Source organism: Gossypium hirsutum, chromosome A02 (assembly GCF_007990345.1).
Source record: "Gossypium hirsutum isolate 1008001.06 chromosome A02, Gossypium_hirsutum_v2.1, whole genome shotgun sequence".
Taxonomy (NCBI): Eukaryota; Viridiplantae; Streptophyta; class Magnoliopsida; order Malvales; family Malvaceae; genus Gossypium; species Gossypium hirsutum.
The window spans coordinates 7066135-7138223 of record NC_053425.1 but is presented as its reverse complement, the minus strand read 5'-3'; the positions used below and the strand labels follow the sequence as shown (position 1 = coordinate 7138223).

At 31.8% G+C, this 72089-nt stretch overlaps 2 protein-coding genes, 1 long non-coding RNA gene and 1 pseudogene across 4 annotated transcripts; 1 reads left to right on the top strand and 3 right to left on the bottom strand.

Annotated features, from left to right (window-relative positions):
- Positions 1-19925: 19925 nt before the first annotated feature.
- Positions 19926-21268, bottom strand: LOC121215380 (uncharacterized). The gene is made up of 2 exons (XR_005911230.1): positions 21218-21268; positions 19926-20203 (listed from the first exon to the last, which is right to left on the bottom strand). It is a non-coding gene; the product is annotated as an uncharacterized lncRNA (long non-coding RNA).
- Positions 21269-26082: 4814 nt separating this feature from the next.
- On the bottom strand, positions 26083-26744 carry LOC107938290 (flowering-promoting factor 1-like; annotated as a pseudogene).
- A 20341-nt stretch (positions 26745-47085) lies between these two features.
- Positions 47086-50780, top strand: LOC107938294 (mitochondrial thiamine diphosphate carrier 2). Of its 2 annotated transcripts, none has more exons than XM_016871388.2 (7): positions 47086-47626; positions 48413-48529; positions 48722-48833; positions 49079-49206; positions 49464-49616; positions 50037-50183; positions 50341-50780. In XM_016871388.2, the coding sequence occupies exons 1-7, from the start codon at positions 47510-47512 to the stop codon at positions 50563-50565; spliced, it is 999 nt and encodes a 332-aa protein (XP_016726877.1). In that variant the 5' UTR covers positions 47086-47509; the 3' UTR covers positions 50566-50780. The 2 variants fall into 2 exon arrangements, with proteins under 2 accessions (XP_016726877.1, XP_040945762.1); XM_041089828.1 differs by having other exon boundaries at positions 47418-47614; positions 48402-48529.
- Positions 50781-50881: 101 nt separating this feature from the next.
- LOC107938295 (uncharacterized) lies at positions 50882-53018 on the bottom strand. The gene is made up of 3 exons (XM_016871389.2): positions 52666-53018; positions 52427-52551; positions 50882-51431 (listed from the first exon to the last, which is right to left on the bottom strand). Exons 1-3 carry the CDS (start codon positions 52802-52804, stop codon positions 51147-51149), a joined length of 549 nt encoding a protein of 182 aa, XP_016726878.1. The 5' UTR covers positions 52805-53018; the 3' UTR covers positions 50882-51146.
- Between the last annotated feature and the right edge of the window lie 19071 nt (positions 53019-72089).

Here is a 72089-nt window from a genome sequence, read left to right as displayed (position 1 = left end):
TGCGAAGGAAGGAATTCCTGAACCTGACCTAGGGTGGTAAGACCGTTGCTGAATATGAGGCAGATTTTCTGCGATTGAGCCGGTATGCTAATGGTATTGTCTCTACCGAATACGAGCGCAGTGTTCGCTTTGAGGATGGCCTCAGGGATGAGCTAAGGGTGCTCATAGCTCCGCAGAGAGAGCGCGATTTTGCTGCACTGGTAGAAAAGGCTAAGATAGCCGAAGAGGTGAAGTAAGCTAAACGAAAGAACCGCGACAGGGATCAAAATCAGTTCAGGAGAGATGCTGGACCAACTGGTGCTGCAAACCGGAATGTTAAGAGAGCTAGGATGGAGGAACCAGTTCGAGCGGTTACGGTGAATACTGTTAGACCACAAGCTTGTGGAGATTATGGTAGAATGCATCTGGGGGAATGTTGGAAACACTCTAGGGCTTGTCTTCGTTGTGGATCAAAGGAACATAAGATCAGGGATTGTCCTAAGAGGCTAGCTCAAGCTCAAGTGGTTGAACAAAGGGCTGTGCAACCCGTGCAAACAATGCGAGGTGGACCGTCGCCGTCGAGAGGCCATGGCCGAGGCCGCGGTGGCAATAGCCATGGACGTGGGGCACCTAGCAAGGGTACTGTTAACACTGAGGCTCGTCAGCCAGCTTTGGTATATGCTGCTCGTCGCCGCGAGGAGGGTGACGCACCTGACGTCATAACTGGTACATTTTTTATTTCTAGCATGCCGTATACTGCCTTGGTGGATGTTGGATCTACTCATTCCTATGTTGCATGTGCCATATCTGGGTCGTTGGGTGTGCACTCTGAGGAGATTGTGAGTGGGGTATCTGTACTAAGTTCTTTGGGTCACTCGATTAGGGTAGACAAACTGTATAGGGATGTACCCTTGGAAACTCAAGGTAAGATTTTCCCTGGAGATCTGATGGAGTTACCGTTCAGAGAGTTTGATCTGATTTTGGGAATGGACTAGCTTGTTAAGCATAAAGCGACTCTGGATTGTACTGTTAAACAAATGGTGTTAAGGACCACAAAGGATGAGGAGGTTATGGTGATAGGTGAGCGAAGGGATTATTTGTCCAATGTGGTGTCGGTATTAAGAGCCGAAAAGTGGATTCAGAAAGGTTGTGAGGTCTATTTGGCATTTGTAAGTCAGTCAGAAGAGGAGGGACTGACAGTGGATAAGGTTAGGACCGTAAAAGAGTTCCAAGATGTTTTTCCGGAGGAGTTTCCAAGATTGCCTCCGAACCGAGAAGTTGAGTTTGGAATAGATTTGTTGCCTGGAACGGCATATGTGTCCATCGCACCGTATAGGATGGCACCGAAGGATTTAGTGGAGTTAAAGGCTCAAATTCAAGAGTTATTGGATATGGGCTTCATTAGGCCAAGTGTGCCTTCATGGGGAGTACCGGTGCTATTTGTGAAGAAAAAGGACAGGACAATGCGCATGTGCATCGATTACCGCCAGTTGAACAAACTGACGATAAAGAACAAATACCCTCTGCCAATGATTGATGATTTATTTGACCAACTTAGAGGAGCTTCGGTATTTTCCAAGATTGACCTTCGATCTGGATACCATCAGTTAAGGGTAAAGGAAGTGGATATTCATAAGACAGCATTCAGGACTCGATATGGTCATTACGAGTTCCTGGTTATGCCGTTTGGGTTGACGAACTCACCTGCCGCTTTCATGGATCTGATGAATCGAGTGTTCCAACCTTACTTGGACCGATTCGTGATAGTTTTCATCGATGATATTCTGGTATACTCGAAAATCGAGGAGAAACATGAGGAGCATCTACGTATTGTGCTGCAAGTGCTGAGAGAGAAGGAACTGTATGCAAAGTTTCGTAAGTGTGAATTTTGGTTGCGAGAAGTGGCTTTTCTAGGTCATGTGGTTTCTGCTGAAGGAATTAAAGTGGATCCTCGAAAAGTTGAGGCGTTTTGGGATGCAAGCCACCAAAATCAGTATCGAAAATTCGAAGTTTTCTGGGTTTGGTAGGCTATTACCGAAGGTTTGTAGAAGGATTTTCTTTGATTGCTGCACCATTGACAAAACTGTTAAGGAAAGGGGTAGCATTTGTCTGGACTGAGAGTCAGCAAAAAGCTTTTGACCATTTGAAAAAGGTATTGACTGAAGCACCAGTGTTGATTCAACTGGAGTCTGGGAAGGACTTCACTGTGTACAGCGATGCGTCACATGTGGGGTTAGGATGTGTATTGATGCAAGAGGGTAAGGTGGTCGCTTATGCTTCACGGCAGCTTAAGTCTCATGAAGCGAACTACCCTACACATGACTTAGAGCTAGCAGCAGTGATCTTCGCGTTGAAAATCTGGAGACATTACTTATATGGAGAAAAGTGTATCATATACACGGACCATAAGAGCCTAAAGTATCTGTTAACTCAGAATGAGTTAAACCTTAGGCAACGAAGATGGGTAGAGTTGTTTAAGGATTACGACTGTTCGATTGAGTACCACCCAGGTAAGGCTAACGTGGTGGCTGATGCGTTGAGTCGAAGGGTTGTTTCTGATTTGAAAGCCTTGTTTCCACGTTTGAGTCTGTTTGATGATGGAAGTCTGTTAGCAGAATTGCAAGTGAGGCCTATTTAGACTGAGCAGATTAAAGAAAAACAGTTGAAGGATAACTCGTTGGTTCTTCGGTTTCAGCAAGCTGAGAAGGGTGAGAATGAGGATTTTGGACTGAATACTAAAGGAGTTTTATGCTTCCGAGGAAGAATTTGTATTCCGAAGGATTCTGACTTAAGACAATCAATATTGAAGGAAGCTCATGGGGGACTTTATGCCATGCATCCTGGAGGGAATAAGTTGTATCACGACTTGCGAGAACTGTATTGGTGGCCTGGGCTTAAACGAGAAGTAACGGAGTTCGTGGGGAAATGTCTGACATGCCAGCAAGTGAAAGCTGAACATCAATTTCCTTCTGAATTACTGCAACCGGTAAAAATTCCATTGTGGAAGTGGGAGAGAGTCACTATGGACTTTGTGAGTGGGCTACCTTTGACACCCACCAAGAAAGATTCTGTGTGGGTAGTGGTGGATAGGTTAATAAAATCTGCCCATTTCATACCAGTTCGTACTGATTACTCCTTGCAAAAGTTGGCTAGGTTGTATGTGGCAGAGATAGTACGACTACATGGAGTGCCAGTGTCGATTATTTCCGACTGAGACCCTAGGTTTACATATCGGTTCTGGAAGAAGTTGCAGGAGGCATTGGGTACACGTTTGGATTTCAGTACTGCCTTTCACCCACAGACAGATGGACAGTCGGAGAGGGTTATTCAGATTTTGGAGGATATGTTAAGGGGTTGTATCGTCGATTTTCGTGGGAGTTGGGAGGACTACTTGCCATTGGCGGAGTTTGCATACAATAACAGCTACCAAGCAAGTATTCAGATGGCTCCATATGAGGCACTTTATGGGCGGAGATGTCATACGCCTACGTGTTGGATAGAGTTGGGTGAACGACAAGTGCTTGGACCAGATATGGTGGCAGATACTGAAAGTAATGTTAAGTTGATAAGAGATCGATTAAAGGAGGCATTTGATAGACAGAAGTAGTATGCGGACCTAAAGCACCAAAGAGATAGAGTTCGTGGTTGGGGATATGGTTTTCTTAAAGGTTTCACCTTGGAAGAAGATCTTGAGATTCGGCAAGAAAGGCAAATTGAGTCTGCGGTTTATAGGGCCTTATCGAGTTCTTAAACGGGTAGGGCCAGTAGCGTATCGGTTAGAATTACCACCAGAGTTAGACAGAATCCATGACATTTTTCATGTGTCTATGTTAAGACGATATCGATCGGATCCCTCACATGTTGTGCCAGTGGAGGAGATTGAAGTAAGGACTGATTTGACTTTTGAGGAAGAACCCATAAAAATTTTAGATCAAGAGGTTAAAGTTCTAAGAAGGAAGTCAGTTCCGTTGGTAAAAGTACTGTGGCGTAATTATGGAAGGGAAGAAGCTAGTTGGGAATCAGAAGAGACTATGCATCAACAATACCCTCAACTATTTGGATCAGGTAAATTTCGAGGCCAAAATTTCTTTAAGGGGGGTAGAGTTGTAACGCCCCAATTTTCGAGAATTCTGTGAATGTTGGCATAAGTTTAATTATGTTAGTGGGCCTCTAGAAAGCCAAGCTTAAGATAGAACCCGACAATTTTAGTTAATTTTTGTTCCATAAGAAAAAGGGGGTGAAATTATGAAATAGAACCTATGTGAAAATGTTTGAAAATGCTATAGGCTAAATTGAAGTGGCCAAATAAATAGGAGTGCAAAATAGGAGGATTTGTATGACAAACCTCCCATTTTACATGAAGTGGCCAGCCATCATGTTGTTGTAGACAATATGAGCACTTGACATCCATAATTTATGGTACAAATTGATACAAATTGATAATGGGTTAGGTAAATATCCCATGATAATGGATTAGGTAAATATTCCATGATAATGGGTTAGGTAAATGTTCCATGATAATGGTTTAGGTAAATGTTCCATGATGGGCATTTCATGTCTTTTGTATTAAAGAATTAAATGGATGAAATATGAAATTTTATTAAAAGAAAAAGGGGTGAAAAGAACAAAGTTTTGTCCATCTTTGTTCATCATAGCCTAAAGTTAGAGAAGAGAAATGAGAGGAGAAAGCTCTTGAATGTTCGGTCACTTGGGGAAGAAAATTGAAGGTAAGTTCATGGTAGTTTGCTTCTATCTTGATGTTCATGAGTTCTTCTTGATTCTACCTTAACTCTTGAAGCATATTTTGGTTTTTGGTTGTGTTGTGAGCATTTGGTCATGAATTAAAATGAAGGAAATGGTTGTTGTTTCATGTTCTTTTGATGAAAAAATGGAAGATAGGTAAAGTTGAGCCAAACAAATGAGCATGCATGTGCCTTAGATGCTAAGGGCAAAAATCGGCTAACATGTTGTGCTTTAAAATGATGAAATAGAGATTATACTTAAGTAAAATCATAGATATGTGATGATTGATTGGTGATATACATGTTTAAATAACAAGCATGCAAATTAGGTGTGAAAGAATGATTTGGTAATAAATCTGCTTGGGACAGCAGCAGTAACGTGACTTTGGAAAATCACCATAAATTGTGAGAGATGAGTTAGAAGCTGCATAAATTATGTAATTAAATCTTAATGAGTCTAGTTTCAAATGGAATAAACGAAAACATATTTTGAATTCTGTACAATGAGAAATTTGATTCGTAATGAAGAGTGGTCAGATTAGTCAAACAGTGAAACATGGGAAACTTTAAGAAAAATCTGGTATTGATTGGCCAAACCACAAATTCTGAAAATTTTATGGATAGAATATATATGAGTCTATTTTCAGGGAAAATTAACGGCACTTTATTTGGAGTTTCGTAGCTCCAGTTATAAATGATTTAATGACTGTTGCTCAGGAAGACAGCTTGCAGTGAAATTATGATTATGTGGTAAACATTGACAAAAATTTGTTAATGAGTTGCTTATTGATTTCTTATAAGCTTACTATGATTTGTAGGTGTGGTTGGCCAAATATTGTAAGGGTTTAATACGTAGTTTGTATTTGAATAGTTAGATTAACGTGTTAGTAATCCAATTGTAGGTGGTTCGTGTGTGGATATCGTCAGCATATCGTTGCAAATAGGTGTGTAACTAACACCCTCTTTCTTAGTCTAGATCGGCAAAAGTCGAAAAGCCGAAATGCCGAAAACCGGTATTTTGTAGATTTGCGAGTGTGCGAATGCTCGTGAGGTAAATCGATTAATGTTTTTGGTAAGCTGCAATGTTTGGACTGCAAAGTGCATGATTTCTGTGCCCTCGATATTTTTGGGCTTAATGGGCCAAAATTGGAATGATGGGCCAACGGGCCCAATTCGGTAAGAACCCTCGATAGTGATTCTATTAGTATGTGAAAGGTAGGAATATGCATGAAAAACCTTAAAATAGATACATTACTGAAATACCTTTAAAAGTGAAAATTTTACAGTTTTACCCCTAGGAGATAAATTACCGAAATACCCATAAGGTTAAATTGACCTAAATGCATGTTTGACTGTTGTTATTTACTGCATGCCATGTTGTTATTATTTGATGCATGGGACTGGGATATTGACGGAGGAAGTACTGAAAGTGGCTTGTCCACGTACTGGAGGCTTTGCCTCAATTTACTGTTAACTGAGCAGCAAGGCTGCAACTGCGGAGTGTTGGGCTGGGTGGGTTGAGCTATTCCCCACATGGAGTATATGGCTGGTACGGGTGGAGTGTAGTGGTTGGTGGGTTGAGTAGTCTCCCAAATGGGCTTGCATATGTTTACTAATGTTGCATGTATTTTGAAATGGGCCTATGGGCCATACAGTTATCTGAATAAGGGGCTAAGGCCAAGTTTATTGTAATCTGAAAAGGGCTCTAGCCCAGTACCACTGTTACCTGAATGGGCTTAGGCCCAATGGGCTTAGGCCCAATGGGCTTGAGCTGACTTGGGCTTTGAGTGGGTTTTCTTTACACACTGAGTTTCCCCAAACTCACCCCTTCTTTAACCTTGCAGGTGAGCCTTGATGTGGGTGACTTGGAGCCGGAGGGGATTCAGAGTGGCCATGGTGAATACTTTTGGGTTTGAAAAAGAGACTGGTTTTCTTAAGTTATTTTTAATTGCTATTTAATTTTTGGGTTGTAATAAGGCCATTTTAACTTTATTTTCTTCTTTGATTTTTCTGGGATTATATTATTAAAAACAACTTTAAATTGATGGATACTAATTCAAATGGGCTAGACTTAGGGTGTGATTTCAAAATGATACTTGTTTTTGTTTAAAAATAACATGACGTCACGAATATTCGGTTTACTAAAGATAATCACTCAATGAAATTTCACCTTGTTATAACCAAGTGTGGCAATGGATGTGGGCATGTCTAGGATTGGATCCAATCGGAGAGCTTGGTACTTAAGCAGCCTTCATGGCTCACCTCTTCTATTATGGATACCTATCTAGTGCCCAGCTTCCATTCACTTGGTTAGTTTGACAAAAGTTGGCTTTTTTTTAAAACACTAAAAAGGGAACACGGGTTTTTGACTTCAAAGTGGCACGTCCGATTCGGCCTTAACGACTGGGCCGGGTTTGAGGTGCTACAATATTAATATAAAATTACAAAATTACCCCTAATATTTTAACTTTTCACATATTAGTCATTAAGCTCGTAACTTGAAATTTAACCATTTAACCTAAATCCATGTTAACCGATTCTACTAGGGACCTTAGAACACCCATAATTACCAACATTTCACATTAAAACCCATGGATTTTTACATTTTCAAAAATTTAATCTCTAAACCCAAATTCATCAAAAACCACCTAACAAAACAAGTTTGTTTAACTAAGATTGATAATCTATCAACTAACATCAAAACACAGTCAAACTCAACTATAGCAAGTCCCTCAACCTTTAACAGTCTTGCAAATTAACTCTTGGGCTATCATTAAAAACGAGACTCAAAATCTTACCATGTATGGAAATTTTGCTTGACCGAAACTCTCCCCTTTATTAACAATGGTGAACGGTTTCAGGGCTATCAAATTGATGAAGATGATGTTTTAATTCATCTTTAATTGATAACTTTAACTTGTTTTATTTAATTACAAAATTAACCTTTAAAATTTATTAAAATTTCACCTAAAACCTTGCTATAACTATCCACTAACATTGAAATAGGTGATATTACCAACTACATGCTTTAATTTATACTTCTAAAGCCATTTAATCCATTTAATTACTAGAAACCATCTTTTGTATCTTTTTCAATTTAGTTCTTTTTACCTAATTAACTATTTAAACTTCAAAATTTCTTAATGAAACTTTAATAAAACTCTAATATAACCTCAAAGACCTTAAATAAATATTAAAATAATAACTCACTTATCGGAATTGTGGTCCTGAAACCATTGTTTCTGACAGCACTGAAAACATGCTGTTACAAAAGTTGTTTATGAGGAAAGTACCTTTCGATCCAAATCAACTGAAGAAAGAAGATCCAAACTCGTTTCAAGAGCAAGTCAACACGACAATTGAAGTAATTCACATCCATCCAAGATCAAGTTAGATGATCCTTGGATCAAATCCAAATTGAACAGAAGAATCAAAGGAACATTTCTTTGTATTCAAAAACTTTTCAAGAAACTGTAACTTCCTTTTCAAAATTTACTCCAAATTTTCAAGTCAATTTTTGACTCAAAATCTATGTATATAGATATTAGTGAAAGTCATTTTGGGTACAAAAATCTTAAAAATATTTTTACATTTACTTTTTAGCATTTTTAAATTTTTATAATTTATATTTGCTTTTATAAAATTAACACATTTAAGAATTGAACTCGTGTTTAATGGATATATAAATAAATCTTTTACCATTCCACCAATAATAATTACTGAATAAACTTTTAATATAAGATGTTTTCTCTCACTAATAATAATTAGTTTCAAATCATAAATTTCATTACTTATTCTATAATATTTTCATCTTTTATTATTTTTATATGAATGTTTTAAATAAAGCCATTAAAATTGCAATGTCCAAGGATTGAATGCAAGAATGTTTAATAGTAAGCACTTTATCATTTCACTTATAACTTAATTGTTAATTATTTTATTTATAAATATAATTCTTTCACTAACATCGTGAAATTATAAATTTTTATAAAATATTAAAGGTAAAGATGAGAAAACACAATTTAAATTTTTATGAAATTTGTAGAAGCCCAAATTGCACGGACCCGATTATATCAAAACCCAACTAAACCTCTAAACCCACTAAAACCCTTAACCCATGACCCATTTACATCTACCCAAACCCATTACAAAACCCAAATATTAAACTCAATTCAAAAGCCCATTAAGTCCCCAAAAAAAACCTAACCCAAAAAAAAAACCTAACCTCCCCAAAAAAAAACCAAGAAACCCTAGCCACCTAGCCACTTTCCCGCTTGCCCCATTTTTCCTCCCATTTTTGATATCCATTGTCTACCACCACCACCTACAAAATAGAAAAAGAAATAATGGAAAATCATATAAAAGATGGCTATAAAAAGCCATTCAAAAATCATGTAAGGGAGGGGGAATTTTGAACAATGCAAAGAATTTATCTTCAAAAAAATACCTAAAGGTGATTTTATCTTCTTTATTATTTTACTCTTATTTTTATTTTTTATTTTTTCCTTTTTTCGAATCTATTAATCTATATATATACATCATAATAAAAAAATATAATAAAAATATATATACAAAACAAATATAAAAAAAATTACATTTTTTGGCCACCGCACGCGGTGGCTGGCGCCTGCGACGGACGGCGGTCGACGGTCGGCCGTTAACCGGCCCCTGGCCGGATTCCCCTTCCCCCCTGCCTTCTCTCTTCCCTCTCTCTTCTTTTTCATTTATTTTTCGTATTTACCTTGGATTTCATATTATTTTGCTATTTAATTTAGCTTTAAATATTAATCATGTTATATATGTAATATTGTTATCACTATTATTTTTATATATTGTTATTATTATATTATATTTAGCTATATATATTTTCTTTATGTTCCGTTTCTTACTATTATATGCATATATATCTATTATTATATTTATTATTAATATTGTTAGCATTAGTACTTTTACTTAATGTGTATGTAGATATACATGTACATATTAATAGTTTTTTATCATATGTATATATTGTATATATTATATTTATATTATATATATTCTTAATGTTATTAGTTGTATACTTCTTGTATATTTCCATGTATATATTTTATATTGTCTCATGTACATACTCCGAAATACTATTATATATATACGTATTTTTAATACCATATTGAGTATATATTATTGTATTTATTTTTATTCCGATTATACTTATTATTAATGTTAGTACATATATTTCACCATAAGTGTATATATACCTTTTTGTGTATATAATATTATTTTCGTATATTTAATTATTATTCTAAAAAAGGTTATAATATGTACATATTTATGAAGTATTATTAATAGTATTATTTTTAAACATCATTGTTATTTCTAATATATATATATTATGTACACTTTTTATTTCTATTTTATTTTTTTATTTGTCAATATTAATTATTATTATTCTAATATTTTGATATTTTAATATTTTATATTATTCACATCACTATTCGCATTTTTTACAATAATATTCTTAGATTTTTTTTACTATCATTTTAGAAACTTTTTACATTTTAATTTTAAGAATAAGGCAATGTACCGATTTTAACATTAAGTCATTGATTTCATCGCTATGTTGCGTGAAGTTAGTCGGCTCGTGTTAAAAACGGGATATCCTTCTAAAAAACCAAAAACTTACAACTTCTCATTTCCTTCAATCGGATCACACTTAAATATCAAATTGAATTCATATTTTTGAAAATTAAGACAACACGTGTTTAATAAGATACCAATTTTGGGCGTCGCGAGGGTGCTAATACCTTCCTCGCGCGTAACCGACTCCCGAACCCAACTTTACTTTGGCTTTTGACGTAGACCTAAATTCGGCCTTCATTTTTGTGCAAGAATATGTTTTCTTTTCTAAAAAAGGATGATTTATTAGGTGTCCGGTCACACTTAGAAAAAAGATCGGTGGCGACTCCTTTTTTTAATAAAATCGAAAGTCGATTTTTAAATTTTCAAATAATCGCCTTAATTAGCGACCGAAAGAGAATTTTTTACGTCGCTACAAAATTAATGTACCGTACATTCAAATCAAGAAAATTTTTTAAAAGAAACTTAGTAAATCTCATTCAACCAACCCATGAATTGCTTATCTACTCAAATCCCATTTTTTATATCTTTTAAAGAAGGCATAATTATATTTTTGGTCCTTAAACTTAAAAAAGAAGTTATTTTAGTTCTTTATTATTTTTGTCTTTTTTAACTCTTAAATTTTCATTTTTTGTCAAATCACCCCAAAATAGATGAAAAAGTTATCGTTTGTTAACTTTGCTGATGTGGCATAAATGTGGGTTACCATGTAGATGACACATCAATATTTAATTATTTTTTAAAATTTAATAATATTAAAAAATGTTTTTTATATCTTTTAATGATTTTTAATTTTTAATTTTTTTTATAATTTTTAAATTTTTTAAATTTAAAAAATTAATTAAATGATGATGTGTCATCCATGTGACAACTCACATGTATGCAACGTCAGCAAAATTCAAAAGCGTCAACTTCTCCTTTCATTTTGAAATGGTTTTACAAAAAAATAAAAAAATAATAAATGAAAAACTAAAATAATATTTTTATAAAGTTATAGGTTCGAATAAATCAATATTTTTTTTTGAGGAAAATCATTAGTTTTGGAATATGACATATATTACCCTTTATGGAACCTGTAAATGGATGCATTTGGTCATTTTTATTATGATATTATAATTATCATTTATATCATATACAAAACATTAATTTTTAATAACTATTGCTTCAATCCATTATCTTCTTGTAAAATATAAAACCTTATAAAAGAGATTTTGTTGAGTGTTATTGTGTATTCTTTATAAAAGAGTTAAATTATTTATTTAGATGATACGATTGCTATTTATGGATGTGACGTCGTAGGTAAATCTCTATACATGCGAACATATACCCTATTCTAAAATTAACAAGTGTTTTTTATGTGTAGGTTCGCCTGCATGGTGGTGCAAACCCACATCGTGTGAGCTCATAAAAAGACGTGAACATCTCACGTACGAACTCAAGGTGTGAATTACATAGGCTAGGGTCGAGACCCAATTACTAAGAGTAAACTTTGAGAGTGGATTTTATTTTCCAAGTGTACAACAGGTACATAACCAATGACTTTTCATACATAAGTTTTCTCTTTTGTAAGTTTTCATCAGTAATATTTTTCCACATAATTTTAATTAAGAATTTATTCTGAATACTGTAGAGTTATACTCACAGTTAAAAAAAAAACTTGTAACTTCAAGTGCATCCAACAATAACGAGCTTTAGATAGAATTACCACATTCTATTGCTCATAAGTAGATCTTTCACAGTAAAATATTTTGCTTTCAACCCCTTAAGGGATGATGACAAAAGAAGATCACAAAGATAGTTACAATCAATTCAATTTATAACAAGAGTAGTAAATATAAATCGATAACCCAATCCTCTTTTGATTCATATGAAATATAATTTTTTTCCTCATTCATAATCTCAATATGAGATCCATTATGAATATCTTTTAAAACCTATGGATTAACCATCACAAGATATTAATACATTAGCTCTTTTGGACCTTTCAACTAGTTTTGTATTACCAAATACTAGAATAATATTGGTTTTTATGCTTGCGTTCACTTCAGGGAATGCAATAGATTTACTAGGATGAACTTATAAACGTCTCAAAAAAATTTTTATTTCATAATCACCATCGCAAACATGCATGAATTTCAAATCAAAATCTATCTATTTATATTGTCATGATTAGTCTCCAACTATAATAAACATGATATAATAAATAGATTATAGTAAAATATAACTGAAAATCTTTAACATTATTATTATCACCCTGGCTGAGTGGTTAAAGGTGTTAGAATTTATAAAATAAAGCTACAATATAACTTAATAAACCAGGATCTGTCATGTCAAATCATTAAGAATAAATCAAGAACAAAACTAGATGCGGAAGCGTACCTGAATCCATAGATTCCTTGAAACTTTCTGGGACTTGGAGATTTGATCTTCCAAATTAGCACACAAGAAATTCAGATAATATCTGCTCTCTTTCCTAATGATGGGATATTAGAAAAGATATATTGTGTTTAATTTGGGGACCATAACCCTAATATTTATAACCTTAGCATTCAAATTCTAATTAGCCCATCATTAATTAGAATTTGATTAGAAGAGTATCTACACATATTTGACCCATACTTTATTTAATAATTAAAAGCCCAATAAAATTTTAACCAAATTAGATCACTTTTAATTTGGGCTAACCTATCATGATAGTAAATAATAACATGTAATTATCCTTATTATATATGTGATGTCCAAATTTTCTAACAAAAGGCTCTAATGGTTACCCATAGTGCACATGCCTCATTTGAAATAGTAGCAACTCTAGGAGGCAATCGGCAATAGAAAATTTTGGGATATTTTTGTGACTTATAGAGAAAATAATTAAAAGAGAATCATGCTGATAACATGTTATAAAGTAAAAGACAGAGAATAAAGAATAAATAGAATGAGAGAGCAAAAGAGAGCGTATTTTATTAATCAATCGGGATCATTTACAAAGCTTCTCCAAATTCTCCATTTATAGGCATAAGAAGCATAAATGAAGTAGAGATTGTAACACCCCAAACCCGGCCCCGACGTTATGGCCAGATCCGACATGCCACATCGAAGCGTTCAAAACATTTTATATTGTTGATCCAGAAAAACTTAGTGTTTTAAAAGATAATTTCATTATAGGTTAAAGTGAATGGAAGCTGTGCACCAGGTAGGAAATCGGAAAAGAGGAGGTGATTCCATCGGACTGCTTAAGCACCAAGCTCCCTTCGGATCCAATCCTAGACATGCATACCGCTATTGCCACACCTTAACGTCATGTATATTTCTAGGAAACCGATTTGATTAAGTCCTTTTTAGGAAAAATGATTAATTTTGGAAAATACTTTCATTGCGGAAGCTTTGCTTGTTATCGTGGTATTTTGAAATCAATTGTTGTTTTTGAAAACGTGCCCTAAAGCTTTCCAACTTCAACAGTTAAAATAAGTAATACTTATCTTAGTAACACATATTAAAACTATCAAGAAGCGGCCTTATTACATTTAAAAAAAAACCCAAAACCTCAAACGTAAATAAAAGGATATCCAGTTCACCAGAAGAAAATCAAACTTTCAGAACGGGTGGCCACTCCGAATTCCCTCACAGTTCCAAGCCCACTATGGTTGGGGATTACCTGCGTGGATGAAAATAAAAGGGGTGAGTTTGGGGAAACTCAGTGTGTAAATTAACCCAACCATTGCCTATATCAGCTCAAACCATAGAAATAGAATAAGTTGGTCTTAGCCCAGAACAGAATTCAGAATAAAGCCCATAGGCCCATAACAGATCAGAACAAATATTACATGAATGCAGAAATCCCAACCCAGATTCATCCATAACACCCCCGTACCAGCCTTACACCATGTGGGAAGACTAATCGACCCACCCAACCGCTACACACCACAGAAATCGTAGCGAGGCTGCCAGATATTGTGACGAAGTCACCAGATACAGATATTGTGGCAGAGCTACCAGAACAGATATATGTGGCAGAGCCACCAGATCAGATAATTGTGGCATAGCCACCAGGACGCTTCCTCCATAATATAACCCATGTCCCCATGCAACAGATATATAATCATGGCATACATCATACAGGATCAGATCGTCATGCTTTTCAGTCAAAAGTAACCCTAGGGGTATAATGGTAATTTTGCACCTAGGGGTATAACAGTAATTTTACATACATAGGGATATTCAAGTAATTTAACTATTCTTAAGGTTTTCATGCATATCATAGCCATTTACATACGATTAGAAACACTTACCGCATTTTCTTACCGACTTGGGCCCGTTGGCCCATTATCCCGTTTTTGGCCCATTAAGCCCAAAAACATCGAAATGCACGGAATCGCGCACTCTGCAGTCTTATCACTTTAATTTACCATATACATCAAACTATTAATCTCACGAGCATTCGTACACTTGCAAGTTCTCAAAATACCGGCTTTTCGGCATTTCGGCTTTTGCCTATCTAGTCTATAAGAGGGTGTTAGTTACACACCTGTTTGCGACGATATGCTGACGAGATCCACACACGAATTGCCTACAATTGGATTACTAATGTAACACCCCTTACCCGAGACCGTTTCCGGAGTTGAGCACGAGGCATTACTTAGCTTATCTTACCAGTTCGGAGCATAAAAACTAGGTTTGAAAATTTATTTTATTATTCGCAGCAAATCTGTCTAATCGCGCAGCAGTTACTAAATTAATTATAACTTGAGCTACAGAACTCGAAATTTAATCCCGTAAATTTTCCCTGAAACTAGACTCATATATCTACTCACCATAAAATTTTTAGAATTTTTGGTTCAGCAAATTAGTACAGTTTATTAGTTAAAGTCTCCCCTGTGTCACCACCAGACTGCCCTGACCTCTAGTCACTAAAAATAAGTTTTCTCACTATAGGATTTTCATATGAAGTTCTTACTTGTTTCTATAGAAAATAGACTCATTAAGGAATCTAAGCATGTAAATTTCAACTCATAACCATTTTTGTACAATTTGTAATTATTTTCTAAACTCAGAACAGGGGACTCCAAAAACAGTTCTGACCCTATCTTACTAAAATTCACATATCTTAAAATATAAATTTCTTTTTTTTCTACACCATTATTTTTCCATGAAAATAGACTCAACAAGCTTTAATTCCATATATCATTCACCCTCTAATTCATTTTATACTATCTTGGGTGATTTTTCAAATTCACGTCACTGTGCTGCCTGAATTCTGTTTCTTTGCAAAATTTTATCCTTTCATGATTTCCATGCATAATTTATCACCTAATCTTTCATAACAACAAACACCTTCATCCTTAATCATTTTAATAACCATACATCATCAACTACTTACACATCACTCATTAGCAAAATCATCACTACAAACATACAAAATAACTAAATCCCTATACATGCCATACACAAAACAAAACGTCTAATTATACCGAGTTATTTCTTTGATAGTGTGATCGGCCTCCGACGTTTCCTTCGATCCCCGAGTGGCTAGATAAGTACTATAAGAAGAAGAAAATAAAGAGATTAAGCACTAGGCTTAGTAAGCTTACAAGCAAATAAATCACAACATTCAACATAATGGATAATTATGCTTAATATCATCTAACATCATAAATTTCTTTACTTCTCAATTTCTATCTTCTTCTTTATTCCCTTACCTTCTTTCTTACCTGACCTTTCCGTTTTCATAAATATAATCTACTTTTCCTTTGCTGTTAATTCACTGTAATTTAACTCGTATTCTGACCCGTTGAACCACTCGGAATACTAAGGATACTAGGGTCATTCTTGTCTATCAATACCCTGCCAATGCCATGTCTTTGACATGGACTTACATGAATTATTCCTGTCTCCAATGCCATATATAATATGGACTTACATGGCTCAATCCTGTCTCCAAAGCCATATTTCTAATATGGACTTACATGGCTCATTTCTGTTCTGTCCTGTCAACCCTAATATCCTAACATTCCTAGGGTTCAACCGGGGCTTTCTAACACTTTTCCTCTGTCACTTCACCTTAAATTCGACTTTAAATATTTTCATAACATAAATATATAAATGCTGGAAATTGACAATAATAATGTAAAATAAAAGAATATTGCATTTATTTACTGTAAACTTACCTCGGTACCAATTATAGCCAAATTTACCAACTTAGTCTTCAACTTTATTCTTCCCTTTGTCTAACCTCGAGTTTCGTACTTCTTGATCTAAAATAGTAAATTTAACTTATTTAATATTCAAATTTATTAAAACAGTCCTTGACCCAAACTTTTGCAAAATTATATTTTTACCCCTAAACTTTCACATATTTGCACTTTTGCCCCAAGGCTCGTAAATTAAACTTCATCCTATTTTCTTATGTTTTATGACATGCTGATCATTTTTCCCTTCTATGGCAATATCAAAATCACACTCTAACATATACTTATGAATATTGGTATTTTTTTCTAATTTAAGCCCTATCAATTCAAAACTTATATTTTATTTTACAAATCAATCTTTTACTAACTTCTAACTTAAAATTCAATCATTTTAACCTCTAGTTCATCAATTAATTCAACATAACTCATGTCTAACAATCTACTAACTTTCAAAATATCAACATAAATCAAGTAGTATTTATCTCTAGGATTCCAAAAACTCAAAAATTATAAGAAAAAGACTTAATTTGACTTACCAATTGAGCTTGGAACCTTAAAACCTTAAATTTCCCTTTTTCTTTTTCTTTCTTTCTTTCTTTCTTTCCTTCCTTCTCTGCCCGTTTTGCTCTCTGTTTCTTTCTCTGTTTCGTCTCTTCTATTCTGTTTCTTTTCTTTTTTTTTTCTATTCTTTCTTTTGTTTTATGTATATATATAATATAATATAATATATTAATAATAATATAATATAAAAACATAATCATTACTATAATATAATAATATTTCTTTAACACATAAAAATCTCAGATTTTTATACTTATGCCGCCTCAACTTTGGAAAAAGGCATAATTGCCTATTTGGTCCTTTTAACTTTTCTTTAATCTGTAATTAAACTTTTATCCCTATTGCAATTTAATCCTTTTTCATAATTAACTATCGAAACGTTAAAATTTCTTAATGAAACTTTAATATTATCCTATTGACACTCTGTAAATATTTATAAAAATATTTACGGCTCAGTTTATGATATCGAGGTCTCGATACCTCGTTTTTGACCCAATTTACCTAATAATTTCTTTTAAATCACAAAATTCACTGATTCAAAAATATTTCTAACTTTTTCATCGAATTTAGTGATCTCAAATCATTGTTCTGACACTACTGAAAATTGGGCTGTTACAACTCTTCCCCCCTTAAAAAAAATTTCGTCCTCGAAATTTCTCACCTGATACAGGCTATTAAGTCAAATCTTTCTTCCACCCTTTCAATCGAAGTCCATAAAAATTAATCATAACTCATATCACTTCCGAACTCATATCAAAACTCATTTTAGAAATTGATACTATGCCTGAACTTAACTGAGCAGCTCTGATGTTCTCTTGCCATCACTTTTTCACTAGTAGTATGACTACCAAGAAATGTCCAGTAATTGTCTGTCGAAACATAACTGAGAAACCCGAATTATCTTATTTAATACCTTTGAACGAAGATCTTGGAAACCCATCCAGCGATAAGAAAACAGATAATTTAAACCCATTGTGGAGACCCAAGATGTACTGATTCCATCACTGATTATAACTCAATTAACTTTTCAATGAATAACCCACTCTGATTAAAACAACTGAGTCGATTTTATCTATCAGATAATAACATTTCAGAATAATCCATTCTTCTTGTTGTCAAAACAATCCAGATATACCATATATCATAATCCTCTCGGAACACCAATCGAAAATTTCCACTAATAGCATTTAACTCAAACGAATTTTGACATTCCATTATTGACTTGTTGACATAATTTCAGAATTATCTGAGAAGTGAAAACCAAAATACAAGTTTGAGCTCAATCTTCCTCCATCTATACTTTTGCCGATGTCAACCCTTTCACGAAAACTAGAAAGGAATTATATATAATAAAACTATTTCAATCATTAACATCGAAGCTTTGAACTATACCGAAGCCACAACCATCAAATAGATTAAAAACTATAGAGCTATACTAGGACCGACGTTCCAACTATATAGATAGAACAATACCTCAACATCAATAGTGCACTCCAAAATAGATGAAGAAAACCGAAGTAGTCCCAATAACAACCAGTGCAGTAATACAACTTCTAAAATCTGAGATCCATATCACCGAGTTCCCATGATCAAACCAAGATTTATAACAGTAATAAATATAATTACCTCCGGCCAATGAATATCTTGTACGGATAAACCATGGTTAATAGATAAGATTAGACCATAAGAATAATAAGAAAACTGAGATGATAAAATCCAAGATGTGAAGCTATACTAAATTTCCGAGAAGAAAAACCACATTGAATGATAAAGAGATCGATGATATCCCAGAGAAAATCCAAAAGAAGAATATCACTTGTACGTACTAGGAATAGTTGTGATAAAGACAATATAAATTCCATATATATAATTCGGAGCTTCAACCAGTAGAAATAGAAAATAGCTTCATATGAGTCTTATCATCAAATCTTCCATCGAACATAATAGATTAGAAAATCAAGGAAAGATAGAGGAATCCCGATCATGAATCAACCAGACTAATAATAATTTCGTCTAACAATACGATTAGCCAACCTTGCTATATGATAAGAATCATATCTGAAAATAAATAATTGCATATACCTCTGAGGATAAAAGAGCATATAGAATACCCATATAGAATACCCAGAAGAGATCATTGTAAAATACTCGACTATAACAACTGCATTCAGATATGTTTGCAATTTTCAACACAATCCCACTGATTACTAAAGTCATCAATAATCTCACATTATCTCAATCATTAAAGAAATCAATTCAGAAGAAATTCCGATTAACCTGCTCTTTAAAATTTATACCTGAATAAGTCGGTTACTCGTGAATAGCTTCTTCCTTAATAGCGACATTGCAAATCCCAATAATCATTTAAAAAAAATCTAATATCCTTTCTAGAACTCTCTTTACTTGCTATCCCATCCACAATTCTAACTGCATTATTATTCCTTCAATTATTGAACTCTTCAATTTCACACTTGTAAACTTAATGAATACAATTATTGTAAATTCCATTGTTCAGGTGAGGGGGTGAAGGTCGTAAAGCCTCAAAATTTGACTCTTATATATATATACTTATATATATACACATAACATGACTTTTATCGTCAATATATTCATTACAAACATTCATTTCATACCTTATAAATCTTTACTCATATAGGCAACTCCCCTTTCTCTATCAAATACTCAAATATCACTTTCATCACTGTCGGAACTAGATCAATTGGAGACATTTTTGTCTATTAGTAAAACATTTCTCATTTATCAAGGTTACTCTTTTAAGTGTATAAATGTATATTTTCATCCTTATCTATAAGGATTACTATTTTAAATCTCCATACAGAACTAAATAACATTTACTTATTCACAACTTTAAATTATTTTATTACAAATACATACTTCTTTATTCACAGCTTTGTAACTTATTTTTCCTTTATAATCATTCATCATTGAATCAAAGACAATCTTTTATCTTGTAACATTTTTTTTAGCAGAGGCCCAGTAGACGAAACAGAACACTTAGGAAATATATGACTGATATAACATCTGATGGCACCGTCACTTCTGCGGGAATAGGTGCATTACTCTCTACTTCATCTGTACTAGCTCGTTCAGGATCCATAACTATAAAAGAAAACATTTTAAAATCGTCAGGAGTCGTCACACTATCAAAATAAAGTATGGCATGTATAGCTAGACTTTTCTCACACTAACTATTCCGAGAACCGACTAAACCTGCTCTGATACCAATAAAATGTAACACCCCTTACCCGAGACCGTTTCCGGAGTTGAGCACGAGGCATTACTTAGCTTATCTTACCAGTTCGGAGCATAAAAACTAGGTTTGAAAATTTATTTTATTATTCGCAGCAAATCTGTCTAATCGCGCAGCAGTTACTAAATTAATTATAACTTGAGCTACAGAACTCGAAATTTAATCCCGTAAATTTTCCCTGAAACTAGACTCATATATCTACTCACCATAAAATTTTTAGAATTTTTGGTTCAGCAAATTAGTACAGTTTATTAGTTAAAGTCTCCCCTGTGTCACCACCAGACTGCCCTGACCTCTAGTCACTAAAAATAAGTTTTCTCACTATAGGATTTTCATATGAAGTTCTTACTTGTTTCTATAGAAAATAGACTCATTAAGGAATCTAAGCATGTAAATTTCAACTCATAACCATTTTTGTACAATTTGTAATTATTTTCTAAACTCAGAACAGGGGACTCCAAAAACAGTTCTGACCCTATCTTACTAAAATTCACATATCTTAAAATATAAATTTCTTTTTTTTCTACACCATTATTTTTCCATGAAAATAGACTCAACAAGCTTTAATTCCATATATCATTCACCCTCTAATTCATTTTATACTATCTTGGGTGATTTTTCAAATTCACGTCACTGTGCTGCCTGAATTCTGTTTCTTTGCAAAATTTTATCCTTTCATGATTTCCATGCATAATTTATCACCTAATCTTTCATAACAACAAACACCTTCATCCTTAATCATTTTAATAACCATACATCATCAACTACTTACACATCACTCATTAGCAAAATCATCACTACAAACATACAAAATAACTAAATCCCTATACATGCCATACACAAAACAAAACGTCTAATTATACCGAGTTATTTCTTTGATAGTGTGATCGGCCTCCGACGTTTCCTTCGATCCCCGAGTGGCTAGATAAGTACTATAAGAAGAAGAAAATAAAGAGATTAAGCACTAGGCTTAGTAAGCTTACAAGCAAATAAATCACAACATTCAACATAATGGATAATTATGCATAATATCATCTAACATCATAAATTTCTTTACTTCTCAATTTCTATCTTCTTCTTTATTCCCTTACCTTCTTTCTTACCTGACCTTTCCGTTTTCATAAATATAATCTACTTTTCCTTTGCTGTTAATTCACTGTAATTTAACTCGTATTCTGACCCGTTGAACCACTCGGAATACTAAGGATACTAGGGTCATTCTTGTCTATCAATACCCTGCCAATGCCATGTCTTTGACATGGACTTACATGAATTATTCCTGTCTCCAATGCCATATATAATATGGACTTACATGGCTCAATCCTGTCTCCAAAGCCATATTTCTAATATGGACTTACATGGCTCATTTCTGTTCTGTCCTGTCAACCCTAATATCCTAACATTCCTAGGGTTCAACCGGGGCTTTCTAACACTTTTCCTCTGTCACTTCACCTTAAATTCGACTTTAAATATTTTCATAACATAAATATATAAATGCTGGAAATTGACAATAATAATGTAAAATAAAAGAATATTGCATTTATTTACTGTAAACTTACCTCGGTACCAATTATAGCCAAATTTACCAACTTAGTCTTCAACTTTATTCTTCCCTTTGTCTAACCTCGAGTTTCGTACTTCTTGATCTAAAATAGTAAATTTAACTTATTTAATATTCAAATTTATTAAAACAGTCCTTGACCCAAACTTTTGCAAAATTATATTTTTACCCCTAAACTTTCACATATTTGCACTTTTGCCCCAAGGCTCGTAAATTAAACTTCATCCTATTTTCTTATGTTTTATGACATGCTGATCATTTTTCCCTTCTATGGCAATATCAAAATCACACTCTAACATATACTTATGAATATTGGTATTTTTTTCCAATTTAAGCCCTATCAATTCAAAACTTATATTTTATTTTACAAATCAATCTTTTACTAACTTCTAACTTAAAATTCAATCATTTTAACCTCTAGTTCATCAATTAATTCAACATAACTCATGTCTAACAATCTACTAACTTTCAAAATATCAACATAAATCAAGTAGTATTTATCTCTAGGATTCCAAAAAACTCAAAAATTATAAGAAAAAGACTTAATTTGACTTACCAATTGAGCTTGGAACCTTAAAACCTTAAATTTCCCTTTTTCTTTTTCTTTCTTTCTTTCTTTCTTTCCTTCATTCTCTGCCCGTTTTGCTCTCTGTTTCTTTCTCTGTTTCGTCTCTTCTATTCTGTTTCTTTTCTTTTTTTTCTATTCTTTCTTTTGTTTTATGTATATATATAATATAATATAATATATTAATAATAATATAATATAAAACATAATCATTACTATAATATAATAATATTTCTTTAACACATAAAAATCTCAGATTTTTATACCGCCTCAACTTTGGAAAAAGGCATAATTGCCTATTTGGTCCTTTTAACTTTTCTTTAATCTATAATTAAACTTTTATCCCTATTGCAATTTAATCCTTTTCATAATTAACTATCGAAACGTTAAAATTTCTTAATGAAACTTTAATATTATCCTATTGACACTCTGTAAATATTTATAAAAATATTTACGGCTCAGTTTATGATATCGAGGTCTCGATACCTCGTTTTTGACCCAATTTACCTAATAATTTCTTTTAAATCACAAAATTCACTGATTCAAAAATATTTCTAACTTTTTCATCGAATTTAGTGATCTCAAATCATTGTTCTGACACTACTGAAAATTGGGCTGTTACAACTAACACGTTAATCTAACTATTCAAATATGAACTACGTATTAACCCCTTACAATATTCGGCCAACCACTCCTACAGATCATAGTAAGCTTAAAAGAAATCAATAAGCAACTCATTAACAACTTTTTTTGTCAATGTTTACCACATAATTAAAATTTCACTGCAAGCTGTCTTCCTGAGCAACAGTCACTAAATCATTTATAACTGGAGCTACGGAACTCCAAATCAAGTGCCGTTAATTTTCCCTGAAAATAGACTCATATATCTTCTATCCATAAAATTTTAAGAATTTTTGGTTTAGCCAATCAATAGCAGATTTTTCTCAAAGTTTCCCATGTTTCACTGTTTGACTAATCTGACCACTCTTCATTACGAATCAAATTTCTCATTGTACAAAATTCAAAATATGTTCTCGTTTATTCCATTTGAAACTAGACTCATTAAGCTTTAATTACATAATTTATGCAGCTTCTAACTCATCTCCCACAATTTATGGTGATTTTCCAAAGTCACGTTACTGCTGCTATCCCAAGCAGATTTATTACCAAATCACTCTTTCACACCTAACTTGCATGCTTGTTATTTAAACATGTATACAGCTTCTAACTCATCTCCCACAATTTATGGTGATTTTCCAAAGTCACGTTACTGCTGCTATCCCAAGCAGATTTATTACCAAATCACTCTTTCACACCTAACTTGCATGCTTGTTATTTAAACATGTATATCACCAATCAATCATCACATATCTATGATTTTACTTAAGTATAATCTCCATTTCATCATTTTAAAGCACAACATGTTAGCCGATTTTTCCCCTTAGCATCTAAGGCACATGCATGCTCATTTGTTTGGCTCAACTTCACCTATCTTCCATTTTTCATCAAAAGAACATGAAACAACAACCATTTCCTTCATTTTAATTCATGACTAAATGCTCACAACACAACTAAAAACCAAAATATGCTTCAAGAGTTAAGGTAGAATCAAGAAGAACTCATGAACATCAAAATAGAAGCAAACTACCATGAACTTACCTTCAATTTTCTTCCCCAAGTAACCGAACATTCAAGAGCTTTCTCCTCTCCTTTCTCTTCTCTAACTTTAGGCTATGATGAACAAAGATGGACAAAACTTTGTTCTTTTCACCCCTTTTTTTTTAATAAAATTTCATATTTCATCCATTTAATTCTTTAATACAAAAGACATGAAATGCCATCATGGAACATTTACCTAAACCATTATCATGGAACGTTTACCTAATCCATTATCATGGAACATTTACCTAACCCATTATCAATTTGTACCATGAATTATGGATATCAAGTGCTCATATTATCTACAACAACATGATGGCTGGCCACTTCATGTAAAATGGGAGGTTTGTCATGAAAATCCTCCTATTTTGCACTCCTATTTATTTGGCCACTTCAATTTAGCCTATAGCATTTTCAAACATTTTCACATAGGTTATATTTCATAATTTCATCCCATTTTTCTTATGAAACAAAAATTAACTAAAATTGTCGGGTTCTATCTTAAGCTTGGGCCTTCTAGAGGCCCACTAACATAATTAAACCTATGCCAACATTCACAGAATTCCCGAAAATTGGGGCGTTACAGAGATCAAAGCTTATCTTGTTCTTGATGGACATCCACTTCATAAAATATTCATAACAATCATTTCACTTATAATATAATTATTAATTATTTTATTTATAAATATATTTTTTCACCCATATCGTGAATGTGATAAAATTTTAATATATATAATCCCTACATTCGTGTAAGATGAATATATAATTGATTGTTATAGTTTGGGTTAATTGTCATGGTTTATATTATAATTTGGTTTGTGTTAATTTTATTAGTTGTAAATTTTTTTGTAATTTTTTTAAAAAATGGTTTAGTCAATCCACCTATTGGACAAAAGTCAATTTGATTTAATGATTTTTTAAAACAATTAGTTACTTTTTAACTTAATGATAAATTTGGTCACTAACGTTTGTAAAAATATTTCATATATGAAATTTCATATCATCTCCATTGAATTTTTTAATGGCACTTTCATTAAATCTGTTAGAAAAAACAAATTGAAAAAAAGAACAAAAGTTGATAGCTAAAAAAGGCTTAAAAATATAATTAGGATCATTTTGACAAAATAGACAAACATTAGTGGCCAAATTTATTATTAAGCCTTATTTTTTTATTTAAAAATATAGTGTTTCGTGGAATTATAATTTTTTATATAATATTAAAGGTAAAGATAAGATAACACAATTAGAATTTGTATGAAATTAATGTTTGACAATAATTTTAATTACAATCCATTTAAATTAAGAAAATCTTTTAAAAAGAAACTTAGAAAATCCCATTCAACCAACCCATGAATTGCTTACATACTCAAATCCCATTTCTTACAACTTTTAAAGTGGGCATCAACTTAAAAAAAGAAAAAGTTATTTTAGTTTTTTATTCATGATTTCGTCTTTTTAATTTTTAAATTTGTATTTTTATCAAACTATTTCAAAATAAATAAATAAAAAATATTTATTAACTTTATTAATGTAGTATACATGTAGGTCGCCATGAAAATAGTTTTTATAATTTTTTTTATTTTTCAAATTTAAAAAATTTATCAAATAATGGCGTGTCATTTACGTGACAACTCATATGTATGCAACTGTATGCAACGTCACAAGTTATGACTTTTAAGGAAAATATTTGGTTGTTGACATATAGCAGAATGGATGCATTTGATCATTTTTATTATGATATTATAATCATCATTTATATGATATACAAAACATTAATTTTTAATATCTATTACTTGAATACATTATCTTCTTGTACAAATAATAATTCTCGAAATTAAATTTTAATGTAAATAATAAATAAATAAAGATTTTAAAAATTGCATATAACAAAAATAACAATAAATTCAAATATCCTATCTTGTGAAGACACAAAGAAACACCATATAATTTTTCATTGATAAGTCATAATAATTAAAGAGCATGCATGAGATGAGAAATTAAGCCATGTAGTGTATAGTCACAGCTACTTATAGCAAGCAAAGCAAAGCAAAATGATACAGATCTTAAAAGCACTTCTTATCTTCCTTAAGGAAACCAAAACCCAGTTTTATTTTAAATACCAAACCCCATATATATATATGTATATAAAAATAGTGATGAAGACCAGTACTGGGTGGTGGTGATACAGGACGTATAAATAAAAACATCATTTATCAATAACCCTGAACATGTTAGGATTTTTTACCACAATGTCATATATGTGAATGGACTTGAATTTGGTAAAATCTTTGGGAATAGAGATCAAATGGATGGATGACCTTTGATGGAACTAAAAAAGATCAGGTTCACCGCCGTAGTATCTTTCCCAACCAAGAGACAACAATATAGTCTCAAGAATATCATAAGAAGTGATTACTTCGTTAGAAGGAATGTATACAAGTACTTTGCCCTTGGGTTTTTCAACCAGGCGAACCACACCACTCTTGCTGTCGAAACACCAAGTACCGCTCATTTTCTCTTCTTTTTTACCCAGGAAAGGAGAAAAGCTAATGGTTACATGGAGATATGGGATTGTAGGGTTTATATATATACATGATTTCGGGCCTTGTTAAGAAGTGAGAGACAAGATTGATACTTTAACTAAGCCATTGTTAGAGTTATATGCTTATCTTTGATTAACATAATATGCTTAGGCCATATAAAGTGATTTTGGAAAAAGAGGAGATAGATTACATTTTTTATTTTGAAGCAAATAAGATTACGTTTTTAATGCTACGTTTGATTGGAGTATTAGTTTTTATGCAAATTTTAGTATATGAATTAGCAGTAAACTAATTCAATTGATAATATTTAGTCATTTTCATGATTCGTTTTTAGTAAAGAGAAGAAAAATATTTGTTTATTTTGAAGAGTTCTTTTTTTTATAAGACTTATTACTAATCTTTTTAATTTCAAGTTTAAATTTGTTCTAATTATTTCTTATTTTATATTTAGCTATTGTAATAATACATTTGTAATAAATAAGATTTTTACTCATGTAGCGAAGCATTGTTTTATTTTTTATTTTGAAATAAATAATATTATATATTTTTTTGGAGTTTAGAGTTAAATCTTAATATATATCTCAGAGGTATTTTTGTAAATATTTTAAGGTGTGACAGATATATCTCAAATTCGACCCCAATTGTGATACAATTATTTTTTTATTTTCATTCAATTTAACTCACTCTAAACTCGATTTAAAAAAAATCTAACTCTAATAAATCGAATCAGATTAATCAAAAGTGGTCAGATTTAAAAAAAAAATCATTCCTACTCACTCATAAATAAATACTAATTTAAAAATCAGCATCTCTCTCATAAATAAATATATTTCTTAAAAAGATGAAAATGGAATAACTTAGCAATAATGATATTAATTTATTTCCAATTATTAACATGGAACCAATGTGTCATTAAAATTAATTGTGAATGTATAAAATAGTCTTGAGTATTATATTAATGGAGAATCTCTTTTCTCATTGACCATAACATTGTCTACAAGAATCGAGTTCGTGAACATATTTACTTTACTCGACAAGACTATCATATCTTTGACCCATCAAAGAATACCTAGATTACAAAACTTTAGGGGCAATAAGGGTGATGCTCCGCATATCAATCCATTAAAAATGGTGTCGAAAATAGTAATTTTGGGAACACAAATTTAACATGTAAATTTGTAAAAAAGAGATTTTTTATTTTTTGTCTTTTAATATTTATAAAATTTTAAATTAATACATAGTAAAATTATGTTTTGACCTCTCAAAGATGATAAAATTTTGATTTATTCCTTCAAAAAATTATAAAGGTATAAGTTAATAAATTGATGAAATTACATTTTAGCTCTTATAAAAATATATAACTTAATTTTGACTAGACCTATTCATGGTCGGGCTACTGGTCTAGGATCGAAGGCTTGCATGAAATTTAGGATGGTTTAGCAAAAATATTAAGCGCAAAAATTAGGATTGGACAGAAAAATTAGGCTTGTTTAAAAAATGGGCTAAGCACAAGCTTAAACATTCAAGGCCCAAGCCCGATTCTTTTTTTTGAAGTTTGCGATGTTTTATATTATGTTAATTTATAACACATAAGCAATTAAATCTATGATAAGATATAGTTCTACTATAATGTAAACATTAAAAAATATTAAGATGATTATACATAAAATTTTAATAAATAAAAAATATATAAAATTATTAAATATTAAATATTCAAATAAAATAAAATAAAATAAATATATTTTTAAAAGTTTTTTTTTAAATCATTGACGGGCCTATGATAGACTTGGGTTAGTCATTTACAAGTATTGGTGGGCTCAAACAAAATTTTGGGTCGGACCGGACTTAAGTAAGTATAAAATATATTAATATAATACTTTGACTTGACCCGACCTGATCCATGGACACTTTTAATTCCGACTACTCTAAAAGAATTGATCTTACTTAGATACAACCTACTAATCAAGAGAAGACACAAATATCCCAAATACCTTTCAAAAGCAAAACTAAGATGGGCAACCATTCATTCTCAAATCATCCTTCAATATCTTAACTCGCTCCGATCACACGAATCTTCTCTACAATTATTATTAATGTATCAAATAATTATCTTAATAAAAATATCGATAACAATATATTAAAATCTATTTGATTTTAATTTATCATTATAATAATTAAATTATTTTATCACTTGGTTAATGGTCAACGCTTGAAGGCGACACTTATCACAACAATTTTTTTTTATTTTTCATGAATGTATATTTTTCGTGTAGAATTAGCTTAGTTGATATTATTGTTATTGTAATAAATAAGATATGATATTGATTGTGCTCAAGTACATTCCGTCTCCAATTCAAACATTTGAGAGATTATACTTAAAAGTATGTATTGTATAAAAAAATAATTTTATTTTTTATTATAGTTTTTATTGAAATACTATTTTATGAAAATATTAGTATATGTAATAGCCCAAATTTCAGCGATATCGAAAATAGTGGTTTGAGGCCACCAAATCTAAAAAATGGACTCGTAGATTATATTATTTAATATTTATGAGCCAAATGTAGCTTTTAAAATATTTTTGAAATAGTAAACTGTGTTTTATAAAGATTTATTTGGTCAAGAAATTAAAAAAAAGTATCGAGATCTCTGTGTTATAAACCGAGCCATAAATATTTTTATAAATATTTACAGAGTGTCAATAAGGTAGTATTAAAATTTCATTAGAAAATTTTGACGTTTGGGTGATTAATTAAATAAAAAAGACTAAATTGAAAAAGATGTAAAAGTTGCTAGAAGGATTAAATAGCTCAATTGTCAAATGAGGAAGGCCCCAGTGTGCAAATAAGCTAAAAGAGATACTTTGGGCGGCACAAGCAGGGAAAAAATAGGAAAATTGAGGAAATAAGGGCAAAATAGGAAAATAACAAAATTTACTAAATAAAAAGGGGACTAGAATGGAATATCTAGAATTCTCTTCATTTCTCTTCATTTTCATCAGCTGGAAAACAACCATGGAAGAGGGTTCAATCTGATTTTCATAATCTATCTTCATGTAAGTTTAATTCTTACTTTCTCCTTGAAATTTCTAAGATTTTGGACTTTTACAATTGGGTCCAACTTACTATGTCATTAGTTTTTGATTCCATGGCTAATTTTTAAAGTTTCTATGGATGAGTTCTGGAAGCATATGATGAATAAATATAGAATTGAAGCTTTAATTTTGATGTACGATGATTTTATCAAGTAAAATTGATGGAAATTGATTTTAGGACCTAATTATGAAAGAGTTTGGAATTAAGGTCTAGTGCTAAAGTTATGATTTCTAGGGGTTGTGAAGTAGTTTAAAATGATAGAATAAAGTATTAATTGAGAAAAATTAGCTCAATTGAGGGGTTAATTGAGTAAGGACTGAATTGTATGAACTGTGAAATTAGGGGTAAAATAGAAATCAACATTTTGCATTAAAACTGTTTTGGACAGCAACAGTAGTCTAACTTTGAAAAATTACCAAAAATTTTATAAATTGAATTAGAGGATGAATAAAATATGAAATTAAATCTTATTGAGTCTAGTTTCTTATAGAAGGAACGATGTAAGCAATGAAATTGTAAATCATGAGATATAATAATTTTTATGAGACAAGGTCAGAATGATTTCGGTTCTCCTATTCTGATTTTGGAAAATCATCAAAAATTGAAGAAAAATAATTAGGGGCTTAAATTTATATTTTTAGAATCCTGAATGAGTATATTTTCAAGAGAAACAAATGAGAACATTCTCCGAATCCCGTACAAGGAGATAATTAATTTTTAGTGAAGAAGGGTCGGAACTATCAGATAGTAGAACATGGGTGACTTTAAAGAATAAACTGTACTTATTGGTTAAACCAAAAATTCTGAAAATTTTATGGTAAGAAGATACATGAGTCTAGTTTTAGGGAAAATTAATAGATCTTAATTTGGAGTTCGGTAGATCAAGATAAAAATAATTTAGTGACTATAACACAGAAGGACAGCTTGAATATTCATATAAGTAAATAGTAAAAATTATAGATAATATTACTTACAAGTGTGTTATATACATTAAGGATGAGTAATGGAGAGGAGGAGGAGGAAAATATGTGAGTGACTTATGCATAAATTGATCACATGCTCGATTATATTTGGTAAATGTTAAACTTTGTTAAAATGAAAAATGTTATAAATTTATGTTTGAATTAAATATTATATATGTCAAAGAATAATTTGAATATTTGATATTGCCTAATAAATGAATATCCGATATTGTTTAGTAAATGTCAAGCCAAATATAAAAAAAATATGTTATAAGTGGAATATGTGTGAAAGAATGTGGTAAGTATTTTCATAGTTATTATTGAGCTCATTCACATGAATCTGTCATTTGAAATTGTGATGGAAATGAAGAAATAGTGAATGGTATGCTTATGTATGATTATATGTATTTACCTGAAACACAAGAAAATGATGGTTATATATTTGATATATGGAAACATGAGACTATGACATATGAACATAGAATATATTTTATAAATGTGTTCTTTCATAATTATAGAATTGTGCAACTCAAGTGTACTATTTGTATAAAGATAGTATTTCAAATGATTTGATGAGTAAAGCTTCAATGTGAGATAGTCTGAAATCAAGTCAAATTGTTATGAAAGCATATTTAAAATACATAGATATGATTGTTATAAGTTATGTGAATAAATGATGTGTAAAAGTATATGCATATGAGAAATTTAATGAAAGTTGAGCCCATACATGTTTCTTGATATTTATATGAATTATATGACTAACAATGTGATAAGAATAGGTATTAGGGCTCATGATCAATTCGAATAATTATGTTTTGCATAATTATGTTGAATATAGAGAAGTGGTAAGTTAATTACCATGTTATACGAATTTATTAAATATTATATGTTTACTTTGTTTTACTTTTTCACCTAATTAATAATGATTTGATAAGCTCCAGTAATGCTTCGTACCCTGTTCCGATGACGGATACAAGTAAGGGGTGTTATAGTATATATTAAAAATGCATTAGGATTTTTTTATACATATGTACTAAGGTTTAAAGTAATAAAATTAGTGATCATTTACCCATACTAATTGCTCTATCCTAATCATATTTTTCTATAACTCTGTTTTGAAGATAAAAAAAATGTTCCCTTGATAGTTTGTAAGTTTTTTTTTAAAGATTTACAAACGATTTTCAGCCATAAGATTTTTAAAATTAATTGATTAAAGTGAAAACCTTTTAAAATTATAATACCACCTTCAAGATAGTTACATGTGGTACCATTGCAGGAACCTCACACCAAGCATATTTGTAACATCGAACCACTCTTCATCGGACCTCATGCCAAACAAACCTTCGACATGAACTATGTTCGTCAAAAGCACATGCCCTAAGATGCCACATCACTAATCTACAATATCACATTGTTGCCTATGCAAAAGAAGAAGATGTGATTTTATTGCCAATAAAATCTCAACATGTGGCATATCCTCTATTCCATGTATATAATTATTCTCAATCCCCTAATAGCACCAAGAGAAAATAGAGACAAGGGAGTGACCCAATCTTCAACTTTCCAACATTTCCTTTCTTCTTCCTTTTAGCCACTTTCATCATTTTCTCCACCGCTACAGCATAATGGCTCTCCACCTGGCTAAGATAAACCACCTCTTCTTCTACCTTTTTTTTCCTTGTTGATTCCTATCATCAACAAAAATTATAAAACTATATGATGTATATTTTTTGTAACTCTTTATTAATTTACTATAAGGTGAATATACAACACCCCATACCCAACCCGATCGTTGAGTCCGAGTTACAAGGTGCCACATTCGTTGCTGGAGCAACTGTGATGAAACCATAGTTCAATTTATAACATAAACATCCCAATATAAAATTAAACAAGTATATAAAACTATTTGTATTCATTTTCGGGTCTTATACGAGCTTACGATAACTCTAATGCTAACTCAAGGTCGAATTAAGTCTAATTGTCACATTTTCAAAATTTCTGGTTGATGTTGTGATGTTAAAAGGTTCCTTGTCATGACGTAACATACTGACTAGGTCTTGTTCCAACGACCCATGCTTGATGTCGTGTCGTGGCATGGTGGCCTAATCTCGTCGCGACATGACATCCTATTTCTACAATTTCCAAATGAAACTTTAGCCTGCACTTTACAAACAAGTACATATGTAAAAAATCAAACCACATTTTCAATCAAAACATGTAATCTCTAAGTCTCAAACTTAACAAAATACCTTTGACAATGGTGTACCAATACCATGTCACCTATAAGTAACTAATTAGTACAATTCATTCAAAACCTTAAACATTCATACCTATTCACCAAGGTTATTGGCAATTACAACATTTCATGCCATTTCAAAACATATTTGCATCCATTTACATATTGTATTCTATTAACCAAGTTCATACATTAACCTTCTAAACCAAAAGTGTATAAACATAGTTTTGTACCAAAATTTGAATCAACTTAGGTACATGCCATACTTAAAACAAAATAGAACTTATACAAGCTTTGTTAAGTCGGGAAACGTTTGTTGGATGCTAGATTTGTTGCACGAACGACTAAGAATCTATTATACATGTGCACGGAGAAAACAAACCGTACATTGAGCAAATACACCCGGTGGTATTTTCATGATTCAAACCAAAACAATACAAAATTTAAAACAAATGCATACATTCAATCCAATTTCAATTCATAGAGCATTCTTATTTAAGTTCATACCAACAACTTACAATACATTATAGGCATGCAATTTATCATTTGAACATATCATGTTACACCCTTAACCCATATATGTTGCCGGAATAGGGTTACGAAGCATTACCGAAGTTTATAGATCAAATATAGTTAATTCATAACATTTACTATTCATATCCAAAATCAAACATATTCAATCATAATATCCCTTAAATGGGCCATCGAGGCCCAATTTATGCATTAGAAACAAGTGGGAACTAAACCGGAAACTCAGAGAATTTTTTGCGAAATTTCAAAATTTTTCCTAGGTGTTGGGGACACATGCCCATGTGGCCAGGCCGTGTGGGCAATCGAAATAGGGGCACACGGCCGTGTCCCAGCTCGTGCCCAATTTAGGTTGCTTACTGACTTGAGTCACACGGCCAAGCCACATGCCCGTGTGTTAGGCCCTGTGAACAATTTAATTTGCATTAAATAAGTGCAGGCGTCACACGGCTAAGACACACGCCCGTATGCTAGGCTGTGTAACACGTACGACTGAGACACATGCCCGTGTCTCTGCCCGTGTGGCACTACTTAAGCATTCTGTTTCTTAACTTTAAAGATGCAGGAGATACACGGCCAAACCACACGTCCGTGCGCATGACCGTGTGCCACACACGGCTGAGACACATGCCCGTGTGGACGAAAATAGGCCATTTTCAAGGCCACTTTTCTCACTCACTATGTCTTCCACCTACACCAACACTTGAATACATTCATCAACCAATCCAAAGCATTTAAACCAAGCCAAACTAAGTCTTATGTATGATATATTATCACAATTATTCAAGTGTCCAACTTACTAAATTAGTCAAATACTCATTTAGGCATGTTTATACCTTATATATCAATCCAAGCACCCATTTATACAAATTATGATCTCATACATATATATATATATTAAAACATACCATCACTAGCCATTCCAATGGCTAATTACAACCAAATATTTATAAGCCATCATTTGACCAATTTAACCTACACATGCCATTATACCAAAATAAAGTTTGCTATTTATACCAAAACGAGCTGAAGGATAGTATGATGTTACTCTGACCCACATCCAACTTTTATGAGCTTCCAAGTACTATAAAACAGAGGAAATAAAATAGAGTAAGCATTTAATGCTTAGTAAGTTCGTATAACGGAAAATTAACTTAACATTCATTTTAATTAAAATAAACTTATAAAGTGCATCCAAGTAAATTTGGCTAATAGCCTAAAACACGCAACCTCATCAAACTTATCAGTCATGTATTCCATGTGAATAACAAATACAAGGATGAGCTCATCAATTATCATGTTTACATGTAAATACGGGTAACAATCTATTTAGAAATTCATCTTAACTTATATCAGAGTTTCACTCGTTGAATCCTTTGAAATCTCGATAGATATATGGGTAGTACACACGAAGTGTACATTACTGTAAATCCGTCAACTCATATTCAGGAATGCTTATAAAAGCACATAAACGGGAAGCTCAAGAGAGCCATATAACGGGAAGCTTATCCAAGCTATAACAGGAAACTCATAAGATCATACTCAGGAAACTCATGTGAGCCATTAACGGGTAGCTCCAAAAAGCCATTAAATCGGGAAGCTCTGGAGAGCCTTTAAACAGAAAGCTCCAAAAAGCCATATAATGGGACGCTCATAAGAGCTGCAGTGTGTTCGCAACACATGTAGGATCACAACCGATCAGGATGCTCCGAAGAGCTAATAACGGGAAGCTCGCAAGAACCATGTAACGGGAAACTCATAAGAGTTAATAACGGGATGCTCTTTCAAGCTATGGTGTGTCTGCAACATATGTAAGTCCACAACCAGTACGAAATCAACCATTTCTTTCAATACAAATTCAATTTTTTTGCACATCTAATACCAATCTTGCAAAATCGACCATTCATTCATAATTAATTAATTTTAATCTTTAATTAAGATACTAATTAAACATAATTGAGGGTTAATTTACCAAATCCCTCTTAGAAACACTCACCACTGTAACGCCCCAATTTTCGGGAATTCTGTGAATGTTGGCATAAGTTTAATTATGTTAGTGGGCTTCTAGAAGGCCCAAGCTTAAGATAGAACCCGACAATTTTAGTTAATTTTTGTCCCATAAGAAAAAAGGGGGTGAAATTATGAAATAGAACCTATGTGGAAATGTTTAAAAATGCTATAGGCTAAATTGAAGTGGCCAAATAAATAGGAGTGCAAAATAGGAGGATTTGCATGACAAACCTCCCATTTTACATGAAGTGGCCAGCCATCATGTTGTTGTAGACAATATAAGCACTTGATATCCATAATTTATGGTACAAATTGATACAAATTGATAATGTGTTAGGTAAATGTTCCATGATAATGGATTAGGTAAATATTCCATGATAATGGGTTAGGTAAATGTTCCATGATAATGGTTTAGGTAAATGTTCCATGATGGGAATTTCATGTCTTTTGTATTAAAGAATTAAATGGATGAAATATGAAATTTTATTAAAAGAAAAAGGGGTGAAAAGAACAAAGTTTTGTCCATCTTTGTTCATCATAGCCGAAAGTTAGAGAAGAGAAAGGAGAGGAGAAAGCTCTTGAATGTTCGGTCACTTGGGGAAGAAAATTGAAGGTAAGTTCATGGTAGTTTGCTTCTATCTTGATGTTCATGAGTTGTTCTTGATTCTATCTTAACTCTTGAAGCATATTTTGGTTTTTTGTTGTGTTGTGAGCATTTAGTCATGAATTAAAATGAAGGAAATGTTTGTTGTTTCATGTTCTTTTGATGAAAAAATGGAAGATAGGTAAAGTTGAGCCAAACAAATGAGCATGCATGTGCCTTAGATGCTAAGGGCAAAAATCGGCTAACATGTTGTGCTTTAAAATGATGAAATAGAGATTATACTTAAGTAAAATCATAGATATGTGATGATTGATTGGTGATATACATGTTTAAATAACAAGCATGCAAATTAGGTGTGAAAGAATGATTTGGTAATAAATCTGCTTGGGACAGCAGCAGTAACGTGACTTTGGAAAATCACCATAAATTGTGGGAGATGAGTTAGAAGCTGCATAAATTATGTAATTAAATCTTAATGAGTCTAGTTTCAAATGGAATAAACGAGAACATATTTTGAATTCTATACAATGAGAAATTTGATTCGTAATGAAGAGTGGTCAGATTAGTCAAACAGTGAAACATGGGAAAATTTAAGAAAAATCTGGTATTGATTGGCCATACCAAAAATTCTGAAAATTTTATGGATAGAAGATATATGAGTCTATTTCCAGGGAAAATTAACGGCACTTGATTTGAAGTTTCGTAGCTCCAGTTATAAATGATTTAGTGACTGTTGCTCAGGAAGACAGCTTGCAGTGAAATTATGATTATGTGGTAAACATTGACAAAAATTTGTTAATGAGTTGCTTATTGATTTCTTATAAGCTTACTATGATCTGTAGGTGTGGTTGGCCGAATATTGTAAGGGGTTAATACGTAGTTTGTATTTGAATAGTTAGATTAACGTGTTAGTAATCCAATTGTAGGCGGTTCGTGTGTGGATCTCGTCAGCATATCGTCGCAAACAGGTGTGTAACTAACACCCTCTTTCTTAGTCTAGATCGGCAAAAGTCAAAAAGCCGAAATGCCGAAAACCGGTATTTTGTAGATTTGTGAGTGTGCGAATGCTCGTGAGGTAAATCGATTAATGTTTTTGGTAAGTTGAAATGTTTGGACTGCAAAGTGCATGATTTCTGTGCCCTCGATATTTTTGGGCTTAATGGGCCAAAATTGGAATGATGGGCCAACGGGCCCAATTCGGTAAGAACCTTCGGTAGTGATTTTGTTAGTATGTGAAAGGTAAGAATATGCATGAAAAATCCTAAAATAGATAAATTACTGAAATACCTTTAAAAATGAAAAATTTACAGTTTTACCCCTAGGAGATAAATTACCGAAATACCCATAGGGTTAAATTGACCTAAATGCATGTTTGACTGTTGTTATTTACTGCATGCCATGTTGTTATTATCTGATGCATGGGATTGGGATATTGACGGAGGAAGTACTGAAAGTGGCTTGTCCACGTACTGGAGCCTTTGCCTCAATTTACTGTTAACTGAGCAGCAAGGCTGCAACTGTGGAGTGTTGGGCTGGGTGGGTTGAGCTATTCCCCACATGGAGTGTATGGCTGGTACGGGTGGAGTGTAGTGGTTGGTGGGTTGAGTAGTCTCCCCAAATGGGCTTGCATATGTTTACTGGTGTTGCATGTATTTTGAAATAGGCCTATGGGCCATACTGTTATCTGAATAAGGGGCTAAGGCCCAGTTTATTGTAATCTGAAAAGGGCTCTGGCCCAATACCACTGTTACCTAAATGGGCTTAGGCCCAATAGGCTTGAGCTGACTTGGGCTTTGAATGGGTTTTCCTTACACACTGAGTTTCCCCAAACTCACCCCTTCTTTAACCTTGCAGGTGAGCCTTGATGTGGGTGACTTGGAGCCGGAGGGGATTCAGAGTGGCCATAGTGAATACTTTTGGGTTTGAAAAAGAGACTGGTTTTCTTAAGTTATTTTTAATTGCTATTTAATTTTTGGGTTGTAATAAGGCCATTTTAACTTTATTTTCTTCTTTGATTTTTATGGGATTATATTATTAAAAACAACTTTAAATTGATGGATACTAATTCAAATGGGCTAGACTTAGGGCGTGATTTCAAAACGATACTTGTTTTTTTTTAAAATAACACGACGTCATGAATACTCGATTTACCAAAGATAATCACTCAAAGAAATTTCAACTTGTTATAACCAAGTGTGGCAATGGATATGGGCATGTCTAGGATTGGATCCAATCAGAGAGCTTGGTACTTAAGCAGCCTTCATGGCTCACCTCCTCTGTTATGGATACCTACCTGGTGCCCAGCTTCCATTCACTTGGTTAGTTTGACAAAAGTCGGTTTTTTTAAAACACTAAAAAGGGAACACGGGTTTTTGACTTCAAAGTGGCACGTCGAATTCGGCCTTAACGACTGGGCCGGGTTTGGGGTGCTACAACCACACAATTTTATTCTATCACACAAGTGATCAACTAGGCAATTCCAATCTTCAATTCTGGTTCTCTCAGTCTTTTTCAAGATTCAGAGATTTAAAAAAGGTAAAGTAGACATCCAAAGCTATATTAAACAAGAGTTTTAATTAACTATGCTAATCGAAATCATTTCACAAAGATAACTTACCGGATTTGTAACTTTTTGGATAGGGTCCTGGCATTTCTGGGTTGAGATGTCTCATGGCGTTTGAATATCTATCTATTTGCTACAAAACGCATTTTGAATCACTCGATTTTGAGTTCGAGAGCTCAAGTTATGACTGTTTTAGTAAAGACTGTGCAAGTAGAATTTCTGATCGGATAATGACGGGAATTACAAATTTCGAGCTTTTAATTCGAGTTTAAATCATATTGGGTTTGAGTTTTAGGCTGAATTTTTATTATATGTGCCAAATATTGTATTTATCAGATCTTATTATTTTATTATTATTATTTTATTCCAAATTTTTTATAATTATTAATTATTTTAAGTTATTTAGGAGTTTTATGTTAACGAAAAAATTCAGTTTAAAACCATTTCTTGTTTAGATTAAATTAGAGCTCTAGTATACTTAAGACTTTTATTTAGATTTAATTTAGCTAGCCTATATATAGACCTTTGTATTGTACACAGTTCATACAATTCATTATTATTCCAACTTCTCTTAGAGTTTATAAATTCTCTTTGAGTTTTTTTTCAAAAATTTCTCTTGAGTTTCTTTTAGAAGGGTTTTAACAATCTTTTCAGATTATGGGGATCATTTTCAAACTTTTTCTTGCCAAGTTTTCTTTCTTGGAGGGGAAATTAGAGCTGCTTGAAGGGGGTTGTGGATTCTTCGTGTTTCCAAGGTTTCTTAGGACTTCTATATACAATATTCTATCTTTCCATCTATCTTTTTTATTTTCTTCCTTATTGTTCAAATAGTAGATTTATTATTCTATTTTAATTATCTTAGTTTCTTTTGAATTGTTTTATTGAATTTGGATTTGATTGTGTTCCAAGTTTCTTTCCGAACATCTAGAGCCCTAAGTCAAATTCGTGACTTTGACAAACTTTATTATCCGCTTCCACATTCATCTGTCTCATTCTTTATCGATCAGGAATAGAGATAATATGGGTGGTGGATTCTTTGTGAAATTGAAGAATAGTAGGATCATCATGATATCTTTCCCACCAGAGAGATACGAATTTAGTCTCGAGAACATCATAAAAAATGATCACTTCATTATAAAGAACGAATACAAACTTTTTACGAGGATGAGACTCAATTCCATTTAAACGAATTATACCGTTTATCTAACAAGAAAGCTATAACTTGGGTTACTATTAAAAGAGAGATGTATAGCAGCTATATGCCAAGGCTCTTTGGGATGGATTCAATGGAGTTATGGGATTGTAAGGTTTATATATACAAGTGATTTGAGGCCTTGATTTTGAATGAGACAAAAGACATAAGGAATAATACAACATAATATATATATATGATTGCCATGTTTTGTATGAAATAATTATTTTACAAACAGTTGTGATTTTTGACTCAATTTAATTATTGTTCTAAGGGAAAAATATCAAAATTATATATGAATTATGGTTTAATGTGTAATTATATACATGAATTTTGATTTTGTGTAATTTTATACATGAAATTTTGATTTGATCCAATTTTTATAAATTATTAACACAATTATTGATATAGCATCATTTTATGTTTATATATTGCACATATAAATAATTATATTTATCCAATATAAAAATAAAGTGATGTATTTATTTCTTTAAATGTGTATGATTAAATCAAAATTAAAATTTCAAGTATACATTTGAACCACAATTAAAGTTTCACGTTCATAATTGTACCAAATTAAAATTCATGTATAATTTTAAAATTTATCCCTTATTTTAAACATCAGCATAGTTAAAGGATGAAAATGGAATAAGCTGAAAACATAATTTATTTCCTCATTTAAATTCATTTCTAATACATAATAATAGTTTCCTGTAAGTGTAAAACAATCAAAGTATTGAATTCAATATTTAAATCATATATACCGATCGATCTCACTTGTACTAGAAATCAAATTGCATTTTGCCCCCTCTATTAAAAGAATGGACAAATTAGTCCTTATATATTAGATCAAAGAGTAAACTGGTCTTCTTGTTAAAAATTTCATCCATTGCTACTATAAAAATTGGTCTCTGTATGTTAGAATGAGGTACATGGTATGCTACGTGTAACTGTTTGGTTATTATATTAGTCACGCTAGTTTTTAACAGTAGAATTAGATGAAATATATAATAGAAATGACCAAGTTGCTCTTTAATTTAACGTATTTGGACTAATTTGTTCATTTTTCGAATAAATGAGATAAAATATAATCCGACTCTTGATACAAAAACCTCCACAATACTTTTACCCCCTCTCTTTCTTATTTTCTTCTTCTATTTTGTGGGGTGTACCTTGTATTTATGAGACGACATCCCGACAAGAAGAAAATGACGTGGTGACATGATGACGTGTTCCCAAACTCAATCAAGTTTCTTCTTCTAGTTAAACTCTGGTTATTTTAGGAATATTATAATTATATTAGGACTCTAGTTTTAACCAATTTAAGGTGGCCATTGCATCCCTGATTCGTGATGCCAATTGAGAGACAATTAAAGATGTAGTACTTCAATTTTTTTTTTAGGGGGGAGGGTGTCAAGATGTAGTCGCAAATGAGTTTTTTGAAAGAACTCTATGAGAGTTAGAGCTTTATTTTCGGTGTATGGTTTTGTACGTTTAGTACATTTAGGTTTATTTTCTCCATATTGTACTCTTATTTGTTTACTCATTAGTGAAAAGCTAAAGCGTCCTTTGCCCGTGATTTTTTATTCCCTTTAGAGGATTTTCACGTAAAATATTTGAGTTCATTCTTCTTTATTTTTATTATCTTGTTGTTTATACGGGTCGATCCCAACATATTCCCTCTCTAGCTAACAAAAAGCCTTAGTTTTCTTCAAATTTATGCCATTTCTAGTCATTTTAGAAATGAAACTCTCAACAAATGAGTCATTGTCTCTGCTGAACTCTTTTGCCCATTTCCCTTCTATGATTTGCCTCTTCAAGTGGAATCGATGGATTTTTGTTCAAAACTTAGTTGTCAAAATAGATGATCAGACAAATGAATAAAACAGTAGGAAATTATTTGTGAATTTTATTAAAGGGGAATAAACCCTTAATATTCAACGCAAATGAAGCACAAAATTAAAACCCAAAAACCCTTAACAATATGCACAATTAATCAACTCGTAAAAAAGGAAAGGTTGTTAAGAGTTGTGGAATTTGTGAGTAGAAACAACAGGGCTGCTATGTATGTGGATGGTGTGTGTGTGTTTTGACTTATGAACTACAACGATGATGATGAGCAAAGATCCAAGGAAGATGACCGAACAATCGAGATTCAGTAAAGAGAGTAGCTTTAAATGCATGGAAAAGAATGGCATTAGTCATGGGTGCTGAGTCAATCACCAATGAATGCATTAAGGTCAGTAATGGGCGAGTAGCCAGCATCTTTTTAATAAACTCGGAATTGAATTATAAATTTTTTAAAGATTAAAATATAATTTTATTATGTATTAGTTTAAAATTTTATTTATTTGTTTAATGAATTTAATAGATTTTTTTTTCATTTTAAAAAGGCGAAAAGAGCAATATAACTTTATACTAATTTATATTTTAAATATTTTTTAAGAAGTTTATATAGATTTTTTATTTTGAGGGTTAAAATCCCTACTTGACCTCTAAATTTGCACCTGGCGTGACCATTGAAACTAATGAAGAATGGTGATAAAGTCTAATATGCTAAGAGTTGTTGATTAGGTTACAATAAAGGGAAAAAGAGAGGTGGGGGGGGGGGTGAAGTATTCATGTAATAGTGAAACTCTGTTCTTAGAAAAGTTAGAGCAAAATTAAAGAAATTAAAGAAGAAAAGGGTAGCAAGAAAACTACGTTTATCATTTTTTAAAGTTTGGGCAAAATAAAAGGAAATTTAAAGAGGCAAAGGGTAGCAAGAAAACTACGTTTTATTTTATAATTTAAATGGGATTTATCTTTTGTGTGATAATAAGAAAAGCAAAAACCACACTATCACTTTTTTAAAGGGTAAATTATAAAAATAGTTACTTTTTTTTTCAGATTACATTTTAATTACTCATATTTGAAATGTTACGTTTAGTTACTTATGTTATGTTTTGTTAAGTTTTGTTACCTCCCTAACGGCAGTCCTATGTGGCAGTCTAAATGAGTTTTAAATGTCAACTTGGATGTCCAGTTAGGATGAAAATGGTTTTTAATTTTTTTTTATGAAAATAGAATACAAATTTTTTCGTAAACCCCAATTTTCTCTTGTTTAAAAAGAAGCAATAGCTGTGTTTTGGAAAATTACCATCAGAAAAGAGAAGAGAAGAGCACAACGAAAGAGAAGAAGAAGTAGAAGTTGCAAGCAATCCTTGATTAGGATTTTTCTTCAAGGGTTAAGATGGACCAATCTGTATCTGGTAACGACTGCAAGAACAATTTTTGTATTGATAATTTGATAACTGTTAGAAAGTCACTAAAGCTTAGCTTAGAGAAATCAAGAACCCTAGGATTGGCTCTTGAAAAGGCTGGACCTAGGTTAGAGGAGATCAACCAAAGATTGCCTTCCTTAGAAGCTGTTGTTCGCCTGATTCGTGCCGGCAAGGATGCACTTGTTGCCGTCGGGGGGCATTTAATCAAGTTGCGGGCCCTGCTGCGACAGTGCTTGAATTTTTTGAAGTCGTTCGTGGACTTGAAAAGTCCCTGCTATCAGATCCCAGGAATGATCTTCCTAGGTATTTATCAGTGTTGAAATGCCTCGAATTAAGGTTTCTGGGTGATAATTGTGGATTGGCAATTCAATGGTTGGAAGATATAATTGAGTATTTGGAGGATAACAGAGTTGCTAATGGAATGTACCTATCGAATTTGAAGACATACTCAAGGGAGTTGCAAAATGATGGGAAAAAAGTACATCTTGATGGAGGCCTTTTGGATGTTTTATTGGATAAATTGGAAAATGAGTTTAGAAGACTATTGGCAGAGCATAGTGTGCCACTCCCAATGTCATCACGTCACTAGGCGAATAGGCATGCATTGCACTATTGCCCTTACCTCTGACTGTTATCTAGAAGTTACAAGCGTCCGTTTCTCCTTCTCCTTCTCCTTTGTAATTTTCCAAAACTTAACTTTTGCTTCTTTTCAAACAGGAGAAAATTAAGTTTTATGGTAAAATTTTACATTCTATTTTCGTAAAAATATAAAATTTTATTCTCATCCCAGCTGAACATTTAAGTTGGCATTTAAAACCAATTTAGATTGCCACATAAGACTGCCATTAGAGAAGTAACGGAGCTTGACAATAAAGTGATCACTTCATAACAAAACGATAACGTAAGTGACTAAAACGTAACAATTCAAACGTAAGTGACTACAATATAATTTGAGACAAACAAAAGTGAGTATTTTTGTAGTTTACCCTTTTTTAATATATAATTTTTATATTTCTTTTACAAATTCTAAATATATTGTAAAAAAATTAAGATTTTCTTTTTTTATAACTTTAAAAAAAAACCTAAGTTTAAAATAAACCTTGAAAGTTTGATTTTTTTTTTCTTAACTTTTTGCTTTCATGGACCACCATATCAACATCACAATAGTTGATTCAAGAGCTATTAATAACCACGTCAATACATTAATGATCAATAATCGAAAACTTTAGTGAAAGATCTTAATTGATGTATTTTTTACATCTAAAGCTTAATCTATTGCCTTTTACACTGAAAAGTTTTTTATTAGTTTTCTCAAAAAAAATACAAGGGTGCTTCTAACATTTAGGCTTAAAATATTTGTTTAATTCATACAACGAATATAAGTTGAAACCTCAAATCTCAACCCCCTGTGCATTCATAATGGACATTTACACTTGTTATGACCTTCATTTCGATATCAACTGCATCTTTTTTATTGGCCTTTCCCACGCTCATCCATCTTCATGCTTAATTGGGTTTGTTGAGGGCAACCTTTTGGGCATTGACGACATTCTAGATTTGGAATAACGTTATAGGGCATTGGGTTCATTTACAAAATCTTAAGCCTTTTTTACTTATAATCCAAATATCTACAAGTATAAAGTTAGTGGGGTACAAATAAATTTTTTGCAAAAATAAAGTTACAAAAAATTAATTTTTTAAGATATAAAGTAAGATTTGTAACACTGTGGTTTTTGTAAAATATTGGCATCGACTATGAATAAAGTTATTCTCTTATGATAGATACAATCACTTCTAAATATCTTATTAGTTTGGTAGTTCACGAAAAAACTTGATATGCATCTAAATAGATGTTGTTATAGTCTTGTTGATACTAGTGTTTAACAAAGAGGAGATACGAAAGAGATGATGGTGATGATGATGAGGGGGACGGTTCAACTATTACAGGCGAAAAGTCGGAGTAGGAAGAGTAGGAAGGAAGGAGAAGGGAGATAAGTAGAGGAATTGTGGAGTGCTAGGGTATATGGTTTAAGGGAGTAAAAAGAGAGGAAAAGAGAGATCCCCCACTCATCATGGATTGAAGTATATATAAGGGAAAGGTCCCATTGCCTAATAGTGTCACGTCATTGACAGTACGGATGGTGACCTACTTGTGTGGTTGGCCAAGTGGTAGGTCTATTATATGTCTATTGTTGTCAAGTGTAGTATTGCATAGGCCTACTTTAACATTCGCTTTACTGAGGTAGTATGGAGTTGTTAAGCCTCAATGGTCCCCTCTTAAGGATGAGAGTGTGATGTTAATACCGTCCATGATGGATGGTACATCAAGTGGCTGAAGACGAATGGTCTCCCTATGGGCAATGTGAGAGTGGTTGGTCATTGGGTGACCAGTTGAATGGTACCAAAAAGAGAGTCATCTACAGGTGCTTCTTGGACCACTTCTCGTGCTACCATGTGTCTAAGCTTAGATAAGGGTATAACAAGTTAATTTAATGAATCACTAAGGAATTTTATATGAATATCAAATAGTAATGTTGATATTTTGTATTATTTTCGTTCATTCAATTTTTTATCCCATTAAATTTTAACAAGACATAGATATTAAGAGAAAGTATTATGAATAATAAAGATTATTGTAGATATCGAGAGTGGAAGATAAATTATTCTTTTTATCCAAAATAAACAATTTATTTACTTTTTCTTACTTATCACTACATATTTATTATCCTTTATTTCGAGCACATTCTTAATTAATATATAGTCCTATGTTTTACATTATTAAAAATAATTGATATCATATTATATATTTTTTATATTCCTCGCTTTTAAATCATTATTCAATTTTTATAATAAATTTTAACTCATGAAATTTCAATACCTTTTTTTTTAAAAATTATTTATCTGAATAAAATAAATAAAAATATTAGTATTTTGAAAATGGTTAGTATTTAATTTACAGACAATATACTTTTTTTATTTTACAAGTAACTTTAAAAAATTGGCACATCTCTCTTTTTTTTTTTAAATATTCATTATAACTCTATAGGATATTTGTCAATCCCCTGACACTACTTATGAAGTCTAAAAATTCTAATGACAATGTACTAAATTTTATAAGTAAATTTTTAACATTAGGTTATGACACACTTGATATGAAAATCAAAGGTGATTTTAAATTGACATGGTAAAAATCAAATAAAAGAAGATTTTGAGATATCAAATTGAAATCCTATCATGTAAATATATATTTTTAAATTGTATGCAAACAACAACAACAATAAAAAAAAACCCTTAAAGTTATATATTCTTTTGTTTTATAAAAATATTTGTTGTTTTAAATAATAATATAAATGATATATTCTATTTATATATATATACTATATTCTATGAATGTTATTTTTTAAAACTCTATTAATAAGTGTTATGTGTAGCAATAGAACATATAAATTTAAAAACAGATTTGAGTTGAAATATTAAAGACGATATTATTAAAAAAAAACTCGAATATTAAACATAAATCATAAATGAAATATAAAAAAAAATGAAGTCCATATGTAGTACAAGTAATATCCTAGAGGGATAAATAAAGAGTGTGTCCATTGGTGGTCCATCAAGAAAGAGTCACTGCTATTGACTATCTTACTTTAGAAATTAAATATGAAACACTAACATTGAACACAAGTTCTGAAAGAAAATTATTAAGAAACAAATGAACTTTCTCAATTCTTTGAGAAAAACAAAATTAAAAAAATCTAATACTTACTGATTAAGTTTTAATCTGACTGATACAAATATTATTATTATAATAAAAAAATATGCTTTTGAGTGCATTAAAATATATTTTTTTATTACTATAATAATAATAATGATATCAATTAAGTTAAGAATTTATAATTAAAAAAAGCTATATAAAATAATTAGTATTTAATCTTTCAAATAATAAAATATTACCCCCATCATCCATCTCAAGATTCTCAACTGTATTTTGTTTCTGGGTGTTCTTTGAGCTTCTTTTACATGGAATCGCCCTTCTCAATCCATTAAGACCGCAAAAAGCGAAAGATTATTTCTTTAATCGCCCTCTCCCTTTCTATTCATAAAGCACCTTTAATTCAATGGTGGCTCTTCACTTTATCCCCCAACTCTTCCCGATTTCCGCCTCCCTTTTCCTTTTCTCTATTTGTTTTTTTTTCTTCTTTTTCTTTCTCCTTGATCTCTTTTTCATCTCCTGCATTCTCTCGCTAGCCTTATCTTTATAATCCCTTTCGCCCTTTTGAAATTTGGGTTTTCAATTCGGTTGCCTAAATCCACAGGGCGAGAGAAAGAAAAGTTTTTTGTTTTCTTTTTTTCTAATAAAAAAGCTAAGCTCTGGCAATGGAAGAGCCAGGGCAATTAAAAAGGGCATTACTTGATGCTAGTGCAGGCGCCATTGCCGGTGGCATTTCCCGGACGGTTACTTCTCCTCTTGATGTTATTAAGATAAGATTCCAGGTCAAACCAATTTCTTTGTTAATATGAGGAGAATTAGAATTATTATATCTGTTCTTATATTTATGAAATTATTTTTGGGTTTTTTTATTGTTTTTTAGGCTTTGCTTGGTATGAATGATTGATAGAGTTCAAGGATCAAAAACCTTGTCAACCTAATTGTTAGGGTTCATATTAGTTTTTTACGTTGTAGCTTAACAAGTTTCCCAATCCTTGCTACCAAACCAAATCTTAGAGAACAAGTTGTTAGAGACTTGGTAGAGTGTTGGGTGAAATCAAATGAGTTTAGCTTGTAATGTTGCATTTCAAAATACACGCTTCACTTAGTTGATTAAGTAAAAATTCTGGTAATAAACATAGTATGTGAGTGAGATAACTATGCGTATATGTATATAGACAGTGAAATCAGCCTTGAAACACTGACTGCATAATGTTCATATTTAGCCTACAAATTCACTTCATTGGGTGTCACAACAGCGACAAAACTAAGCCTTTCTTGGACCTTCCCACGCTGATCGTGTGAATCATATTGTGTAATCATGTGATACGTGAGAACATATATACATACATATATATAATATTGTCAAGATTCACTACTCATTGGAGAGTTTTGTCTCCTTTTTCCATGTTTAATTATCTTGATCATGTTCTCATCATTTTAGCCACCTTGTATGACATACAACCTTCATCTTGTTCCATATGCACTCATTTATAAGAATTTTGATCTCAGCCTTGGCCATGTGTCTCAGTATATATTAATGCTTTGAATTTTTTTCACTATGCTGATAGGTTCAATTGGAGCCAACAGCTTCATGGGCTTTGATTCGGAGAGATCTTCCAGGATCATCAAAATACACTGGAATGTTTCAAGCAACAAAGGAGATATTCAGGGAAGAGGGTTTACCGGTATGAAGGCCATTTACTTGTGAACTTGTATGTTTGTTTCCTCTTCTATTTTACTGGTTATGTTTGTGAATGGTCCATATAGAGTGCTTATTAATTTCTATATTTAGCCGCATTGTTAGGTAGCCTTTTCTTTTCTGATTGCTCAGTTGCTGCTTCTTCTTTTTTCCCTTTCACTGTGCTTGTTTATTGTAGGGTTTTTGGCGTGGTAATGTCCCAGCTTTACTTATGGTTATGCCATACACTGCCATACAATTTGCAGTTCTGCACAAATTGAAAACATTTGTTTCTGGTTCTTCCAAGACAGGTAATTTACATTGCACAGTGCCTTTTCCTATGCTCTGATCAAAAGTAAAAGTTTTAGGTTATGCTATATATTGAAAGTAATCTTGTATGTACAGCTAGTTAATATGGAAGCATACAAATCCTTTGTCCTTGATGTCCACCATTATATGTGATGTATTGGAATATTTGGCTTTATTGTTTTCGATGATAGCTTTATGTTGTTTCTTACATTTTGATCTGTCGTCCCCTTGTTTTGTGATGGTGCAGCTGATCACATTAATTTAAGCCCCTACCTTTCTTACATCAGCGGTGCCTTAGCAGGGTGTGCAGCTACTGTTGGATCTTATCCTTTTGATCTTCTGCGGACTATATTAGCTTCACAAGGTGAACCTAAGGTATTAAATTTGACTTATGGTGTGATGTTATTTTCTGCTTGGTTAACATTTCATTCGTGTGAAGGGAATATATTTTTGATTCCTTATAGGATTATGAGTTCATAACCTTTTTGGATAAAAAATTATAGTTGTATCACTTGTAAAGTGAGGTGCAAAAATTTCTAGCATGCAAACACCCGATGCATCCTCATATATATTACTGCAAAAGCTTTAATTTCTTCAAAGTATCTCATTTATTTTGTATCTCTTACATGTAGATATATCCCAACATGAGTTCAGCAATTTTTGATATACTTAGAACTCGTGGCTTCAGAGGATTGTATGCTGGATTGTCACCAACACTGGTTGAGATCATTCCTTATGCTGGCTTGCAATTTGGAACATATGATACGTTTAAGCGTTGGTGCATGGTGAGGCTTTAGTTCTTTTATACTTTAAAAGGTTCTTTTCCTATAAATGATTGGTATAAACAATTCATGTATTCCGTAATCTCTTTGCTGTTTAGAAACATGGGAATTGGATGTTATTTATGGAAGTTGTTTAGTTGCCTTTTAATGTTAAATATATATACACACAATGATGCATACAGTAAATAACGCATTTTTGGTGATTCCTATATTATTGTTTCTCACAAGCTATGAAATTCATAAAGTGTTAGTTTAGCACATATTGTGATGCTGGTTAAGTTTTAAGAGTATATTTCATTTCTTGAATATATTGAAATGTTGATTTGCTCTTGGTGTGTTCTTATTTGTAGTTTGAATGGTTGAATAAGTATTTTCTAAAGAACTCTTTCTGATGTTGTTTTGGTTTGTATGTCTTCATCTTAGGCTTGGAACAATTTGAGATCATCCAGTATAAGCTCAACCACGGGTGATAGCCTTTCAAGTTTTCAACTTTTCATTTGTGGCCTAGCAGCTGGCACATGCGCAAAACTTGTATGTCATCCGCTTGATGTAGTCAAGAAAAGATTCCAGGTGAGATCTTATACTGTAGCATCAAGCAATCTGTGAATGTTAGATAACCGTCTATTTTCTGTTAGATCCCGTATCCAAGGTGTTGCATATCTTTGCACATTTCTTTTAAAATAATGATAACACCTCATGCAACTTCATTATTATTGGTCGGTTGCAGATTGAAGGACTACAGCGGCACCCAAAGTACGGTGCTCGAGTAGAACAGTGTGCTTATAGGAACTTGTTTGATGCCTTACATCGGATTTTGAAGTCAGAGGGTTGGCATGGTCTTTATAAGGGAATTGTTCCATCAACAATCAAAGCTGCACCAGCTGGTGCTGTAACATTTGTGGCTTATGAGTTTACATCAGATTGGTTAGAGTCCATTTTTACTTCAACCTAACCCAGATTTCCATTTTTATTTTCCTTCTCATCTATTACATAATTCATTCTTTTCCCTGGATTTTTGAAAGGCCCTCTTAGAATAAGGGGAAAAAAGAGAGGGAAGGGAGGTATCCTGTTATTACATTCAATTTTGTCATCATTCATAAGCATTGAGTTTATATGATTTAGAGTATAAAATTCAGTGGTGAAATCAATATGTAGAGTTGCTTCTTATTCCTCTGTTTGAACCTCAAGGAAATGCTATTGCAAAGCCTATATTGCCATGATGACTGATTTATCAACTTTGCAAGATAATTTAAATCAAACAATAACTCTGGTTCGTAACAACACCTACTCTTGCATTATTTTTTTCCTTTCAAAAAAGACTGGATATAAAAAATTACATAATAAATTCATCATACAGTATATTTATCGTAACATCAAAACCATTCTAAATTGTTCCTCTATACATGCAAAGGAATATAAACCACTTTGTCAAATGATAAAACTTCAAAATTTTCTCCTGAAATGTACCGGCACTTTATTCAACAGAAAACCCAAATTTGTAGTTTCAAAAGAAATGGAAGTCAGTAGTGGTCTCTAATAGTGTTTTTCCGGTTTAGTGTTGTCCTCTGGGGGAATGGATATAAATTGCAGGATCGTTTGGACCTGAGCAACATCCAGTCTGAACTTCTCCGCAATCTGGTTAACATCCATAGGACCTTCATGATCATCGGCCTTGCCCTGATGTAAAAGCATGATGTGGCGTAGCTGTTTCACATTCAAGGTTCCCAGAGGTGCGGGCCTTTCTTCATATCGTCCTGACTCAACCGTTGTGTTCCGCAATTTTGGCAAAGGCCTGCTAGGATTTTCAGCCACAGATGCCTGTAGTAGTCGGTATTTAATTATTAACCAACATTAAAAGAACGCTATATCATAGCAAAAATATCTCTCTCCATCACCATTAACAGAAAGGAACAATGTATCCAAAACCAAAACTGTAAGAGAAAAAATGAACAATAAACAAATTGATAACATCCGCCAATACCAGGTGAAAGCATTTTACTAAATTCTTTACATTAGCTACTCATCGCTCCATTTAAATGAATATCGTAAGTCTATCAGATCCAGTAAACAAGCGGCAAAACCTCTGTGCTCCCTTATCAGTGGAGGTCTAAAGTTCATCAAATCCCCCAAAATTTGTTCTCATAGAAATGGCACTAGAAGTTGAATAAACACAAAGGCAGAGAGTTTAAACAGTATAAGAGGGGTAAAAGACCTAGAGGAGAAACATAAGGACTACACATTCTTAAATCGAAAAAGGAAAAAAAAAAAAAGTCATTAGCTATCTTAGTCAAGTTCCAATAGAGGGGATGAATATGAATGTTACTCAAGATTGGAGCTAAACCAACCGCTCTTTTAACGTGAACTTGCATTCTGGCACTTATCACTTCAAAAGAACCTACACAGATGAGTGAGCAAATTCATCCTAAAAAGTGTTACCAATTCCTTGCCATCCAGAGTAGCCATTCCGAGGGGAGAGTTTGGAATGACTGTTCCATGTTTTTGGAGATTTTAACTAAAATGGCTATTCTAAGGAACAGCCAGTCAATGAATCAAATTTCTAAACTTCAAAAATGCCTTAAAAAATTGTTCTGTGGTTCAATTCCTTGTACAAATAGTTCCCTAGTTTACCATCTGGATGTCTTTACTTCCCATTTCCTTCAAGGGGAAACCTTCCAAAAAATATATTCCTAAGGCTCTAAGGCATTGTTTTGATTCTATTGAACACCATTATAGCTATAAATCCCATTCATCAATTAACTGTTATTAGTTAAAATAAAACCAAACTAAAAAGAACACAACTTTAATGAACTGACCTCACCCATCTCAAGTTTGCCACCAGGCTTAGCTGAAATCCTACCCACCATTTGACTTAGCATTGCGTCATACTTGGGATCTCTTTCTTCCAATACATTCTCAGGATTACTTCTTGCAACACTTGCTTTAAACCCAAAAGTTCAATTCAATCACCCGTCAAAAACAGGAAAAAAAAAACTCAAAAACTCAAAAACAAAATTCAAACTTCCATTTTATTTGAATGGGGGAAACGAATTACCATGATCAAGATTTTCATGCTGTGAAACTCTGGATATCTTCTGTTCATCGGTGGGACCCAAAGGTCTTCTTGGTTTTGTGGGTTGAGTTTGGTCCACCGATCGAAGCCTACCAGTCGCTCGACGAAATGCCTGACCCATCACTCTCGCTTAGTTCTCCGTCTTTTCCTAAAAAGCCTTCTACTTTCCGGCATAAAAGAAAAGACCCAGATTGTTTATTTGACTCTAAATCAGTTGTTCCCGAACTGTACGGTCATTAAAACCGTAATAAGGATTTCTGGGTTTTATGCTTTGGGGTTTGTTGTGAGAGAAAGCGATCGGAGAGAGGGGGGGGGGGCTGAATAGTGAATCATGTTTGGAAACCACGCGCTGGCTTATTTAATACGGAAGAGTAACGGTTGATTCTGGTTTGCCACGTGGTGATTTTATTGGACACCACGTTAGTTTCATTGTAGCCTTACCTTATTTACAACGACAAATTAATTTTTAGAATGATTTATGAGAAAATGTGTTTTAAGGCGTTTAAACTTACAATCCAATTTAATCAAAAAATATTTTAATTATTATAATATTTATTTTAAATTAATTATTATTTAATTGGTGTTATAATTATATACTAATTAAATTATAATTTATCATTATAATAACATTCAATACTTAAGTATTTTCATACAATAACATCAAAATAATTTTTTTTTATTTATGTAACTCCGCAAGTATGAAGCGATGTTTAAAAGTCGAAGAAGAAATATTTTAATGATAAATTTTGTTTTCTCAACTCTATCTTTTTTATTAATGTATAATGTAAAATTATAATGATAATATTTCCTTACACTTTTCATTTTAAAATTTGTACCATGAAACCTAATGTATGTTGTAATTTGGTCAAATTCAATTATTATTAAATTTTTATATCCCCTGCCGAAAAAAAAATTATTAACATTAGTAAGTTAGAAATCTCTACAAAATAATGGAGATTAAAGTAATGAAAATATAAAGATTAAAGAATAAAAAATATATGTATGCAGTATGTTTATTTTTTAAATGTTATTTATGTGTCATGTTATTATTTATTGATGATGTATGAGATTTGTGTACTAATTATACATTAAATATTATTCTTACTTTTAAAAGTAATAGTCTTAAAAGGATTAATTACAAATTTAGAAAAAAATTAATCTTCACGAATCATAAAACAAACCCAAAGGACATATTGATTACACCAAAAAAATAATTGATCAATTTATTAGCTATTTTTGGTTGGATCTCAGACGAGTACTCGTAAACTACACCTTTGCAAATGGAAAAAGGTTATGCTATCTTATACCTACTAGAGTTTTGTTGAGAACTCCAGCAGTAGTGAAGAATTGGTGTGCGAAAGTGAAAGAAGAAGAAATTTATATAAATCCGTTTTTGATTAATGAAAAATTGTATTATAAAATTACAATTGATATGTATTTATATATTAACTATCAGCTCCTAACTAACTACCGATTATCTCTTCAACACTCCCCCTCAAGTTGGAGGGTGGTAGAGATCCCTGACCCCTAGCTTGGATATCAAATATTCATGGTACTAGACTCCAAACTCCTTAGTCATCACATCTGCAAGTTGTTCATTAGTCCACACATACTATGTTCGTATCATTCCATCTCGTATTTTTTCCTTACAAATTGACAATCAATTTCTCTGTGTTTGGTTCGCTCATGGAATACAGGATTTGCAACAATCCGGAGCGCTGCTTGACTGTCAAAAAGTAACAACATTGGATCAAGTTTATTAAGACATATTTCTTTTAACAAGCCATCCAACCATACTATTTCTGCTACTGTCGATGCCATGCTTCTATACTTAGCTTTAACCGATGAATGTGAGACCATATCCTGCTTCTCTGACTTCCAAAAGATGAGAGAATCTTCAAGTTTGATGTAAAACCCAGTGATGGACTTTTTAGAAATAAGGAACACGACCCAATCCGAATTGCAATAGGCAACAAGTTGTAATTTATTTGATGCAGCCAACAAAGTCCATTAGTCAGGGTCCTTCTTTATGTATTGAACAATTCAAAGTGCTGCTTCAAAATAGAACTTCTTTGGTTTTCGTGTAAACTGGCTCAAATGTTGAACTGCACATGATATGTCTGGCCATGTATTTTTTGAATGCAACAACCGACCTATGAGTCTTTGATATGTTGACAATCTGAAATTAGTTCAGCGTTACAATCTCCTGAATGTACAAATTCATCATACTCAGCTGTAGTGAGTTCCTGATTTTGCTCAAGAGGCGTGTTGATTGTTTTTGCCTCTCCTAACCAAACTTCTGCTATTAACTCCAACACATATTTCCTTTGGTTCAAAACAATTCCCTTGCTCGATCGTGCCACCTCTATACCAAGGAAATATTTCAACTCACTCAAATACTTCATTTTAAAATCCTGATAGTATTTAATATTAATATTAGATATTAAATTAAATTTAATATTTATTTAGATAATATTTTATTAATTTGATATTAATATGAGATTAAATTTAACTTAATATTTATTTAGATAATATTTTATTAATTTAGTATAAATGTGATTAATTCTAATCCTAATTGAACTCTCTCTAAACTCTCCCTATATAAGGGAGCATGAGTTATTATTCTCATACACTTGAATTTAAGAAAAGTTATAGAGAGAAAATTCTCTAAATAATTATTGCAGAAAATTTCTAGAGATATTCTTGTTATTTACAACTTGACCCTAGAATTTTAAAGAAATTACGAAATTACTCTACTAGTAATTTTGTGAAAAATTTTCTAATTCGAAGCAAGCCCACACTTGGCGGACGTGAGCTTGAGGATAACGGAGAAGACTACTCGATCGAAGCATTCATCCTAGACGAATCATAAAGGTACGATTTTGATTAAGTGTTTATTACTTTAGATAACACAACCAAGTTCTTGTTTTTGGAAAAAAATTAAAACTCTGGTTTTCCCTTAAAACTATTTTTCATTCCGTTTTTCGAACCTGATTTTTCAACAATCATCCTTGCCTAACTTGCAACAGCTTCAACTGAAGATTCTTTATTCAATAGATTCAGAATTTGTTGATATTGTACTTGTGTAAACAAAGGTGCTTAAGGGTTATTGGATACAACAATGTCACCAACCGTATCAACATAATCAATCACCACAACATTATTCACCACAGATCTAGTTGAAGCCTTCCTTTTAGTGAACTTAAAATCAGAGGGTATCTAATTAACCTATAATAATTCTCCCTTCTATGCCCCTTGGTTTTACAATGATCACACACGCCATTGAACCTCTTCTTCTAAGCCACATTAGTAAAATACACAGAAGTTGGATTGGGAATGACAAGCCCTGAAGCAAGCTACCTTTGAGACTCTTTTGCGTCAACATAGGGTATGCTTGATTTATACAAGGCAATGGATTCATTAGTAAAATTTGATTATGAACTGCATTATAGGTTTCATTTAAGCCCATCAAGAACTGAAATAGACACTGCTAAGTAACATGTTTAGTATTTTGTTTTGATTATTCACAGCCATAAGAAGAGAAAGGCACAAGAGCATCATACTCATCTCAAAGCAAGCATAATTTAGTGAAATACACACATTGAAGCGGTTCCTTGAAGGTAAGAAGTGATCTCCCGATGCATAAAATAGACTTGAGATCTATCAACTTTATTAAAACAGTCATCAAGATATTTCAAAATTAACAACTGTTGCACTGGAAGCAAAAACTATCCCTGCTGAAAGTTCTCTGCTAACTATGTTCAAGATCCACGACAAAACTAAGACATTACAATATTCCTATTGGGAGTACAAATCCTTTATTATTGATTCTTTAGAACAAGTCTCATCCACAAATCCTAACTTGTTTTTTGCCAATGACGCAATTTGCATAGATCGGGTCTAAATATTATAGTTTCTGTGAAAAATAAAATAAAGAGCACACAAATTTTACGTGGAGACCCTTTCGGGAAAAACCACGGGCAGAGGAGAAGAAAATTCACTATGTCAAAAATTTGAATCAATACAAGAGGAATAGACTATGTCTATTTATAGGCTTGTAAAGCCATATTCTAGTAGGATTGAAACACCTTATCCTAATCAATATAAAATAGATGGAGTTTAATAAGGTTTAAAAATCTTATTCTAAAATAAAATAAAAGAAGTCTAGTTCTATTTGGATTTTACTTTTATTTTATTTTCCATCGTATTTTATTTAAATAAGAATTTGAGTCACTTAATTCTAACAATCTCCACCTTGATACAAATTTTCAATGAACAAGTTCTTAATCGCAAACTTTTAATGAACAAGTTCTCCACCTCTTCCATAAAACCCCTTAAGGGTTTAACTTCAACAATAACACCAACCAAGTCTAAGCAATGCTCAAATTGGTTATAAGAAGTGACTTAGTCATCATATTTGCAGGATTATCATGAGTACTAATTTTGCTCACAACAATATCATCACGAGCAATAATATCACGAAAAAAATGATACCGAACATCAATATGTTTTGTTCTCTCATGAAACATTTGATCTTTTGTAAGGAAGATGGCACTCTGACTGTCACAAAATACTGTACTGATTTGAAGGTCTTCATTGAGTTCACTAAATAGTCCCTTCAACCAAATAGCTTCTTTACAAGCATCAGTAATCGCCATGTACTCAGCTTCAGTGGTAGACAAAGCGACTGTAGTTTGCAAAGTGGCTTTCCAACTAATTGCACAACCTCCGATTATAAAGACGTAACCTGTGAGAGATCTTTTTCTATCAAGGTCTCTAGCAAAATCAGCATCAACATACCCTATGACTTCATCTTTAGTTCTTCTAAGCAAACATCAATAGTGCCTCGTAAGTATCTTAAAATCCACTGAACTACTTTGCAATATTATTTACCGGGATTTGTCATGTATCTGCTAACTGCACTGACTGCATATGATAAATCTGGACGTGAACAAACCATAGCATACATAAGAGATCCCACTGCACTAGAGTATGGAACATGTGACATGTACTCAATCTCATCATCTGATTGTGGAGACAAAGCCGATGAAAGTCTAAAATGGGCTGCTAAAGGAGTACTAATAGGCTTAGCACTCTGCATATTGAACCTGCAAAGAACTTTCTCAATGTACCCCTTCTGACTTAGGTACAATTTACTTGCTTTTCTATCTCTGAGAATCTTCATACCAAGTATCTTCTCTGCTGGTCCTAAATCTTTCATATCAAATTCTTCACTTATTTGGGCTTTGACCTTTCTTATCTCTCCTTTATCTTTTGCTGCTATCAATATGTCATCAACATAAAGAAGTAAATACACAAAAGAACCATCACTGTTTTTCTTAAAGTAAACACAACTGTCTAAATTACTTCTTTTGAAATCATGAGAAGTCATAAAGGAATCAAACCTCTTGTACCACTGTCTTGGTGACTGTTTCAAACTGTAAAGGGACTTTCTCAGCAAGCAAACATAGTCCTCTTTTTCTGAGACTATAAAACCCTCTGGTTGTTATATGTAAATATCCTCCTCAAGTTCTCCATGCAGAAATGTAGTTTTTACATCTAACTACTCAAGCTCCAAATCATGTATGACCACAATACCAAGCAAAGCTCGAATCGAACTATGCTTAACAACTGGAGAGAACACATCTGTAAAGTCCACTCCTAGAATTTGATTGTAACCCTTTGCAATAAGCCTTGCTTTATATCTGGGATCTTTAACTCCTGGAGTCCCTTCTTTCTTTTTAAACACCCATTTACAACGAACAGCCTTTTTTCTTTTAGGAAGTTTCACAAGGTCCCATGTTCTGTTTTTGTGGAGTGATTCTATCTCTTCTTGCATAGCAAACATCCACTTTTCTGAGTCTTCACAGCTAACCGCCTCAGAATAATTAAATGGCTCTTGATTCGCATCTATATCTTCAGCCACATTTAAAGCATAAGCAACTAAATCAACGTCGGCACACTTCTTTGGAGGTTTAATTTCTCTTCTAGTTCTGTTTTTGGCGATAGAGTATTGTGGTGAAGAAGCAACTCTATTCTCAATTTTTGTTCTGCCTTGAAGAGTTGACTCTGTATTAATCTGATGCTCCACTTGCTTTTGATTTTCTTTATTGGAAGAGTCTTTAAGAGATAAGTTAGGTAGCATAGCAGTTTCGTCAAAAACAACATCTCTGCTAATCACAACTTTTCTATTTTCAGGACACCATAACTTATACCCTTTTACACCAGCTTTATATCCAAGAAAAACGCATTTAATGGATCTCGGTTCCAATTTTCCATTATCAACATGAGCATACGCAGGACACCCAAAAATCTTTAAATCAGAATAATTAGCAAGATTACCAGACCATACCTCCTGTGGAGTCTTTTTCTCAATGGCAACGGATGGAGATCGGTTGATCAAAAAACATACAGTAGAGGCTGCTTCTGCCCAAAATGACTTCGATAAGTTGGCATTTGACAACATACATCGAACCTTCTCCATGATCGTTTTGTTCATTCGTTCTGCAATGCCGTTTTGCTGTGGAGTATGACAAACTGTCAAGTGTCTCATGATCCCTTCTGACTTGCACAATCTATTAAACTCATCAGAACAGAACTCTAAGTCATTGTCTGTGCGGAGGTATTTTATCTATTTTCCCGTCTGTTTTTCAATCATAATTTTCCAAGACTTAAATGCAAAAAACACATCACTTTTCTGCTTCAGGAAGAACGCCCAAAATTTTCTAGAAAAATCATCAATAAAGGTTAGCATATAATTAGCTCCACCTCTCGAAGGCACTCTAGATAGCCCCCACAGATCAGAATGAATATACTCCAACGTTCCCTTCGTGTTATGGATTCCTCTTGTGAATCGAACTCTCTTTTTCTTCCCAAAAATACAGTGCTCACAGAAATTCAGTTTCCAAATTCCTTGCCCATCAAGAAGTCCTCTTTTGCTCAATTCTGCTATGCCATTCTCACTCATATGCCCTAGGCACATATGCCAAAGTTTAATAATATCATCATCTGACAAGGAAGAGGAAGCGACAGCTGCATCACTAGTAACAGTAGAACCCTGCAAAACATATAACTTGGCAATCTTTGTCTGCCCTTTCATCACAATAAGGGACCCTTTGGAAATCTTTAAAACCCCACTTTCAGCTGTGTATCTATACCCTTTTGAATCAAGAGTACTCAATGAAATTAAATTTCTTTTCAATTCTAGAACATATCGTATGTTACTAAGTATTCTGACAACTTCATCAAACATCTTAACTTTAATTGTTTCAACACCTGCGATTTTACACGAAGTATTATTTCCCATCAAAACAACACCTTCAGACACTGTTTCGTAAGTTGTAAACCAATCCCGATTGGAACTCATGTGGAAGGTGTAGCCTAAATCAAGTATCCACTCATCGCTTACTTTAGAATCATTGACAGAAGCGACTAGAAGTTCACCATCGCTGTAGTCTTTAAACATTGTTAAGTGTTCGTGTACAAACACACATTCCTCCAAACGATGAGCATAAAGACGCTGCTTCATATGCAACTTGCTTATTAGAGTTTTCGACATACATATTTGTTCTAGCCTCTTCCATAATACAGTGACAGTCTTCTCTTTCATCACATCTTGCAAAATTTTATGGGACAAATGCAGATGTAAATGTGTTAACGCCTTTCGATCCTTACGCTTCTTCTCTTCATCTGTTAATGTCGAAGGCATCTTATCTATCCCTAGCAGGGTATCCTCCAAATTCATCTGCGCAAGAATTGCTTGTATCTTAATCTGCCACAATGCAAATCTGGTGTTACGATCCAACAATAAAATTTCATACTTCAAAGACGCCATTATTGTGATTGAGATGAACAACCCGGAAGCGCTGATACCAATTTGTGAAAAATAAAATAAAATAAAAAATAAAATAAAGAACACACAAATTTTACATGGAAACCCTTTCGGGAAAAAACCACGGGCAGATGAGAAGAAAATTCACTATGTCGAAAATTTGAATCAATACAAAAGGAATAGACTATGTCTATTTATAGGCTTGTAAAGCCATATTCTAGTAGGATTGAAACACCTTATCCTAATCAATATAAAATAGATGGAGTTTAATAAGGTTTAAAAAACCTTATTCTAAAATAAAATAAAAGAAGTCTAGTTCTATATGGATTTTACTTTTTATTTTATTTTCCATCGTATTTTATTTAAATAAGAATTCGAGTCACTTAATTCTAACAGTTTCCAATCTCAAGAAGTTGATAAGAAACAAGTAATGCACCTGGAGTATCAGGTGGATGCAAGTACAGAGGGTGATCGAAATCAACTAAAAGATCAGAAGAATTAACCATTGCAACGAATCACGAACAGAAAATAAAGCATGAACAGAAAAACAGAACAGTGTTGGGCAAACCGCAATCAACTATCCACAAGTGAGAAGCGAGTGATAAAGAAACACATGGACTACGACGGTCGGAATGAGTCAGTCGAGGGTTGCTCTCAAGGGTGAAGGTAGAAATGTTTTTTAGGGGTGATACAAATTAAATTTTAATTTTTATGATAGTAAAAATACAATTTCACTATTTGAGTAGCCTATATCTTTATAACTTTTAAAGGATTAAATTATTTTTTTATCAGTTTTAGGGGGCAAAGTGCAATTTTACCTTTACTAATTTAAAATTTTTTAAAAAAATTAAAGGGCTTAAATGAAAGAATTTTCATTTTAGGGGGGTTGGGCCCCTTGCCAGCCCCCCAGTTGCTTTGATACCATGTTGAGAACTCCGGCAATAGTGAAGAATTGGTGTGCACAGGTGAAAAAAGAAGAAATTTACAGAAATCAATTTCTGATTAATGAAAAAATGTATTATAAAATCACAACTTATATGTATTTATATATTAACTATCAACTCCTAACTAACTAATTGTTTCTGTTACTTTACTAACTAACTATCGATTATCTCTTCAACAAGTTTCAAGTAGGGGCGTAATTAAAAGGACAAGGGGAAAATTAACTCATTAATCAAACGAGATATTAGCAGTTCTAATCCCTTTTATTTGTCAAGTATCCAATTCAAGTTATTTTTAACATAATTTTTACACCTAAAATTATATAATTTTATTTTAAATCAAATTCCTAGCTTCACTCTAAGTTGGGGCATTACACATATGAATTATTCAATGCCGCTTTACTTCTAGTGCAAGTATTAAAGGTAAAGTAATGCAAAACAGCGGGTATAAAGAAGATAACTCCAAAACCCCAAGCCACTTCCTTTAGTTGGTCATAATTCATAAACCATCAGCCTTATTCATTTTTTTGTTATGCAATTGATCCATGTACCAATATATATGATAAATTCAAAACACTAATAACTCCTCAACAATCTCTTGGTTAAGTAATAAAAATAGTATGTTGTAAGCATAAAAATTTGGCTATCTCCTTCCCCAATTATAGAAAAAGAGAAAAATGTAAATACAAGGTGTTAGGTCCCACTAACATAGACACTTCATTCATTGACACATGGCATATCTATTATAATGACACGTGACAGTTATATTATTTATCTCCATGTTTTGTTATTTTAAAAATAGATTATACTTTTAAAATTATAATACATTATTTCAATAATATTAATAATTTAAAATTTCACACTCTGCCATGCCACAAGGATAATCAGTTGCCTTGAAAAAAGCTGCCTTCTGTATTGATGATAAAGAAAACTCTTATGTGTTAGGATATTTATAGATTTAATTATTTATTGGTTTTCTTTTCCAATTTAGTCCTATCTTATATTTAAAGGTAGTCAACATTCCTAAATCACAATTTAAGCCCTCATAGTTTTCAACCTTTTAAAAATTAAGAATTTCCTTTATTAAAAATTATAAAATTAGACCCTATCATTTTTAATTTTTTCTAAAAAATAACCTTTCAGTCAAAAATCAAATAAATTATTCAAGTAATTATAAATTTTATTTTGTTGAAATAATTATCAAAGAAGAATAATTTTATTATTGTTATGTCCTGAAGTCTGATTTTATAAATAAATATGATCACATAAAACATATTTTAAATTTTTTATTACAAAATTAACAAAAAATTATATATATTACAATTTTAAAAAAATAATATACATGACAAACCAATATTACATGATTTTAATTATTATTTAATAATAATAAAACCGCCTAGCATGAGTCAAGTTTAAAATAAAGATTTTGTAAATTCAAACCAATATGACATGATTTAAATTATTATTTAATAATTTTATAAATTGAATTTTAATTATAAAAAAATAAAATAATATTTATAATATTTTATTTTCAACATTAATGTAAAATTGCAAATATTACTTAAAAATTTCGTGCAACTCAAACAAGGGGGGAGAATGAGGCCTAAAGCTAGGCCTTTTATTAACGATTATTGGCTTTGTAAATATATCTTAAAATCCAAAGAAATTTCCCATAGTTGACCAATTCTTCAAATCTCTCCCATTACTTTCTTTGGTTATTTGATAAATGTCTTTAACCTTATTTTTAGTGCACTTTGGGTGATTATATAGTGTTATTTGTAAATTATATACCCCTAATCTTTTATATTAATCTTTTGATGTCTAATAGAGTACTTGGGAGAAATTGGGAGTGAAAAATGGGTAAAAATTAGAATATTGGAGCGGATCAAAAGCTAAACATATACAACAAAGTTTCACATGGGCAGACCATACAATCATGTGTCCAGGACATGTCGATTTCGTTAACCATGTGAATTGACAATTGAAAGTGACGATTTTTAAGTTTTTTGGCACTTTGAGAAGATATAAATAATAAAATAAAAAAGGAGGATACCGACCGTCATAAGATAGCACGAAAATTATCTAAAGAACACCATTAAAGTCAATTTCCAAATAATTCTCCATCGAAATTCAAGAATCCAAATTGTATTTTTTTTTCTTTATGTTTATTCTTGCAAGTAAAAACTAATTCTCTTAATATTAAAGTTTTATAAAAAAATCAAAACCATTGAAATTTAATCTAATTTCCATTTAATTAATTAAACCACCAAAGCCCCTAGGTTTTACCGTTTTAGGGAAAACCTCCCATTTCATCAACACTTAAATTATAATTAATGCATTTTAACCCATCTTTTTTCTTCCTCTTCGCTTTTTTCTTTAATCTTGGCTGCCGGATTTTGTTTTAATACGATCATGGTATGCCATGATATCTGAATAAAAATATCACCATAGGGGAAGTTAGAAATTATTTTAAAGGGTAGGTATAGAATTATAAAAGTTTTGAGGGTTAAAATATAATTTTATTATGTACCAATTTATAATTTCATCATTTTTATGAGATTAAACATAAAATTATTCATATTTTATAAAATTAAAGTATAATTTTATTATAGATTAATTTGTAATTTTATTATATTTAAAGGGATTGAACTGAAAATTTTTATTTGGGGCCGGTAAGGCGCCTTCCAACCCCCTTAGCATTACCTCTGACTAAAATTTATATAATACAAATTATTAATTTACCATAAGTTAATAAATAATAAGGGTCAAATTCTATTCTTAGTCTTTAATACTATAAGCAAGTTGTAAATTTAATCCCTATACTTTAAATTGTTCATTTTTAATCATTTTTTTCGAATTTTGAAAATTCAATCATAACTCAAACATATTCATATGTAAACTTTTTGCGGCAAATATATTATCACATATGTAAAGCCATATCAACTTACATTTTCATAAAACACTCTTAAAAAAAATTCATGCCATTTTAATTAATAGATTTAATGACTAAGTTTGAGTTAGGATTGAAACTTCAAATTTGAAGAGACTAGTAATGGTCAAATTGAAGAACAAGGACTATATACACAGAACACGCATAGTATGATCAAACAAATAGCAAATTTTGACCTAACAAATTTAATTGCTACTATTTTAGTTGTGATAGGAATTTCAAAATTCGAAAAAATATGACAAAAGTTGACCAAATTGGAGTAAAAGGACTACACCCACAACTTATATATAATACGAGACTAATAGCAAAATTTGACCTAACAGATTTAGTTGCTATTGCTTTTGCCAAGAAAAAAAGTTCAAAGTTAAGAAAATACAGCAACTAAAATTAACTAAAAGACTGCACCCACAACTTATGTCACGTCCTGAAATTCTTATTGATAAATTGTAAATTTTTAGTAAGAATGAGTTTGTTGGTTCAGTGATAAAGCCTTAGCTTACCTTTAAGTCTTGAGTTCAACTCACTTTGTTCACAATTTTTTTTTATTTTAAGCCTATGCCGCCCAGCTCTGTCAATTATAAGATTACTAATAGGGTAGTGGCCAATTACTAAAGGGCTTTAATTTAGATTAAATTATTGTGTGTATGCCAATTGTAATTATTGGTAATATGTTCATTGAATTGTATGGTATGATATTGCTAATTGAATGCATGATTAAACATGCTACTAAAATTGTTAAACCGAAAGCATGTTAAAGCATGCCACTAATATTGTTACCGTTACCGATTAGCATGGTGTGCTTCATTGATTGTATGCTATATTTGCATTTGCATGGGGTGGGTATTTGTGGCTGACGGAGGAGTTCTATGGAGAACCAGACAACATTTAAAGTCCGCAAAACTATAGTTAGTGCTTTGTATTGGAAATTTGAGGTGATTAGGCGATTTATCGCATTTTTACTAGTAGCTTGACTGCATTTTTACCAGCAGAATTTTTTGCATATTTTTATTGGTGGTTTTAACCACAACGGACTTAAGCCCATACTATTTTGGAGTTCAAATGATAGGTTTTGGGGAACTCGTGGTGTGTAGCAGGTGAATGGGTACGATTATTGCATTGAAACATTGAGCATGCCATGTTTGTATGTTGTATTGACTTATCAAATTGGTTGAATTTTATAAATTGATTAATGACAGTTTAATAGATTAAATGCTCATTTTGTATGGGCTCACACTGGGTTTTTTAAGTTCACCCCCACTTTACTATTTACAAACAATCATCAGGACTAGGCTTGGATTTGGCATTTGGAGGTCTCTTTACGAAATTTTTGGACGTTATTTTTTATTAAAATTTTATTTTATTTCGGTATTATTCTTATTTTTATTTAGGATTGTAAAGTTTATTTAAATTTGGACTATGGTATAGAACATTTTTGAACTGGTATTTTTGCATTCATGACTTTTGATGGAAACTGAACAAGTTTGGAAATTGTTTTAAATATGACTTAAAATATGAGATTTTCTATGAATAAAACACAATAAATTTTCTGCTGCACAAACGGTAAATCTAAGTTTTAAACAAGGGATTTTTCAATGCAACTAACTAAGTTTTTTTTTCTTAAATGGCACGATCAATAAATTAATTGAACTTAAGAACAAATGACCTAATTAACCGGAGTTTCAACAATGTTTTTTTTTCAACCATGCTAAGTTTAAAAAATTTAACGAAAAAGTGATTTTAGAATCAGAAATTTTTATTTAGCCATTTTGGTGGCTAATGTAACCTTCAAAATTCGATTATAGCGTCTAGGCCGGACTTGAGAGGTTACATTTAGTGGTATCAGAGCCCGATTCAATAACTCGGCGGGAAAAAAGTTATTATTTTTATTATTAATTAAACTAAATTTTGAGTCTACATGCATGTTTTCAAAAAGGGGTATTTTGAAAAAAAAAGAAAAAAAATCTACCACAGTGTTTTATTTGGAAGTATTTAAAAAAAAGCTCCAAGACCCCGATGTTGATTTCATTGAATACTGTTAATATTAGACTGTAGACAAACACTAGGATTGAATTGCATTAAATTCTAAGATTCTAGAAAATTGAAAATAACTAGTGTTTGTGACTTTGTGAAATTGTATATAAAATCTAAACCAAGATAGTATAATGAGTGTTCATGGAACGCGAGGACGTGGTATGCGAGGGCGTGGAGGTCACCGTCGAGTGGCTCCAAGTTATTTAAGGGTGTTGTTAAAACAACCCCTACGGTAGCTGAATATTTGGTGGAGACTACTGAGAGAATTCTGAAGGATATGGATTGCACTCCAGAACAAAAAGCTTAAGGGTGTTGTGTCCTTGCTAAGGGACAAAGCCTATCGTTGGTGGCAATCAGTAGTTAGGGGTACCATTGCTGAGCGTATTACTTGCGCCTGTTTCCAAGAAACCTTTAAGAAGAAATATGTGGGTACCAAGTATGTAGAGGCTTGTCGACTGGAGTTTATTGAGCTCAAACAAAGGGACATGTCTATGTCGAAGTATGAGGCGGAGTTTCTGAGATTGAGTCGCTATGCTCCTGGTATAGTGACGACTGAGTAAGATAAGAGTTTGCGTTTTGAGGAGGGCCTTAGATATGATCTAAAAATACAAGTGCCCCGCATCAAGAGATAATCTTTGAGAATTTGGTCGAAAAAGCTAAAATTGTGGAAAGGTTAATCGTTTGGAATGTAAAGGGATAAAGATAGGGTTCCGACTTTGCATTTGCATGGGGTGAGTATTTGTGATCGACGAAGGAGTTCCTTGGAGAACTAGACGACATTTAAAGTCTGCAATATTGTAATCAATGCACCGCATCGGAGATTTGAAGTGTTTGGGCAATTTATCTCATTTTTACTAGCAACTTGACTACATTTTTACTGGCAGAGCTTTCTGCATATTGTTATTAGTGGTTTTAACCACAACGGACTTAAGCCCATATTGTTTTGGAGTTCGGATGACAAGTTCTAGAGAACTCGTAGTGTGTGGCATATGAATGGGTAGAATTATTGCATTGAAACATTGAGCATGCCATGTTTGTATGTTGTATTGGCTTGTCAAATTGGCTGAATTTTATAAATTAATAACTGACTGTTTAATAGATTAAATGCTTATTTTGTATGGACTTACACTAGCTTTTTAAGCTCACCCCCTATTTTACTCTTTACAGACAATTCTCAAAACTAGGCTCGGATTTGGCATTCATAGGTCTCTCTATGGAACTTTTGGCAGTAAGTTTTTTTCAAAATTTCTTTTATTGTTATTTTGGAATGTAAGGTTTATTTAAATTTGGACTATGGTATGGGACATTTTTCAAATGGGATTTTTGCATGCATGAATTCTAACGAAAACTGAACAAATTTGGAAATTGTTTTAAATATGACTTAAAATATGAAATTTTCTGTGAAAATAAGACACAATAAATTTCCTACCGCACGAACAGTAAATCTAAGTTTTTAACAAGGGATTTTCCAATGCAATCAACTAAGTTTTTTTTTTTAAATGGCAAGACCAATAAATAAATTAAACTTAACAACGGATAGCCTAATTAACCAGAGTTTCAACAATGTTTTCTTTTCAACCACCCTAAGTTTTGAAATTTTAACGAAAAAGTGATTTTAGAATCGGATGCTTTTACTTAGCCATTTCAATGGCTAATGTAACCTTTGAAATTCGGTCATAACGTTCAGGTCTAGTTTGAGATGTTACAACTTACATATAGTACGAGAATAATACCAATATTTGATCTAACGATTTAGTTGCTACTATCTCAAAGTTAAAAATATATATATATAGTAACTAAAATAAACTAAATTAGAGTAAAAATACTACACCCACAACTTAAACATAGTATAAAACTAATAACAGAATTTGATCTAATAAATTTAATTTTATAATTCACGATAAACAATTAATTTTATCATTATAATCAAAACATCAATTAATTTATACATGAATTTTTAATAAACACACTTGTATTGTTGGCATTAATCTTATTTTGTACCCTTGTTATTTTTTATTTATGTTTTTAATAAATTCTAATTATTTAATTATTTGTCTACATCATGTAATTGTGTATCAAACTTCCACCAGCATTTCTATAAAGCTTAATTCTAGTTATTGCTGCTTCCACTTAAAGTTTTCTTCGGTCTTAGGTTATCAAGAAAATCACTTTATCCATAAAGAAAAGGAATCACTTTGACTCTGAAAAGACTTTGAAGATTTAAATAAATTAATTTTAGACCACCAATTACCAATATAATAATAATATACACATTTATTTGATGAACCAGTTTTAACATTTTAGGGAATCATTCAGAGTGGGACAATTACATGAAAAACCCAACATCAAAACATTACTCAATGAAGAAAGTAGTGGATATTTTATAATACATGGAGACACACACACACACATATCATCCTATGGAATTAATCCACTTTTGTGTTTGTACTTAATTTATGGTTTTAATGCTAGCAAGTTTATCAAGAAAGTTGAGTGTCTTTTCTTCTGTTTCCTTTCATATATTACTATTAAATAGATCTAGATTTACTTGCAAGAATCAGATGTGTTGTCATCAACCAATGTGAAAAATTTATAAATGAATAAATTAATTTTTGTACATTGAATCAATGAGAAAATTAATTTGTTTTAATAAAAAATTTTACTATTAAAAATTAGTGTAACTGACGGAATAACCAAACAATTATACATAGCGTGCCACGTGTACCTCATACTGATATACATGCACTAGTTTTTAATAATAAAAATGGGTAAAATTTTGATAAAAGGGTTGTTTACTTTTTTATCTAATGTACATAGACTAATTTATCAATTTTTTTAGTAAAATAAGCAAAAATACAATCTAACTTCTACTATAATGGCCGAAACCACATTCCTCGCTTATGGTTCATGTCATGGTCCATTATATATATAAGTGAGTATTTGATACACTGGTAGTGTACTTTTTTTTTTATTCCACAAATAGATTTAAAATTTTGACATGTGTCTTTTTCTTTAAAATATTTATTTTTTTTAATATCTTACTATACCCTTGTAGGGCACTTATGAATCCCCTAACCTTGCTTATCTAATCTAAAAAATCTATCGTCTGTGTACCAAATATTATATATATATATATAGAGAGAAAGAGAGAGAAGGAATCTACTTACACGATGTAAAACTAGAGTGGTTTTACACCATTCTCTAATTTTTTATACGATTAATATTTTAACAATTCAAATAATCATATTTTATACTCTATTCATGTAGATCATGCATATCAAGTTTGGTACAAATTCAAATTTTCTAACTATTTATTTTGTGAAAAATAACTTTTAACCGTTAAATTTATATTAATATAAACAATATTTTAAATTGAAATGATAGAGAAATTACATCGTTTGAAAAATTTACAAGAATGACCAATACAAATATCTAAAAAATTTTAACGATTAAATTACTAAAATAACAATCGAATAAAAAATTACAAAAAATATAAAATCATTTTAATATTACACAATATAAATATATCTCGCCCCATATAAACACACAAATATGTCACCTTAAACAATTGAAACAGTGTAGGATAATTCATTCTCCCACACAATATAATAATTAGAATTGTACGGACAGCACATACTTATTTTATATTAAATGATAATTATTTCATATATGGGTATAATTTTTTTTTTAATTTCACTAAAAAATCACCCATGTGTTTTTTAATTGATATTTTTAGAAAATCAAACTAAATAAAGGAGACAAATAACATGTTGTTAATCTCAGTAATTGAATTGAAAAACTCAATAATTTATATATAAAATAATTATGCTATATATTATAATAATAAGATAATGAAAGTAAGATCTCTTCAACTTCAGACAACTTCATTAAATTAAGGAACAAAAGAAACACTACATGTTAATGCTGTCGTACTGAATGATGCAATATCGTATTAGGGTTTAACAGCAATACATACCTCTCTTAAAATTAAATTTAAATCTATTTATTGAATAAAAAATCCACTATTAACTCACTTCATATTTTTAATTTTTAATTTATTTTCTAAATAAAAATGTTTGATCGAATCCACACTGAAAACCTTATGTTTTGATTAGTATAATCTCCAATTCTCCACCTCTTAAACTTTATTATTATTATGCTATATGTTTACTCTAAGCCCACTGGTTCAACATTAAAGCTAATTAAAGTTGATAAAAAGAAAAATGAGTCATTTACCTGTCTCTATCTGCATCCAATAATGATATATAATTTATGTTGCATGCCGATGAATCTAAATTACTTGGAAAGTATATACCATCATGCCTCGCTGTCACCACTGGTGGACCTAGTCCACTTACATTACAACACATTGACATAAAAGCAACATTTACCCCTAAATTTCACAATTTTTTAGTTTATATTAATTTCGAAATTAAACAACTTTTTTCAATACCACGAACGAATTCTTCAAGGACCAAATTTGGAAAGTAATGTAGACCAAAAAAAGGTTAAAAGGACCAAAGAGGAAAATTTTGTCAAATTTAGAGACTAAGTTTTCCTTTAACGTTTATATAAAATTCACCATTGAATTGATAAGGGTTCAATTTAAGGAAAAATATTATATGAAACAATGACACCACGTCATTTGTATCTTTTTTTTTTAAAGTTTAATGCCACATCAAATATTTTTATCTTAAAAAAATCAAATGAAAATGAAAATTTTGAAATTTAAAATAAAATTATTGATGTCGCATTAAACTATTAAAAAAGAATAATATCTACGTTTCATATAATCCCTTCTCTCAATTTAGTTAGAGTTCAAAAATGTCTATATTATATATTAAATGGCTTATTAAATTGGTGACCTCTCAACTTTGTTTCAACTCAGTTACGAAATTACTAAATATTCAATCATTTTATAAAATAATAAGTATGCTTTGAGGGGAGTTTTTTTTTTTTTTGGTCTTTTTAATGTATACATAATGGGATTTGGATTCAATACCCCATAAATTTTAATATTTTAACTTTACAATTTCAATTAAAACTTCATTTATATTTTATGTAAAAAAATTTGTAAATATATTTGTAATATAATTTTTTTACCCACTCAATGGACGTGCCATTACCTAGTGTGTATATATATACATATATACTTACCAATATTTATTTTAAGTAATTTACTAAGTTGATGTCATGAGTCAACTAAGCACTAATTCAATTATGAAATTACTAAGATATTCTTATATACAAATTCAATTGTATTTTTATGAGTGTGTTTTGTCTTTTTTATATAATAAACCAATGAAAATTTGATCTCAATGAGATATAAATTCTGAACATTATACATGATAAATAATTAATTTTACCATTATAATCAAAGCCTTGGTTAATTTTTATGTGATTTTTTATAAATATATTTGTTACATTTATTTCACTTACATTGTATGTGTGCTATAAATCTAAAATATATATTATTGTTTTTTATTTTTACACAAGTTTTAACATGTTTTAAAAAAAAATAAGTCACTTTGAAATACTTGATGAGGTTAATGAAAAACCACATTTTGAAAAATAAAAGGATTTAGAAATAATCAAATTATAATAAAGGGACTAAATCCACTAAAAAGACATAAAACAAGGACTTCCTATAAAT

Excerpts from the sequence above, each read along its gene's own strand:
- LOC107938294 (XM_016871388.2), top strand. The coding sequence starts at position 47,510 with ATGGAAGAGCCAGGGCAATTAAAAAGGGCATTACTTGATGCTAGTGCA. Across the intron at positions 49,207-49,463 it reads CTTCACAAGGTGAACCTAAG|ATATATCCCAACATGAGTTC; the intron begins GTATTAAATTTG and ends TCTTACATGTAG. Across the intron at positions 50,184-50,340 it reads TAGTCAAGAAAAGATTCCAG|ATTGAAGGACTACAGCGGCA; the intron begins GTGAGATCTTAT and ends GGTCGGTTGCAG.
- LOC107938295 (XM_016871389.2), bottom strand. The coding sequence starts at position 52,804 with ATGGGTCAGGCATTTCGTCGAGCGACTGGTAGGCTTCGATCGGTGGAC. Across the intron at positions 52,552-52,665 it reads GCATGAAAATCTTGATCATG|CAAGTGTTGCAAGAAGTAAT; the intron begins GTAATTCGTTTC and ends TTGGGTTTAAAG. Across the intron at positions 51,432-52,426 it reads GCAAACTTGAGATGGGTGAG|GCATCTGTGGCTGAAAATCC; the intron begins GTCAGTTCATTA and ends CGACTACTACAG.